This window comes from Salmo salar, chromosome ssa01, assembly GCF_905237065.1.
Source record: "Salmo salar chromosome ssa01, Ssal_v3.1, whole genome shotgun sequence".
In the NCBI taxonomy this organism is placed as follows: domain Eukaryota; kingdom Metazoa; phylum Chordata; class Actinopteri; order Salmoniformes; family Salmonidae; genus Salmo; species Salmo salar.
Window position 1 is genome coordinate 56,226,748 of NC_059442.1, and position 72,089 is coordinate 56,298,836.

At 42.2% G+C, this 72,089-nt stretch overlaps 1 protein-coding gene across 1 annotated transcript; it reads right to left on the minus strand.

The window, feature by feature from the left end:
* Positions 1 to 15,606: 15,606 nt before the first annotated feature.
* LOC106605748 (extracellular tyrosine-protein kinase PKDCC) lies at positions 15,607 to 56,949 on the minus strand. The gene is made up of 7 exons (XM_014201656.2): positions 55,859 to 56,949; positions 46,575 to 46,697; positions 41,113 to 41,378; positions 32,506 to 32,585; positions 30,131 to 30,238; positions 20,367 to 20,540; positions 15,607 to 18,995 (listed from the first exon to the last, which is right to left on the minus strand). Exons 1-7 carry the CDS (start codon positions 56,657 to 56,659, stop codon positions 18,910 to 18,912), a joined length of 1,638 nt encoding a protein of 545 aa, XP_014057131.1. The 5' UTR covers positions 56,660 to 56,949; the 3' UTR covers positions 15,607 to 18,909.
* Between the last annotated feature and the right edge of the window lie 15,140 nt (positions 56,950 to 72,089).

Genomic DNA, 72,089 nt, shown 5'->3' on the forward strand with positions numbered 1-72,089 from the left:
TGTCTCTGACTCAGCTGTCTGTCTCTCATTAGCAGCCTTTAGTCCTGAGTAGGCGCTTTGGTTCTCTCCACCCCCCCCCAGCCCCACAGCCCCCATCTAGTACCCCCTGGCCCCCAGGCCCTACCCCAGGAAATGCCCTAATCCCCCAGGCCAATAAAACACAGATGCTGCCCCTCTCTCTGGAGACACTCCCTCGCTCTTCCTGTCCCTCACATGAAAGACGCTAGGCTAGCAGGAGGTTAGTCTCTCTTTCTCTCTCTCTTTCCATCTCTCTTTTCCTCTCTCTCACTGCCCCCCCTCTCTCTTTTCTCTCTCTGTATCTCTCACTCTGTCCTTCTCCTTCTCCTCCTCTCCTCTCCTCTCCTCTCCCATTTTTAACTGGCACCAAAGCTAAAAAGTTTTCCCTCTAACATGAAAACAAGCTATTTCAGACCTGTCTCTCTTGATATGAAGCACATGGCAGGTCTCGTTTGTTTTGTGTCCAGAAGCAAGAAAGCGGTCTAGTTTATATACACAGCAATTACGCACATTCATCCATCAACAGCCACATACAAGCTAACACATACAGTACATCCTTAGACAGACAAACATACTCTAAACAAATAGTTAGGATCACCACACACACACCCACGCACACACGCAGGCACACACACACGCACACATGACGCAGGCACGCCCACACACACACACACAGACATGTACAGACACAAAGTCTTTACACAGACAGGTTACGTGACAAATTTTTCCAGTTGGTTTGTTTTGGAGCGATTGTTTTTGTGGATGGATGGCCCTGGTCTACTGGCAGTTAGCTGGCCTCCATGAACACAGTGTTGTAACAGGCTGGCTGTCACCTGGGGCCCGAATCCGACTTAGGAAATTAGGCCTTTCTTACGCATAACTTTCCTATGCACTTCTCAGTTGTTGTTATTCAGACTTACCTTCTAAAGGTGCGTAATGGGCTTTGCAGGCGTGTTTCCCTCTTGGAGTTTTCATTCAATAGGGTTTTCAGTACATTTATCTTATTAAGCCATCTCTTTATATACGGTGTACCTTAAATTAGAATTTTGTCTACATTAAAAAAATATATATACATTTAAATGTAAGCATTTCACTACACTCGCATTAACATCTGCTAACCATGTGTATGTGACAAATAAAATGTGATTCTTTAACTGGGCAAGTCAGTGAAGAACAAATTCTTATTTACAATGACGGCCTACCCTGGCGACGCTGGACCAGTTGTGCGCTGCCCTATGGGACTCCCAATCACGGCCGGATGTGATACAGCCTGGTTTCGAACCAGGGAATGTAGTGACACCTCTTGCACTGAAATGCAGTATATTAGACCGCTGCGCCACTCGGGAGCCCAACAGACTAGAATACATTGAGCGAACAAATTCAGAAAATAGTAATGCCGTCTACTGCATCTTCGTCTCCGTTTCAGCACCAATTGGTAGATTTAAAAATACTCTGATCTTGGTGTAAGGAAAGTTTGTATGAATCAAAGTGGTAGATTGGTGTGTAGGTCTGTGAGTGTGCAGATCTACTCATGTTAATAAGAATCACTTTATTGTGTTGACTTTCAAGAATGTCTGAGAGTCTGTGTGTAGTGTGAGTGTGAGTTGGGGCTCTACCTGTGCAGACCACATTCCCTTTTGACCTTCCAGTCTCCAAAGTGTCCTTTTGGGTGGTGGTATAACTTCCCCGTTTTGTCATTGTTGTTCGGAACATCGTTGTGATGTCCACAAGTTCACCTGTTGATCTTCCCTGTATGGAGCTCCCGCGCCCGGTTGTGCCAGTTTCCCAGTCTGCCCTGTACAGAGATCACGGGCTCCCGGTATCCAAACATGCATGGCTTGAGAGATGAGTGTGTGTAGCTACTTACCTAGTTTAAATATAAAAATTGCTTACAATTTTTTTACCCCTTTTTCATGGTATCCAATTGGCAGTTACAGTCTTGTCTCATCGCTGCAACTCCCGTATGGACTCGGGAGAAGCAAAGGTCGAGAGCCGTGCGTCTTCCGAAACACAACCCAACCAAGCCGCACTGCTTCTTGACACAATGCCCACTTAACCCAGAAGCACCAATGTGTCAGGGGAAACACCGTACACCTGGTGACCATGTCAGCATGCACTGCGCCTGGCCCACCACAGGAGTCACTAGTTCACGACGGGATAAGGACATCCCTGCCAGCCAAACCCTCCCTTAACGAAGCTGGGCCAATTGTGCGCCGCCCCATGGGTCTTCCGGTCGCGACCGACTGCGACAGAGCCTGGACTCGAACCGAGAATCTCTAGTGGCACAACTAGCACTGTGATGCAGTGCCTTGGACCACTGCACCACTCAGAAGGCCCCAAAATTGCTTACAATTTGTGATGATGAGCGAGTGTGTTGTTGCAGAAAAAAATAGGCCTATGCTAAAAAAATTTACAATTGTTGCTGCAGAGGTATTTGGCATGTTATGAATTTTGAGATATGAATTATGAAAGTCATTTATTTATTTTCAAAACAAGACACACACACGCATGCACGCACACGCATGCACACATCCACACACACCAGCACACACACACACAACACACATTCTGACAGATGTTCTGCATTGAAGTGCGATTCACATGCTGATCTGCAACAACGTCATTTCCCAATGTCCAACTGCCCTCTACCTCCAACCTGCCTTTAGCTACCATATTCCTGTTTGTTATTTTGAGCATCTACCTCCTGAAAGGTCTTTGCACGGCCCTGTGTTTGTGTGTGCGTGTATGTGTGTGTGTGTGTGTATTGCGCATGTGCACTTGGATGTGTGTGCACTTGGATGCGTGAGAATGTCCATATTATGTTTGTCACTTCCTGTATTTCTACCCCAGTTTCCTTGTGAACAAAATCCCCACTGATTAAGTTGTAGAGAGTATGTGTGTGTTGACACAAGCAGCCTGCTTTGAACACCCAATGGGAAAAAAGGATTTCCCTCTATAGGATGCTCACTGAGTCACATGGCCTCCCTCTCCCACTGTTTAACAGCTTTTCCCATTGTCCTGCCCAGTATGGGGTCAAAAGGTCAGGGTCCAAGGGTCAAACAGACTAATTTCCACTGGAGCAGTCAGACAAAGAGCCTCACTCACACACCCACACCCAAACACACAAAGTTGCGTGCGTACATACAGGCCCTCCTGACCTCCATATGCAGGCACACTTCATTAAGAGTTGGGGGGAGTAAACCAAAGAGACTGTGTTCTCTTCATTAATACGTTGTTTTCTTTCCTGGGTGCTTGAGGGGCCCCTTGAGGCTTTCCATTGGGGCCCCTAGCCCCCCGGCCGGGCCCCCTGGCTGACTTGGCCCCCCACTCCCCCAGCCCCCCTGGCTCTGTGCAGCTGTTTGAGCCAGTGACCCAGGACCGGTCCAGATGGGCTGCAGGCCCATGCCAGCTCCAAGGGCCTCTTTGACTCACACTCCGTCCAAATAGTTCCATGATTGTTAAGTTGCGTTTGTTCTCAAAACACTCGCTCTCTCCTTTTTTTGCTCCTTTTTCCTTTGGCTTGCATTTTTCCTTCTGGAAGTGAAGAATCAGAAACACAGCTCCATGTGTTTCTGTGTGTTTTTGCATGTTTTGGTGTTCTCATACATGAGCCAGCACTCTGGGCTGATACCTGAGAAATGTGCCCTCAATCTTTTCATTAGATGACAGATACAGTGGAACTATAGTCAGATTGAAGGGGTGTCCATATACTTTTGTAGATACGGTGCATTCGGAAAGTATTCAGACCCCTTTCCTTTCTCCACATTTTGTTACATTACAGCCTCATTCTAAAATGAATTAAATAAAAAAATCCTCATTAATCTACCCACAATACTGCATATTTCTTACATTTTTGCAAATGTATTAAAAATGTAAAACAGAAATACCTGATTTACCTAAGTATCCAGAGCCTTTGCTATGAGACCATTGAGTTCAGGTGCATCCTGTTTACGTTGATCATCCTTGAGATGTTTCTACAACTTAATTGGAGTCCACCTGTGGTAAAGTCAATTGATTGGAAATGATTTGGAAAGGCACACACCTGTCTATATAAGGTCCCACAGTTGACAATGCATGTCAGAGCAAAAACCAAGCCATGAGGTTAAAGGAATTGTTCGTAGAGCTCAGAGACAGGATTGTGTCGAGGCACAGATCTGGGGAAGGGTACCAAAGAATGTCTGCAGCATTAAAGGTCCCCAAGAACACAGTGGCCTCCATCATTCTTAAATGGAAGTAGTTTGGAATCACAAAGACTCTTTCTTGAGCTGGCCTCCCGGCCAAACTGAGCAATCGGGAGAGAAGGGCCTTCGTCAGGGAAGTGACCAAGAACCCAATGGTCACTCTGACAGAGCTCCAGAGTTCATCTGTGGAGATGGGAGAACCTTCCAGAAGGACAATCATCTCTGCAGCACTCCACCAATCAGGCCTTTATGCTAGAGTGCTCAGACAGAAACCTCAGTATAAGGCACATGACAGCTCACTTGGGGTTTGCCAAAAGGCACCTAAAGGACTCTCAGACCATGAGAAACAAGATTCTCTGGTCTGATGAAACCAAGATTAAACTCTTTGGCCTGAATGCCAAGCATCACGTCTGGAGGAAACCTGTCACCATCCCTATGGTGAAGCATTGTGGTGGCAGCATCATACTGTGGGGATGTTTTTCAGCGGCAGGGACTGGGAGACTAGTCAGTATCGAGGGAAAGATGAACAGAGCAAAGTACAGAAAGATCCCTGAAGAAAACCTGTTCCAAAGAGCTTAGGACCTCATACTGGGGCGAAGGTTCACCTTCCAACAGGACAACGACCCTAAGCACACTGCCAAGACAACGCAGGAGGATTCGTGACAAGTCTCTTAATGTCCTTGAGTGGCCCAGCCAGAGCCCGGACTTGAACCCGATCGAACATCTCTGGAGAGACCTGAAAATAGCCGTGCAGCGACACTCCCCATCCAACCTGACAGAGCTTGAGAGGATCTGCAGAGAAGAATGGGAGAATCTCCCAAAATACAGGTGTGCCCAGCTTGTAGCGTCATACCCAAGAAGACTCGAGGCTGTCATCGCTTCCAAAAGTGCTTCAACAAAGTACTGAATAAAGAGTCTGAATACTTATGTAAATGTGATATATATTTTTTTATTATATATTTATTGCAACAACAAAAAAAACATGTTTAATCAATTTTTGAATAAGGCTGTAAAGTAACAAAATGTGGAAAAATTCAAGGGGTCTGAATACTTTCCGAATGCACTGTAGCTACTGCACCACGCAGGAACTCATCTAGGCTTTCACAACGCAGAACATTTAATCAAATGTAACGTTTTTAAGTAGAGGAGGATCATCGGCCAATGGTCCTGAGGGTGAAGCTGAGACCAACTGAGAAGCAGTAGCACTGCCCGTGCTGGAGTGAGATGTACAATGCTCAGCGCTGGCGAAGGAACGGGAGCCATGATAAGTTCCAGCATCTGTATATGTTGCCAGCATCAATGTTGAACAGAGTTCGCCCGTGGTCTGCATGCAGGTAGCATAACATGAAAGGGAGGATGAAAACCAGTGTTAATTGTAGTGATTAAAACCAATGTTCCATCGCAAGTCTTAAACTCTTGGAGTGTATGAGAATATGATTAACATGTGAGTGTCCATGAAACAACGAGAACTGAGAGATGAAAGGGATGGAACCCCTAAAAGCCATCATGCAGACAGCCTCTGGAATAGCATCTGTGTAAACCCAACACCATTGCAATAACGTGAAACTCAAACGTGTGCTACTGAGAGAGGAGTAACACTTTTTGATATGTTAGTTGCTGCTCCGTAGGCCATGAAGTGTAGTGGTGAGATGGATTCCTGAAACCCTGCTATCGGACCATTAATAAAGGGAGGCTGCATTTGTCTGACTGAGATTGAAAATAGAAAGCATACAGTACCAGTCAAAAGTTTGGACACACCTACTCATTCAAGGGTTTTTCTTTATTTTTACTATTTTCTACATTGTAGAATAATAATAAAAACATCAAAACTATGAAATAATACTTATGGAATCACACACTAACCAAAAAAGTATTAAACAAATCCCCAAAATATATTTTAGATTTTAGATTCTTCAAAGTAGCCACCATTTGCCTTGATGACAGCATTGCACACTCTTGGCATTCTCTCAACCAGCTTCACCTGGAATGCTTTTCCAACAGTCTTGAAGGAGTTCCCACATATTCTGAGCACTTGTTGGCTGATTTTCCTTCACTCTGCGGTCCAACTCATCCCTAACCATCTCAATTGGGTTGAGGTCGGGTGATTGTAGAGGCCAGGTCATCTGATGCAGCACTCCATCACTCCACTTCTTAGTAAAATATCCCTTACACAGCCTGGAGGTGTGTTGAGTCATTGTTCTGTTGAAAAACAAATAATAGTCCCACAAAGCGCAAACCAGATGGGATGGCGTAACGCTGCAGAATGCTGTGGTAGCCATGCTGGTTAAGTGTTACTTGAATTCTAAATAAATCACAGACAGTGTCACCAGCAAAGCACCCCCACACCATCACACCTCCCCTCCTCCGTGCTTCACGGTGGGAACTACACATGAAGAGATCATCTGTTCACCTACTCTGCATCTCACAAAGACACACGGTGGTTGGAACCCAAAATCTCAAATTTGGACTCATCAGACCAAAAGACAGTTTGCCACCAGTCTAATCATTGCTCATGTTTCTTGTCTCAAGCAAGTCTCTTATTATTATTGGTGTCCTTTAGTAGTGGTTTCTTTGCAGAAATTTGACCATGAAGGCCTGATTCACACAGTCGCCTCTGAACAGTTGATGTTGAGATGTGTCTGCTACTTGAACACTGTGAAGTATTCATTTGGGCTGCAATCTGAGGTGCAGTTAACTCTAATGAACTTATCCTCTGCACCAGAGGCAACTCTGGGTCTTCCTTTCCTGTGCCGGTCCTCAAGAGAGCCAGTTTCATCATAGTGCTTGATGGTGTTTGCAACTGCACTTGAAGAAAATGTCAAAGTTCTTGAAATTTTCCGGATTGACTGACTTTCATGTCTTAAAGTAATGATGGACTGTCGTTTTTCTTTGCTTATTTGAGCTGTTCTTGCCATAATATGAACTTGGTCGTTTACCAAATAGGACTATCTTCTGTATACCACCCCTACCTTGTCACAACACAACTGATTGTCTCAAACGCATTAAGAAGGAAAGAAATTCCACAAATGAACTTTTAACTAGGCACACCTGTAAATTGAAATGCATTCCAGGTGACTACGTCATGATTCTGGTTGAGAGAATGCCAAGTGTGTGACGTGGAGGAGGCCGTAGGAGGGCAACAACCCAGCAGCAGGACCGCTACACCTCCGCCTTTGTGCAAGGAGGAGCAGGAGGAGCACTGCCAGAGCCCTGCAAAATTACCTCCAGCAGGCCACAAATGTGCATGTGTCTGCTCAAACGGTCAGAAACAGACTCCATGAGGGTGGTATGAGGGCCCGACATCCACAGGTGGGGGTTGTGCTTACAGCCCAACACCGTGCAGGACGTTTGGCATTTGCCAGAGAACACCAAGATTGGCAAATTCGCCACTGGCGCCCTGTGCTCTTCACAGATGAAAGCAGGTTCACACTGAGCACGTGACAGACGTGACAGAGTCTGGAGACGCCGTGGAGAACGTTCTGCTGCCTGCAACATCCTCCAGCATGACCGGTTTGGCGGTGGGTCAGTCATGGTGTGGGGTGGCATTTCTTTGGGGGGCCGCAGAGCCCTCCATGTGCTCGCCAGAGGTAGCCTGACTGCCATTAGGTACCGAGATGAGATCCTCAGACCCCTTGTGAGACCATATGCTGGTGCGGTTGGCCCTGGGTTCCTCCTAATGCAAGACAATGCTAGACCTCATGTGGCTGGAGTGTGTCAGCAGTTCCTGCAAGAGGAAGGCATTGATGCTATGGACTGACCCACCCGTTCCCCAGACCTGAATCCAATTGAGCACATCTGGGACATTACATTACATTTACATTTAAGTCATTTAGCAGACGCTCTTATCCAGAGCGACTTACAAATTGATGCATTCACCTTATGATATCCAGTGGACATAATGTCTCGCTCCATCCACCAACGCCACGTTGCACCACAGACTGTCCAGGACTTGGCGGATGCTTTAGTCCAGGTCTGGGAGGAGATCCCTCAGGAGACCATCATTACCTCATCAGGAGCATGCCCATGCGTTGTAGGGAGGTCATACAGGCACGTGGAGGCCACACACACTACTGAGCCTCATTTTGACTTGTTTTAAGGACATTACATCAAAGTTGGATCAGCCTGTAGTGTGGTTTTCCACTTTAATTTTGAGTGTGACTCCAAATCCAGACCTCCATGGGTTGATAAATTGGATTTCCATTGATTATTTTTGTGTGATTTTGTTGTCAGCACATTCAACTATGTAAAGAAAAAAGTATTTAATAAGATTATTTCTTTCATTCAGATCTAGGATGTGTTATTTTAGTGTTCCCTTTATTTTTTTGAGCAGTATATTTTGATTTGTTTAACACTTCTTTGCTTACTAGATGATTCCATATGTGTTATTTCATAGTTTTGATGTTGTCGTGGACATTTTTACACAGGGACACTCGAAGTAAATATTAAATGAATCATTGTTTATTTGTCAGCACACTTCCAACTAACTTATTGAACCATAGTAAACATGTCAATCAGGAGCTCTGCCTGAGCAGTCCCAGCAGTTGTCTTACATACGGCTATACACAGACAAGTTATATTTGCATGATTTAGCATAATTAATGAATCATTACCAGTTTGTTTCATTCATGTGACCGACCAATACTGGTTCATAGCTTGTGACAGACCAATACTGTCACGCCTGCTTACAATTATTTCCTTATGGAGTTATCAAGAGATTATTTGCCGCTCAAGGGCGCCAGGCGGCCCATCATTACGCACACCATCACCATCGTTACGCACATCAGCGCTTCATGGGACTCACCAGGACTCTATTACCTTATTGATTACCTCCCATATATCTGTCACTTCCTCAGTTTCTTCCCCATGTCTGCATTAATGTTGTTTTGTTCCCCTTGTCCAGACAGCTGTCCTTGTTTTGTTTCATGTCCGTTATTTATTAAATATTCACTCCCTGTACTTGCTTCTCGTCTCCCAGCATCTGTCCTTACAAATACCTCACGAGGCTTCTTCTCTCTAAACTGAGACTTTGAAACTGAGATATCTTTTGTTCGTTCTCAAAACAAGGTCTGGGCGTACTACCAAATTGCAGGAAATGATAGTTAGGATTCATTCAGTCAACCACTAGCATGAACACTGAAATTGGCTTATAGAACAGCACATAAATAGAACACATACATTTGTTATAAGAAAAGCACAAACATTAAAATTCCTGTCACCTCCTGACCAGTAAAGGGGTCATTTTGTTATTTTAGTTGGTCAGGACGTGGCAGGGGTGTGTTTGATTTATGTGTCTTGGGTTTTTGGGTAATGTTCTATGTAGTCTATTTCTATGTTTGAATGTCTATTTAGTCTATTTCTATGTTCAGGTTTGGTTTGGCCTTCAATTGGAAGCAGCTGTTCTTCGTTGCTTCTAATTGGAGGCCATATTTAAGTAGGGGGTTTTTGTCACTGTGTTTGTGGGTAGTTGTTCCGTGTATAGCTGTGTAGCCTTACAGGACTGTTTTCGTCGTTGTTTGTTATTTTGGTCTAAGTATTCACGTTTCTCCAAATAAAATAAGGAAGATGAGCACGATACCCGCTGCGCCTTGGTCCACTTTTTACGACGCACCTGACAATTCCATTACATTCCATCCTCGTATCACTTGTGTGATAATAATTACATTTTAATGTAAGCATTTAGATTTTAGCTTCTGTACCAAAAAATTATATACTCATATTAAAGTAAGGTAAATCATCACAGAAAAAAAAGGCACCATATTTCTTACCACAATCGGGTTGCATTGACCTATGTTTTTCATTAACTGTCCCTGGGACATCAATTTAGTCCAAATATAAAACCTGCTAAGACCTTCAAAAGGTTGGTGATTGCTCATCAGCTCAGTGTTCCACATAATGTAAAGGGTTTAGATGACCTTACCCTCAACTTGTTAAAAGAAAACAACCTTCAATCATTACTCATTGTCCTTATCTACAGGGGGAAATGGGAGCTCATGTAGATTTGGCATCTAACTATTTCACCATCCTCTGGAGGAGCAGAAAACATGATAGCTGCTGAAATCTTACCAGCCAGAGAGGCACAGATCGCCTTACAGCATGTTAATAACAATTCACAGGGAAGACAGAGAACACATGTTATAACAGTTTCACACCAATTTTGCTAAGAAAGACTAACTTTTCTCATCACTTGTGGTAATGACAGATTGGTATTTCAATGCATTCTTAGTCTAAATTACTATAAATGTGCAGTGTACAGACCTCCACAATCAACCTGATAGCCCAAATAAACAATTTTGGATAAGCCTAAATCAATTACGGGCATGGTTGACCACCCGTTTCTTCATATTCTTCTTCAGATAGTGTTTCAGTTTGTCCTTTAATGGCACATGTTCTAAGTGGATGGCCCTTGATAATCAATCAATCAAAGTGTATTTGTCACGTGCGCTGAATACAACAGGTGTAGACCTTACAGTGAAATGCTTACTTACAGGCTCTAACCAACAGTGGAAAAAGGTATTAGGTGAACAATAGGTAGGAAAAGAAAAAAAAAAACTGTAAAAAGACAGGCTATATACAGTAGCAAGGCTATAAAAGTAGCGAGGCTACATACAGACACCGGTTAGTCAGGCTGATTGAAGTAGTATGTACATGTAGATATGGTTAAAGTGACTATGCATATATGATGAACAGAGAGTAGCAGTAGCGTAAAAGAGGGGTTGCGGGTGGTGGGTGGGACACAATGCAGATAGCCCGGTTAGCCAATGTGCAGGAGCACTGGTTGGTCGGCCCAATTGAGGTAGTATGTACATGAATGTATTGTTAAAGTGACTATGCATATATGATAAACAGAGAGTAGCAGCAACGTAAAAAGAGGGGTTGGGCACATAATGCAAATATTCCAGGTAGCCATTTGATTACCTGTTCAGGAGTCTTATGGCTTGGGGGTCAAAACTGTTGAGAAGCCTTTTTGTTCTAGACTTGGCACTCCGGTACCGCTTGCCATGCGGTAGTAGAGAGAACAGTCTATGACTGGGGTGGCTGGGGTCTTTGACAATTTTTAGGGCCTTCCTCTGACACCGCCTAGTGTAGAGGTCCTGGATGGCAGGCAGCTTAGCCCCAGTGATGTACTGGGCCGTACACACTACCCTCTGTAGTGCCTTGCGGTCAGAGGCCGAGCAATTGCCGTACCAGGCAATGATGCAACCAGTCAGGATGCTCTCGATGTTGCAGCTGTAGAACCTTTTGAGGATCTGAGGACCTACAGCCCTGTCGATGAGAATGTGGGCATGCTCGGTCCTCCTTTTCCTGTAGTCCACAATAATTTCCTTAGTATTGGGATAGGTTGTTATTCTGCCACCACCCCGCCAGGTCTCTGACTTCCTCCCTATGGGCTGTCTCGTCATTGTCGGTGATCAGGCTTACCACTGTTGTGTCGTCAGCAAACTTAATGATGGTGTTGGAGTCATGCCTGGCCATGCAGTCGTGGGTGAACAGGGAGTACAGGAGTGGACTGAGCACGCACCCCTGGGGAGATCAGTGTTGAGGATCAGCGTGGCAGATGTGTTGCTACCTACCCTCACCACCTGGGGGCGTCCCGTCAGGAAGTCCAGGATCCAGTTGCAGAGGGAGGTGTTTAGTCCCAGGATCCTTAGCTTAGTGATTAGCTTTGAGGGTACTATGGTGTTGAACGCTGAGCTGTAGTCAATGAATAGCATTCTCACATAAGTGTTCCTTTTGCCCAGGTGGGAAGGGGCAGTGTGGAGTGCAATAGAGATTGCATCGTCTGTGGATCTGTTTGGGCGGTAAGAAAATTGGAGTAGGTCTAGGGTTTCTGGGATAATGGTGTTAATGTGGGCCATTACTAACATTTCAAAGCACTTCATGGCTACAGACGTGAGTGCTACGGGTCTGTAGTCATTTAGGCAGGTTGCCTTTGTGTTCTTGGGCACAGGGACTATGGTGGTCTGCTTTAAACATGTTGGTATTACAGACTTAATCAGGGACATGTTGAAAATGTCAGTGAAGACACCTGCCAGTTGGTCAGCACATGACCGGAGCACACATCCTGGTAATCCGTCTGGCCCCGCAACCTTGTGTATTTTGACCTGTTTAAAGGTCTTACTCACGTCGGCTACGGAGAGCGTGATCACACAGTCGTCCGGAACAGCTGATGCTCTCATGCATGCCTCAGTGTTGCTTGCCTCGAAGTGAGCATAGCAGTGATTTAGCATGTCTGGTAGGCTCGTGTCTCTGGACTGTCACCTTACAGTCCATTAAGTCTTTGTTCATTTTGGACAGGATCTCTCTCCATGCTCACTCCACATGGACCCATGTCACACTCCTGAGAGAAAAAGCATGAGAGACAAGGCAGTTGATAGCTTCTGGATGCTGTGTACAGGTTGCTGGCTCGGACTCAGGTCTCACAGTAGAAGTGGTGAAGTACCATATTGAAGGCCATTTTAGCCATTTTCAGCTGGTTAGAGGGGGCGTTGAGGTTCACACTGTTCTTGGTCGAATTGTCTTCCATGCATCTAGATACCATCTGTGGTCACCTTCACCATAACTTCAAGAGAGGACAGACCAGAACAACAGTTTAGTTTAGAATAACAACACACAGTTGAAACCATTTTTTGCTCCCCCAAATTGGGTTATACTCCCCTATCATCTTCGTGATCTCACTGCAGAGTTACAGGTCAGAGAGTCAGAGGGCTAATCCTTAGGGAGAAATCCCGACCATCCAGCAGACCCAATCCGGTGAGATATGTTTTTGAAGCAAGACAAAAACACACAAAACAAAACAACAACAGAAATACACATATATCACTCGAGGTGGGGAAAATTTGAATTAATTTGGAGTAGCAGTCATCCATTACCAACATCTCTTTTTTCCTTTTACAGGCAGACATGTGAAGAAAAAACATTTGCATATTCACCAAAGGGCCCCAGGGGACTGGTAATTCCCCCTTTGGAAACATGACTCACATTGTGATTCATGCATATAAAAAAAACACATTCACCGCCTGTTAAATCAAAAATAAACATTAGAACAACACGTCAAATTATCTCTTAATAACTCCATAAGGAAATAATTGTATCCCATAAGGGAATGGTAAAATATACTAAGGACAGCTCTCTCTCTCGCTGTCCTTCTCGTGGTCCGATCACACATTATAAACTTGTTCTTAATTATTTGTTTTTACATAGCCCATAAAACAAAACAATGTCTGCTGTCTTTCTAGTGAGGGTGATCAGGCCTCACCAGGAAGTAAGAACAGAGGTCAGAGGTCAGTCAGCCCTACTAAGTGAGTGTTTGTTTTCCTGTACCTCAGATATTATTTGGATGAAATACTGTAACTTGGAATGGATACCCCCTTTATATGTCAAGTTTGCATCCAATATGTTGTGCATAGGATATGAAAAAGGATGAATATATTTGTGTTAAGATAGGAATGTGATTTTAGAAGTCATAAGAGATAATTATATCCTTTGCGCAGTAACTAGCCACACCCTGAGTGAGGTCAGAAAAGTGTCAGTGTGATGGAACCGCTCTTTTCGACCAGAGTGCTTAAAATGACTGGCTAAGAATTAACATATCAGACCAGAAAGACTTGAGACCGTGGTCCACACGTTTGAAATGGTTGAAACTCTCAACCTCAACACAAGGTGAAGAAAATTACCTTACCAGACCAGGATATTGCCAGTCTGCAGCTAAATTGGTTTGGAACTTTGACTATCTGCCCTAGGAAGAGGAGAAGAAAACTCCCCTCTCAGACAATCACTGGTATGGCTAAGTAGCTGTTCTTAGGAAACAGCCCATTGGAGACTGGACAACTAAGAAGGACATTGTGATCTCTGGTGGACAATCAAAGCATGTACAAGTAGCCCACAGGAAAGGCTCACCAAACCAACATTCTTCCAAAGGAGGGCTCTTTCCGACAGAGAAACGGCGAACAGCATTCAACATGTAAATACATTCATTACTTCTTATTCCAAACGGGCGGCGGTTCGTGTGTAAGTTATATGATTAATGTGAGGACAGTCCAATAATGTATCCACTATAAATGTCCCTTTCTTTTCTCCACCCCCTCTCCATATGTGTAACAAGCCGTCCTATCTTGTCAGTCTATTAGGGACCTTTGTCTCATGTAAGTTTGTATGTGTATTCTGTCTTATTATTTAGTTAGCTAGTAAATAAATAATTAAACCAATTTGTGTAGTACTAAATAATGCTCAAGGCTGGGGTTTTTGCGGACCCAGGAAGGTTGCGACCGTTCAGATTATGAGACTGATATGAGGTAATGATTAATAAGTGACTGTTATCGATATATAACTTATATATCTTATATATCTATACATCTAGTGTAATTTGGGAGATGGCAACTCGTTAAACAACTTCTTCCGTGGTGCCCCAAATCCTAATGAGTTAATTGTTACATGATTAATTTGAGTAACAATTAAACATTATGTATTTAATCCACTAACTGTCATCAGATTAATGAATGTAAAGTCACGACAAAAGTGTTTGTATAATATGATTGGTGCGATGTCGCTGAAGCCAATACTCAAGTTCCCTGTCTCAACCTGCTGCATTTAATATAGTAATAGTAGTTTATTTCATTTTTACATTTAGGCCATACTTGGCAGCTAAAAGCTTAATTGCAGTACAGAAGTAAACCAAAACTAAAATAATATTACATTGCTTAAACGTAAAACAAACAAGCATCAAGTCTATATCTTCAGAGGGTGAAAGCATTTGATGAAGGCATCTACCAGTATTCTGCTAGCAGTCTACTTCGATGGTAGCCAAGTTGTATGGTAGGGACAAGGTTGGTGATGATAATGGTGGTGGTGATAGAGTTGGCTCACTGGAGTTGTCCTCAGACGTTGTTTTCATCAGTCCTCAGCTCTCTGTAGGTACTGGATGACTCCTCCCCCAGCGACGTGTAGTACTCACTTGGGTGATGCTTTTTCTCCTGCCTATTCTGGAGCTTAAAGCTCACCACACACACGTCCAATGTATAAAGTAATCCTATAAGGGAGCCAGCCCTCTTCCATCTCCACACTGCAGTCCTCACACTTTGGATGGTGAAACAAGAAGCTGTGTCAAGAATGTGTCTTTTGAATGCAAACAGGCAGCTGGCTAGCTAACAAGCTAACTAACTAGCTAAGCAAACCAAACAAATCAACCTTCAATCATTTCTGGTACTCCCATGAGCAAGACAAGTAGACATTTTGGATTAAAATGTTGAATTAGCAATAAGAAAAACCAGATTTCAAATAACAAAACAAATAAACTAAAATCAACCAAATATGTACAATATTTACAGGAGTCTATGCTGTATTTGCAGCATCATGGCAACCAAAATAAAAATGTTTTACTGTAACTCAAATAAACACACACACAGATGTCTCACTTGCCACAAGGTTTTTATTTTTTCATATAAAAATAGCCATCTCATCGTTATCATCAAAAAGTAACAACGAACAATGGACACAAAGTATTAATTCTTTTGTAGAATTCACTTTTGATTCATTCTTTTCACAAGGAGTGCTTTCACTGAAAGCAATGTCTCTTTGATACTGTCTGTTGAAGGTTAATATCACATTTCCTTAGGAAATTAGAATAGAGCGAGATTACGTCCTGCTTTGTTCGCTCTAAACCCAGGGTCATATACATTACTGTAGCAAAGTTTCTGCAATGTAAATTGAAAATTAGTTTTTATTGGACAAGTTTGGGTAGGTCCTCCCTGTTTTAGTCAATTTTCTTCCGTTTGGTATCTAATGAATACGACCCAGGAGTGGCACACACTCTCAATAAATACACCATAAAATACACCATAAAAATTTACCCTCTCAAGGAGGTCTCTACACTAAATTACATTTGGTCAACATGCAAAATCAACAATGACACAATATTCCAAATTAGTCCTTGATTTGTCGATATGAAAACAATTTCTTAATTTCCATCAACATTGGATTGAAAAATAATATTTTATCTGATAACTCAGATGTAACAATCATCTGTGTTATAAGCGCAGATTCTTCATTCACTAAGATTTGGAATCAATCACACTTTCTGAGATGCTTATTGAAAGCATAGAGAAACCCTGTTTGAAAAGAGAAAGTGCTGTGGGTCTAATACAAGACTGAGAGAGGGAATGGAAACAGAGAGAGACAGGTGAGGGGATAAGGGAGGAGGGAGAAAGTCTGAGTAACACTCAGCATGAGAGAATCTAAAAATAAGGGCTGAGGCTGAAACATCAGTCCTTTGCCAATACCTTTGTTTCCATCTGGAAAAAAGCCTGAGCATTGGTTTGTATAGAGGCTGGCTTGAAACCTTCACAGACAATGATAAAACATGATACAGTACTATAGGGAGATCCTTTTGACCAGACTCCATGGGAAGGTACAAAAGTATGTGGACAGCCTTCAAATTAGTGTATTCGGCTATTTCAGCCACACCCATTGCCGACAGGTGTATAAAATCGAGCACACAGCCATGCAATCTCCATAGACAAACATTCACAGTAGAATGGCCCGTACTGAAGAGTTCAGGGACTTTCAACGTGGCACCGTCATAGGATGCCATCTTTCCATCAAGTCAGTATCAAATTTCTGTCCTGATAGAGCTGCCCTAGTCAACTGTAAGTGCTGTTATTGTGAAGTAGAAACGTCTAGGAGCACCAACAGCTCAGCCGGGAAGTGGTAGGCCACACAAGCTCACAGAGCGGGAACGCCGAGTGCTGAACAGCGTACGCATAGCGCATAAAAATTGTGTCCTCGGTTGCAACACTCACTACCAAGTTCCAAACTGCCTCTGGAAGCAACATCAGCACAATAACTGCTCATTGGGACTTTCATGAAATGGGTTTCCATGGACGAGCAGCAGCACGCATGCCTAAGATCACCATGCCCAATGCCAAGCGTCGGCTGGAGTGGTGTAAAGCTTGCCGCCATTGGACTCTGGAGCAGTGGAAACACATTCTGGAGTGATGAATCACGCTACACCATCTGGCAGTCCGATGGACGAATCTGAGTTTGGTGGATGCCAGGAGAACACTACCTGCCCGAATGCATAATGCCAACTGTAAAGTTTGGTGGATGAGGAATAATGATCTGGGGTTGTTTTTCATGGTTCAGGCTTGGCCCTATAAGCCGGATGTACACAGATTTAGCTGTCCCAGACAAGTTGTTGAGAACAGAGACAAAATCCTCATCCCTACAAAAGGGCGAGCGGCAGTCACCGACGCTCGTTTAATGTGAATGGGTCAGAGATGCAATTTGAGGGCTACTGATCTCGTCTTTGAGCAGTCCCAGACGTCCCCATATTTTCAGACATGTTTGATTTTTATCGGCACAAAATCTGAAATGCTCTTGTTGTGTGAGATGTGCAATGAAATGTTTTGAGAACGGTGATGAGCAATAACCAACGAGAGCTCGCCACAGAAGAAGCCAATGAGATGATGACGTTGTTTCGCATCACCCAGAATGTGTAGACTCTCGAGAAGGTGCGATGAATACTACTAGTATGCGTTTGCACTTGCCTTTAATCAACGTCTCAAATCGTCACAGCTCTGAAGTTCAAAAGCAATGTTATTAAATTAGATATTTCAACTCTGTATGGCAAGCATGAAAAGATTTGATGCTGCTTTGAGCCACAGCTCGTTATAGCTACATTAAATCTAATCACATCATCACATCATTGTTTTCGCGAGACAATGTGGTATCGATAATCCTCAAGACCAAGTGAAGAATCTTGCAGTGTCTGACCCACATCTGTGCCGCATCATTTTGTGTGCTCACCACTACGTGGGCAAGACAACAAAAAAAACGACAGGAAAGATGGTTGTTTAATGTGAGAGGTTTAGCGATGTTAGGATTTTGAAAGTCGTGTAGTGTACTTTAGTTCCAGTGATTGGAAATCGTAATGCTACAGCATACAATGACATTCTAGACGATTCTGTGCTTCCAACTTTGTGGTAAAAGTTTGGAGAAGGGCCTTTCCTGTTTCAGCATGACAATGCCCCTGTGCACAAAGCGTGGTCCATACAGAAATGGTTTGTCGAGATTGGTGTGGAAAAACTTGATTGGCCTGCACAGAGCCCTGACCTCAACCCCATCGAACACCTTTGGGATGAATTGGAACGCCAACTGCGAGCCAGGCCTAATCACCCAACATCAGTGCCCGACCTCACTAATACTCTTGTGGCTGAGTGGAAGCAAGTCTCCGCAGCAATGTTCCAACATCTAGTGGGAAGCCTTCCCAGAAGAGTGGAGGCTGTTATAGCAGCAAAGGGGGGACCAACTCCATATTAATACCCATGATTTTGATGAGCAGGTGTCCACATACTTTTGACAATGTAGTGTAGTTTAGGGGGCACAGGAGGGAAATCTCAGGCGTTCACTGTCACCCTTCTTAGCGAGGAGTGTAACCCTGAGCTATAGCCTTGCACAACCCAGCATTTTCCTTTGGAGAACACATATGAAGAGCAATATTGTAAAATTGTTCTCCAAGTGATATTATTGCACTTCAGTGTGAGCTGGTTTGGGCTTCTCTATGCCCCATGGAGGGTGTTGTCTAGGATCCATCTTCAACTCCCTCTGTCTGACCCATCCAATGGGGTGACTCACTAAGCCGTGAGGGCATGCCCCAGGAGCAGGTTAGCCAATCAGAGCGAGGTTTGGCAGTTAAGTCTCCTCCCCCTCCATTGATTCAGCTGCCCACTCTGACGTAGGTGACCCGTCCCTTGGCAGAGCTCAGACTGGCAGTGCCCGTCTTGAAGAATACAAGCTGGTGACCTGGGGACAGAGAAGAAGAAAAAGAATGTCAATAAATGTGAATAAAAAGTGGAAAAGTAGAAGAGACCGTAAGAGGACGACATTGTGTTAAAACAGCTGAATGTACCCTAGCAAATGCATACCTTCTACAATGTATTACCTGTTAATTGCATGAATGCCATGACAATTGTACAATGCCAGAAATGGCCCAAAAATTGAAAGAGACTGAAAAGAAAGAACTGCGGTGTGTAGAGGAGGTAGAGACAGAGAGAGATACTGTATGATGGGGGAGAGGAGGACAAAGAGTGAAGGGAAGGAATATGAAAGTGCTGTGGGTCTAGACGTGCCTGGTTCAATAAACAGTGATTGCCATGCTGATGTGCTCCCCTCAGACTACGCTCTAATGAAGTGTGTGTGTGCCACCTACTAGAAAGGAGAGGATAGTGATGAGAGACGACGGTACTGTAAGCCCTGCCTCTGTTTGATCAGAGAGACGTCTGACAACGCTGGGTACTTTACCTCCCACATGCACACAAACACACACACACACACACACACACACACACACACACACACACACACACACACACACACACACACACACACACAGGGTACTTTATGGACAAAAACACAGACACAGACACACACAGGCTGCCACACAAATGCAAGCCACACATTGTCTTCAACCATACAATGATAACACTGTAGCGTGAACAAATATTCACTTGCTGTTGGCTGGGCTCCCCGCTTGTGCCATCAAACCCCTGCAACTTATCCAGAACTCTGCAGCCCGCCTGGTTTTTAACCTTCCCAAGTTCTCTCATGTCAACCCGCTCCTCCGAACACTCCATTGGCTTCCAGTCGAAGCTCGCATCCACTACAAGACCATGGTGCTTACCTACGGAGCAGCAAGAAGAACTGCCCCTCCCTACCTTCAGGCTATGCTCAAACCCTACACCCCAACCAAAAAACTCTGTTCTGCCACCTCAGGTCTCTTGGCCCTCCCACCCCTACGGGAGGGCAGCTCCCGCTCAGCCCAGTCCAAGCTCTTCTCTGTCCTGGAACTCCAATGGTGGAACCAGCTTCCCCCTGAAGCAAGGACAGCAGAGTCCCTGCCCATCTTCCGAAGTCCTCCTCCCCTTCCTCCTCCTCACCTCGACCCCCCTCCCCCGAAAAAATATCTAATATATATATATATATATATATATATATATATAAAATAATTAACCCTTGTAGCTCTGACTACTGATATCTATGTTAAGGAAAAATGTACCTTCTATTCCTGTGATATGTGCTTGTCCCACCTAGCTATCTTAAGATGAATGCACTACATGTAAGTCGCTCTGGATAAGAGTGTCTGCTAAATGACTGAAATGTAAATTTAACTCTTACCTGTCCAGGTGGTCTGATTGGTCAGTACAAATGCTTGGCACTGGGCGTGGCTCTCACACACACCAATAGCCTCTGTGATGCTGAAGACAGATAGCAGACATCCATCGTGCTGATAGGATGGCCAGCAGCGGTAGTTCTCCTCAGGAATAGAGGCATCCACCACATGCTTATAGTCTGGAGAAGACAAGGAGAGAAGTAATTTAGTTAGCAAGGAAGGGTGTGTGTGTTTGTGCGTGTGTGTGCGAGCATGTGTGTGCATATTTGTCCCTGGCTGGGGGAGATGCACTGAGGGTCCTGCACACGTGTAATGAGGTAGCTCATTGTGTGAGGGAAAGGGATAGGGAAATACTTAGTCAGTTGTACAACTGAATGCCTTCAATTGAAATGTGTCTTCTGCATTTAACCCAACCCCTCAGAATCAGAGAATACTGTACCTATCACTCCTAAATCTTAAATGGGACCCCCCCCAAACTTCTCCCTCTAACAATTTTTATACTTTGAAATAAAAGGTGATTCATAAAAAAATGAGATTTGAGCAGTTGCAATTTAAATGTTCATTTACAGTGAGGGGAAAAGTATTTGATCCCCTGCTGATTTTGTACGTTTGCCCACTGACAAAGAAATGATCAGTCTATAATTTTAATGGTAGGTTGATTTGAACAGTGAGAGACAGAATAACAACAAATAAATCCAGAAAAACGCATGTCAAAAATGTTAGAAATTGATTTGCATTTTAATGAGGGAAATAAGTATTTGACCCCCTCTCAATCAGAAAGATTTCTGGCTCCTAGGTGTCTTTTATACAGGTAACAAACTGAGATTAGGAGCACACTCTTAAAGTGAGTGCTCCTAATCTCAGTTTATTACCTGTATAAAAGACACCTGTCCACAGAAGCAATCAATCAATCAGATTCCAAACTCTCCACCATGGCCAAGACCAAAGAGCTCTCCAAGGATGTCAGAGACAAGATTGTAGACCTACACAAGGCTGGAAAGGGCTACAAGACCATCGCCAAGCAGCTTGGTGAGAAGGTTGCAACAGTTGGTGCGATTATACGCAAATGGAAGAAACACAAAAGAACTGTCAATCTCCCTCGGCCTGGGGCTCCATGCAAGATCTCACCTCATGGAGTTGCAATGATCATGAGAACGGTGAGGAATCAGCCCAGAACTACACGGGAGGATCTTGTCAATGATCTCAAGGCAGCTGGGACCATAGTCACCAAGAAAACAATTGGTAACACACTACGCTGTGAAGGACTGAAATCCTGCAGCACCCGCAAGGTCCCCCTGCTCAAGAAAGCACATATACATGCCCGTCTGAAGTTTGCCAATGAACATCTGAATGATTCAGAGGACAACTGGGTGAAAGTGTTGTGGTCAGTTGAGACCAAAATGGAGCTCTTTGGCATCAAGTCAACTCGCCGTGTTTGGAGGAGGAGGAATGCTGCCTATGACCCCAATAACACCATACCCACCGTCAAACATGGAGGTGGAAACATTATGCTTTGGGGGTGTTTTTCTGCTAAGGAGACAGGACATCTTCACCGCATCAAAGGGACAATGAACGGGGCCATGTACCGTCAAATCTTGGGTGAGAACCTCCTTCCCTCAGCCAGGGCATTGAAAATGGGTCGTGGATGGGTATTCCAGCATGACAATGACCCAAAACACACGGCCAAGGCAACAAAGGAGTGGCTCAAGAAGAAGCACATTAAGGTCCTGGAGTGGCCTAGCCAGTCTCCAGACCTTAATCCCATAGAAAATCTGTGGAGGGAGCTGAAGGTTTGAGTTGCCAAACGTCAGCCTCGAAACCTTAATGACTTGGAGAAGATCTGCAAAGAGGAGTGGGACAAAATCCCTCCTGAGATGCGTGCAAACCTGGTGGCCAACTACAAGAAATGTCTGACCTCTGTGACTGCCAACAAGGGTTTTGCCACCAAGTACTAAGTCATGTTTTGCAGAGGGGTCAAATACTTATTTCCCTCATTAAAATGCAAATCGATTCATAAAATTTTTGACAGGCGTTTTTCAGATTTTTTTTGTTGTTATTCAGTTCTATTCAAATAAACCTACCATTAAAATTATAGACTGATCATTTCTCTGTCACTGGGCAAACGTACAAAATCAGCAGGGGATCAAATACTTTTTCCCTCACTGTACCATGCCAATAATTATTATATCAAATTACAGAGTGAATGACAAAATGCTCAACATTGTTTAAACCAGATTCAGGGTTCCCCTAAGGATCCACAAACATAATGAGTGTGTTCCACGGACATTTAATAAAAGCAAAACAGAAATCGAAAAATACCAAATAAATAAAATTAAATAGGTTCGCTTTGCCAAGGCTCATAACAAAATACTGCTTCTAGCCATGTTGTAGAAAATAGAATAGCCTGTTTTGTGTCCTGGGTTTTATGCTCACTAGAGCAAGTCTTATTACTCAGAGTGTTGTCAAGTGGAACAATAACTCCATAGATATACTGTACAACCACAGTACGTTACTGATTAAGCCTGACCAGACATGGTTAGCTGGATCTGATGTGGAAAATAGAATCTTGAGTGCATGGCTACCCAACTTAGGTGCAACTAACCATATACAAGCATCAATAAGTAGTTTTAATCGTCAGACTTTTGAATTTCAACAATGAATATGATAATGTGCAGTATCCTGTATATAACACAGTCATGACCTTGATTTAAGTGGGCTAGGGTCATTTTGGGGTTTTGGTTGGTGAGTAGCTTGATTGATGTGTGGCAATTGTCATTTTCATGTATAATTAACAAAAATATAAACGCAACATGCAACATTTTCAAAGATTTTACTGAGTTACAGTTCATATAAGGAAATCAGTCAATTGAAATAAATGAATTAGGCACTAAAACTATGTATTTCACATGACTGGGCATACAGATATGCATCTGTTGGTCACAGATACCGTAAAAAAAGGTAGAGGCCTGGATCAGAAAACCAGTCAGTATCTGGTGACCACCATTTGCCTCATGCAGCGTGACACATCTCGTTTGCATAGTGTTTATCAGGCTGTTAAATGTGGCCTGTGGAATGTTGTTCCACTCCTCTTGGGTGTGCGAAGTTGCTGGATATTGAGGGGAACTGGAACACGATCCAGAGCATTCCAAACATGCTCAATGGGTGACATGTCAGGTTAGTATACAGGCCATGGAAGAACTGGGACATTTTCAGCTTCCATTGTGTACAGATCCTTGCCTGCCCATGCCATAACCCCACCACCACCATGGGGCAAACTGCTCGCCCACACAACACCATACACATGGTCTGCTGTTGTGAGGCCAGTTGGAGATTCTGCCAAATTCTCTAAAATGACATTGGAGGCGGTTTATGGTAGAGAAATTAACATACAATTATCTGGAAGCAACTCTGGTGGGCATTCCTGCAGTCAGCATGCCAATTGCACACTCCCTCAAAACTTGAGACATCTGTGGCATTGTGTTGTGTGACAAAACTGCACATTTTAGAGTAGCCTAAAACAAGGTGCACCTGTGTAATGATCATGCTGTTTAATCAGCTTCTTGATATGCCACACCTGTCAGGTGGATGGTTTATCTTGGCAAAGGAGAAATGCTCACTAACAGGGATGTAAATACATTTGTAGACAACATTTGAGAGAAATAAGCTTTTTGTGCATATGGAACATTTCTGGGATCTTTTATTTCAGCTCATGAAACATGGGACCAACACTTTACATGTTGCATTTATATATTTGTTCAGTATAGTTAAGTCTAACGAAATACAGATTTGTTCTATGCTACGTTCTCTAGAGGTAAGCAACATTACTGACTATGATTACAATTACTGGCTATTGTAATGCTGATCTTTGTATGCTAATAGTGAGGTTTCCCTGGTTTCATCCCAAATGGCTGTGATTACGCTGTGGTTCTGATGACTAGAAACTACACTCTACAAGGTCCAGTCAGCAAGATGGCTCTGTGTGTGCATGTGTCTTTCATCCCAAATGTGCTTACCTGTACAGTACCACACCTACTCATTCAATGGTTTTTCTTTATTTTTACTATTTTCTACATTGTAAAATAATAGTGAAGACATCAAAACTATGAATTAACACATATGGAATCATGTAGTAACCAAAAAAAACACGTTAAACAAATCAAAATCTATTTTATATGAGATTCTTCAAAGTAGCCACCCTTTGCCTTGATGACAGCTTTCTCTCAACCAGCTTCATGAGGAGTGCTTTTCCAACAGTTCTCACATGTGACTCGTTTCAGGAAACTAGGCGTATGTCGCGCATCACTACTTCACAGGAGAGCAATTTGAACAGAATTGCCTTCTCGAACATGTGAACGTTCATGCGCCTTAATAACAAACTTGTATGGCACCTGTAAATATTAATAAAATTGTTAAATTATGAGCCTAGCTGGTTTATCCACATAAAAAGACAGCAACATGATTGGCTGAGATGAGTGTGCTGGACATGCCGAGAGATGAGTTCAGATTGGTCTGCCATGTAGAACGCTTCTGTCTATTTGAGCATAGTAAAACTGCATAAATGTTGCACTCCAGTTTCTGGAGGACCGAGTTTTAAAATCAGTTGAATTAGACTATGATAGCTAAGGAGATGGAGAAAACACTTGTCTCTGGATTACGTCTTCAAACTAAGGGCAACCATAGCATCCGTGACAGAGAGCGAGAAGCGTACATCCATGTATATGGGTAAGATACATTTTCAGATATTAAACATTTCTAATTTTGTCAGAAAGTAGTTTTCATTTCAAGTTAAAATGTACTGTTAGCTAGCTAGCTAACATTAGCTGACTGGCTCATTAGCTAACGTTACGTGTATGATCTGTGTAGTAATATTATTTGTATATCAGAGCCATTTGCTTTGCTAGTTGTAGCCTAATGTTAGCTAGCTAACATTGAACCTGGTTGGTTATCTACCTTCTGATTCATGCAGGGTAGTAACGTCATGAGTTGGGATTATGGTTCATTGTTTAGCTAGCTACATGTCTTAACAAAAGACTCTATTATGCAAGTATCCATTTCAATAGAATGTTCATGATGTCACTGCGACAGCTGTTGATAGACGTAGCTGGTAAATTCGCTCTGGCTATCTACTCCGATTTCAGAGCACTCTCCTCTGAGTGTGCCAGAGCGCAGAATATCTGACACATTTATGAATGCTCAACACCCATTGAATATGGCCAGTGTCAGAAAACGTTGGCAGAAAAGTGTAAATTGTTACCAACAGCACAGTTGCAGTCACCAATGCTCTGGATAACATAAAAACAGCCCAACCAGCTCTGCTAGGGCGAGTAAAATGGTCAGAGTGAGCTGATCTCTCATTTGTGTCTGGAAGTAGCTAGCAAGCAAGCCAACTTTAGCCAGCTAGCTTGGGTGCTTGACTGCTGTTGTTATGACAGAACGCTCGGATCAACCCTTAAAGAGATGGGTGGGCTAAAGCTTAAGAGTGTGAATGATGCTGAATGGATTTAGACAAAGAAGAACTCTCCAGTAGGTGTACCAACACATTCAAAGGCCATTTTCTCAAAAGTGAGGTTACAAGTTTATCAACTTTCAAAGCAGAATTACTTTTCCATTGTTCCTCACCTGTAGTGTATGATATACCATTTTCTAGCTCTGAGTCTATACTTTTATCCAATGTAAAAAACAACATTTCAAATGTTGCTTCATAAGACCGAATCGAGCTGGTCAGTCACATATGCTGAGCACTTGTTGGATGCTTTTACTTCACTCTGTGGTCCAACTCATCCCAAACCATCTCAATTGGGTTGAGGTCGGGGGATTGTTGAGGCCAGGTCATCTGATGCAGTACTCCATCACTTTCCTGCTTGGTCAAATAGCCCTTACACAGCCTGGAGGTGTGTTTTGGGTCCTTATCCTGTTGAGAAACAAATGATAGTCCCACTAAACACAAACCAGATGGGATGGAGTATTGCTGCAGAATGCTGTGGTAGCCATGCTGGTTAAGTGTGCCTTGAATTTTAAATAAATCACAGACAGTGTCACCAGCAAAGCACCCCCACACCATCACTCCTCCATGCTTCACGGTGGGAACCACACATGCAGAGATCATCCGTTCACCTACTCTGCGTCTCACAAAGACATGGAGGTTGGAAGCAAAAATGTCGAATTTGGACTCCTCAGACCAAAGGACAGACTTACACCAGTCTAATGAATATTGCTCATGTTTCTTGGCCCAAGCAAGTCTCTTCCTATTATTGGTGTCCTTTAGTAGTGGTTTCTTTGTAGCAATTTGACCATGAAGGCCTGATTCACACAGTCTCCTCTGAACAGTTGATGTTGAGACGTGTACTTGAACTCAGTTTACTTGAACACAGTTTACTTGAACTCTGTGAAGGATTTATTTGGGCTGCAATCTGAGGCTGGTAACTCTAATGAACTTATCCTCTGCAGCAGAGGTAACTCTGGGTCTTCCTTTAGTGTGGCGGTCCCCATGAGAGCCAGTTTCATCATAGTGCTTGATGGTTTTGGCGACTGCACTTGAAGAAACGTTCAAAGTTCTTGGAATTTTCTGGATTGACTGACCTTCATGTCTTAAAGTATGATAGACTGTCGTTTCTCTTTGCTTATTTGAGCAGTTCTTGCCATAATATGGACTTGGTCTTTTACCAAATAGGGCTATCTTCTGTATCCCAACCCCTACCTTATCATAACACAACTGATTGGCTCGAATGCATTAACAAGGAAAAAAATTCCACAAATTAACTTTGAACAATGCACACCTTTTCATTGAAATTAATTCCAGGTGACTACCTCATGATTTTGGTTGAGAGAATGCCAAGTGTGTGCAAAGCTGTCATCAAGGCAAAGGGTGGCTACTTTGAAAAATCTCAAATATAAAATATATTTTGATTTGTTTAACACTTTTTTAGTTACTACATGATTCCATATATTTGATGTCTTCACTATTATTCTACAATGTAGAACATAGTAAAAATAAAGAAAAACCCTTGAGTAGGTGTGTCCAAACTATTGACTAGTACTGTATTTGTATGATAATGAGCATGTGTCCCAATTCAGGAAACTAGGCGTATGTCGCAAGTCACGACTTCACAGGAGAGCCGTTTGAACGTAAAAATGCATTTTGGCAGAAATGCCTTCTCGAACATGTGAACTTTCATGTGCCTTAATAACAAACTTGTATGCCATCTGTAAATATGAATAAAATTGTTAAATTATGAGCCTTGTTGGTTAAGCCACAGAAAAATACAGCAACCTGGACATGCAGAGAAAGGAGTTCGGATTGGTCTGCCATATTGAAGGCGTCTGTCTAATTGAGCTCGTCAGTCTGTGTTGGTAATAAGTGTTGCTGTGGTTCATTGTTTACCTTATATGTCTTAAGCTAAAGTGTACTGTAAGCTAGCTAGCTAACGTTAGCTGGCTGGCTCCCTAGCGGACATTATTATTAATTTCCCAGAGCTGTTTGCTTTTCTAGTTAGAGCCTAATGTTAGGCAGTGTTGGCACTTTGTTCATGGTTGTTTAACTAGCTAACGTTAGCTGGCTGGCTCGTTAGCTAACGTTACGTGACGTGTGTACAACACCCGTTGAATATGCCAGTGTCAGTAAACGTCTGCAAAAAAGCGTAATGAAATTGTTGCCAGCAGAGCTGGTTAGGCTGTTTTCATGTTATCCAGAGGTAAACAAATAATCGGCCAGAGCGTCGTGTGGGCTCCGAGAGTGAAACGAGATGGGTGGGGCTAAAGCTTAAGAGGGTGTGAACGATGCTGAATGGGTGTAGACAAAGAAGAGCTCTTCATGAGATACCAAAACATTCAAAGGCAATTTTCTCAAAAGTGAGTTTACAAGTTGATCAACTTTCAAAGCAGAATTACTTTCCCATTGTTCCTCAAATGCAGTGTATGATATACCATTCTGTAGCTCTGAGTCTCTACATTTATCCAATGTAAAAAAAAAACACCATTTCACATTTTGCTACATAAGACCGAATCCAGGTGGTGAGTCACATATGTGAGTACTGGTTAGTATGTGACCCATGATTTAGCAAAGAAAAAGATGTTTCAGTAGCCCGTAGGTTGTGTTTTTAACTGAGACAGACACATATACCATGTACATCAAGCAGTGTAAGCATCTGTACTTATCCTACACAATCAGAATCCAGTTGTCCTATGGTCTGTGGGTTTAACTAAGCTTCACAGGACTGTGACAATGGGCCAGATGAGAAGCGGAGGGCAGCTTCAAAGCAAGTCCCCACCCCCCTTTAAAAGCCTCCCAGCCCGTGAATCATTGAGTCCTTTTTCCTCTTTCTCTGTTACTTATTCTCTTTTGTCGTCTTGGAATCTAGTACTTTTAACATTTCCAGACTACTCTTTTTGGTGTTGGAATAAGGAATAGACATCACAACACTGCTCTCTCTCTTTCTCTGTCACTGTCTCTCTCCCCCCCTCAGTCTCTATCCTTCCACCCTCTCTCTCTATACTAATATAAATATAAATATAAATATAAATATATATATATATATATATATATATATATATATAAGTGTCATGCCTGGCTGGGCCAGGAGTAGTCCTGGTGATTTACAGGGAGGGTTTACACACCTGCTTGTAGAGGAAGAAAGATGACAGGAGGGGAGCAGGACAGAATGTCTCTGTGTATGACCTCTTCAAGATTTACTATGTGGAAGTACACACACACGCATGTATGCACTCACACACCCACGCGCCGGCCCCCCTGCATGCGTGGCAACAGACAGCAGTGCTCCGGGTAGTAAATAACTACTGCTATTAGACGCTTTATGGCTGTAATTAATGCTTTATGGAGCGCTCGCTTTCTCTAAATGCAGGACTTAAAAGCTCCTAGAAATGGCATGATGGGGAGAGAAAACAAGGAGAGCAGGGGAGGAGGAGGGGGGCTGAAGGGAAGCATGCACAGGAGTGTAATCGCGGAAAAAAAGCACATGACGCAAGGCCACATTCCACAAGGAAGCCCTGCATGGGCGAACACTAGCCACTGAGAATGACCCTACCAGTGTTCCTGTGTGATCGTGCTGTTCTGTGTCAGTGAGAGAGGAGCTCAGGTTGGAGACGGGCGAGTGAGAGGCCTACTGGAGCAGCAGTGTCTTTGTAAAGGTTAAGCAGACACTGTGTTCGGCCCTTGGGCTGTGAGCACTCGTCGGTCAACAACTGTCTGGGTTTACTTTACACTGCCAATGGAGCGAGGCGAGGAGACACCGAGGGAGGCCAGGAAGGGAGAGAGAAAGAACATGTGAAAGTAAAAGACGACGAGCAAGGGGCACCAAATGAATGTAAGACAGTGAAAACAGAATCCTCCAGAATGGAATGGAAAAAGGTGAAAGGATAGAGAAGGAAAGCTGTCGAGCAAAGATGAGAAGGAGACGGACTGAGCGTGAGAGAGAGAGCTCACACGCACCTCTCTCCTCCCAATGCACCCTGCAATTAGAAGACCTGTCAGTCTCTCCCATCGAGTTCCCTCCCGTTATATACATTTTCATATTTTTAATCTCATTACTATTATTTGTCTGGAGTATATCTGATCATAGCTCTCTCTCTCTCCCCACCTCAATCCCCTGGGCACACACACACACACACACACACACACACACATTTCTTTAACTATCCTTGTGGGGACCAAACATTTGATTTCCATTCAAAATCCAATTTTCCCTAACCCCTACCCTAACCCTTAATCTAATCTAACCTGAACCTGTGTGTGTGTGCGTGTGTGCATATTTACCTGTTATGTGTGTCTGTGTGCTGTTCTGCAGGTAAAATCCATTTCTGTACAGGTGCAACACTTTCTCCAACTGAAGCAGCGTCTCATCTATCCCCCATATCAGCTCTCCTGAAACCAACACAGAAAGTAACATTCAGATAGTGCAACACAGTTTAAACTCTACACGTCAAACTAAATTCCACAGAACAAAGGTTATGACTTATTATTATAGCGACATTAAAGCATACCATTCAACCAAATCTGTGAGGAACAAAAATGGCGTACAATAGCACAGACAAAAGAGGCCCAGCTCAGTCTTTGAACATGGATCAAGGGACATGAGGCAGTGTCTGTGTTTGCTTCCCTTATAGTAGACACTGATCGGAGGTCGTTAAGCTCTCTGTCTGACTAGGAGAGATAGGATCACCTGACCCATCCCCCAGTTTGTACACACACGCACAAACACACACAGATGTGCACAGATGCACATACACTGACACACACACAGCCCGCCCACGCGGCTTGCATCTTCACGGCCTGTTGTGTCCCAGTAAAACAGATCTCAAACACCCGGCTGACATACCGGCACTCTGATGAGAAGCCCGATAGGAGGGAGAGGAGTGAGGAAAAGGAAAGAGAGAGCAAAGTGGAAGAATGAGAATGAGAGAGAGAGAGAGAGAGAGAGAGAGAGAGAGAGAGAGAGAGAGAGAGAGAGAGAGAGAGAGAGATCCATCTCAGGCATATAACATGGATAGCACTGAGCCAGTCTATGTATAGTGGTAGCTGGTAGCTTCATATCTTAGCAAAACAGTAACTGGTGAGAAGCAGTGAGAGAGCACCCACACCCACTGGGCACAACCTGGTTGAATCAACATTGTTTCAACATAATTTCAACAACAACAAAATGTTATGACATTGAATCAATGTGGAAAACTGATTGGATTTGCAAAAAGTCATAACCATACAGACATTTCATGATTTCTTGTCTCTTTTCACCCAACTTTACCCTAAATCCAGTGACATGGTTGAAAGTTTTGCTGATTCACTTCTAATTCAAGTTAGTTGACAACTTAACGAAATGTACACTACCGTTCAAAAGTTTGGGGTCACTTAGAAATGTCCTTGTTTTTTAAAGAAAAGCAATTTTTGTTGTCCATTAAAATAACATCAAATTGATCAGAAATACAGTGTAGAGATTGTTAATGTTGTAAATGACTATTGTAGCTGGAAACAGCTGAGTTTTAATGGAACATCTACATAGGCGTACAGAGGCCCATTATCAGCAACCATCACACCTGTGTTCCAATGGCACGTTGTGTTAGCTAATCCAAGTTTATCATTTTAAAAGGCTAATTGATCATTAGTGTCTAGTTTGAGAAACAGACGCCTCACAAGTCCTCAAATGGCAGCTTCATTAAATTGTACCCGCAAAACACCAGTCTCAACGTCAACAGTGAAGAGGCGACTCTGGGATGCTGGCCTTCTAGGCAGAGTTCTTCTGTCCAGTGTCTGTGTTCTTTTGCCCATCTTAATCTCTTCTTTTTATTGGCCTGTCTGAGATATGTTTTTTTCTTTGCAACTCTGCCTAGAAGGCCAGCATCCCGGAGTCGCCTCTTCACTGTTGACACTGAGACTGGTGTTTTGCGGGTACTATTTAATGAAGCTGCCAGTTGAGGACTTGTGAGGTGTCTTTTTCTCAAACTAGACACTCTAATGTACTTGTCATCTTGCTCAGTTGTGCACCGGGGCCTCCCACTCCTCTTTCTATTCTTGTTAGAGCCAGTTTGCGCTGTTCTGTGAAGGGAGTGGTACACAGCGTTGTACGAGATTTTCAGTTTCTTGGCAATTTCTCGCATGGAATAGCCTTCATTTCTCAGAACAAGAATAAACTGATTAGTTTCAGAAGACAATTATTTGTTTCTAGCCATTTTGAGCCTGTAATCGAACCCACCAATGCTGATGCTCCAGATACTCAACTAGTCTAATGAAGGTCAGTTTTATTGCTTCTTTAAATCAGCACAACCATTTTCAGCTGTGCTAACATAATTGCAAAATGATTATCTAATGATCAATTAGCCTTTTAAAATGATAAACTTGGATTAGCTAGCACAACGTGCCATTGGAACACAGGAGTGATGGCTGCTGATAATGGGCCTCTGTACGCCTATGTAGATATTCAATTAAAAATCAGCTGTTTCCAGCTACAATAGTTATTCACAACATTAACAATGTCTACACTGTATTTCTGATCAATTTGATGTTATTTTAAAAGGACAAAAAAAATAGCTTTTCTTTAAAAAAAACAAGGACATTTCTAAGTGACTCCAAACTTTTGAACTTTAGTTTATATAAAAAATGTGACGTTGACATGACGTCTGTCCCCAGTGGGCACTCACCTGTGGAGTTGACTATCTTGTCCAGTAGGGGTCTTAGAGTGGGTGGGGCACTGTGAGGCAGCAAGTATGTAAAGAAGAACCTGGAAATTAAAATCAACACAGGAGTTAACACAATAGCTGTATTATTTGACTTCAGTTCTAGCCTGGTTTAGATCTTATCGGTATATTGGTTTGTTTTTGTGTATAGTTTGTCCTCCGACAAATCAAAGGTAAGTTTCGGGGTTCTTCAAGGTTCCATTCTAGGACCACTAATGTTCTATATATGCTACCTCTTATGATGTAATTTGGAAACACAATGTCAACTTTCACTGCCATGGGGGTGATATACAGTGGTACATTTTGTTGAAACACGGTGAAGCCTCAAAATTGCCTACCCTGGAACCCTGTGTTTCAGACATAAGGAAGTGGATGGCGGATAATGTTCTACTTTTAAACTCGGACAAAACAGAGATGCTAGTTTTAGGTTCCAAGAAATAAAGAGATCTGTTGTCGGATCTGACAATGAATCTCCAAGGTTGTGCAGTCGTCTCAAATAAATCGGTAAAGGTCTTACTCTGGACCTTGATCTATCTTTTGATGAACATATCAAAAATACTTTAAGAGCAGCTTTTTCCATCTTCGTAGCATTGCAAAACGCAGAAAGTTTTTGTCAAAACATTATTCAGAAAAGCTAATCCATTCTTTTGTCGCTTTAAGATTAGACTACTGCAATGCCTTACTCTCTGGCTACCTGGATAAGGCACAAAATAAACTTCAGCTAGTGCAAAATATGTCTGCTAGTATTTTGACTATAACCCACATGTTTTATATTTTTTATATTATTCCAGTGCTAGCCACTGGCTCCATGTTAAAGCTCCCATGCAGTCGTTTTAATTAAATGTATTAATCATCACTGTATGTCTAATAAATCACTGTGTGTGTTTATTTCATTAAAATACTGTAACTCCAAATATACTTATAGCCCTTTCTTTCAGTCAAATGACCTAGTGGCATGGGTGGAATGATATTAATATCTTTCATAATTTCATAATTCATAAACATAAAAAAAGTCAGTGTTTCTATGTCAAACGGTTTTATTATATTTCAGTCTTCTGTGATATAGTGTAATATTGGGATGCAATCTCAAATTTGAATACATTTCAACTCTATATCTGACATGGTACAGGTGTCTTATTTTTTAAAGCCCATAACCATGTGTGTGAGGTGTATACTTTTGTTTCAAAGTAGATTTCTTTAAGACTACCAAGTAACACACTGTGACCCTGGTTTAGCCCACTGCAGTAAAAGGTTATCATTTATTTCCCTGAGCCTCCTTTTGCCATTGAAATGCGCGGTCTAATCGTGAGAAAGTGTTGATACAAATGTAAATATATTTAAAGACACAGCCCTGATTGGCAGATAGGATCATCTAGACTCTAGAGCAGGGGTCGGCAACAGGCCAAAACCGGCTGCAAGTTGTTTTGCAAATTTGTTTTTTTGGGGCCCTCTAAAGTTTTTGTAAATAAATACTAAAATCACCTGGAATTCAGCTAAAAATGTATTTCATTTAAATCTGTTTACCAAGTATTCCCACAAATAAAAAAAAGAGACATACAGTGCCCTCAGTAATTATTGGGACAGTAAAGCATTTGTTCTTCTTTTGGCTCTATACTTCAAAACTTTGGATTTGAAATCAAACAATGACTATGAAGTTAAAGTGCAGATTGTCAGCTTTCATTTGAGTGAAGTTACAATACTTTTTCTACATAGTCTCTCTCCCCCCCCCCCCCCATTTTAGCAGAGCAAAAGTATTGGGACAAATTCACTTGTGTATTAAAGTAGTAAAAATGTAAGTATTTGGTCCCATATTCATAGCATGCAATAACTACATGAAGCTTGTGACTCCAGTGAGTCAAGACCAATTCAAGACTAAGACCGAAGAAAATCTTGTCTGAGTCAAGACCAAGACCGGGGAGGGCAAAACCGAATCAAAAACCGAGACCGGGAGGGGGACAAGGGTTCCGAGACCGAGTCAAGACCAGAAAAATGCGAGTACAATTCAAGACTATGATTGTAATTTTGCCAAATCACCACCGTAATAAAAGTTCAAAATGTCCAGTATTTCTGTGTTCAAATTTCAGAACAACATATGGATTCTTTAGACATCCAGAATAGTGAAAAAAAATGCATGCTGAGGGAATTACAAATGATTAGTAACCCAAACAAAGTGGGGACCAAAGGGCCTTCTACACCTTCAGAGAAATGCTAAGAATTTCTAAAATATTTATTATATTAATAATAATAATATTATTATTATTTTCAATGATCTGATTTAATCTCTTCAGTTTTTGTTGGAAAGGGTTAACATTGAATAGAAAAAAATATCCAATCAGGATTTTTCTTTACTGGTTTCTGAGGAGATACATCTAGCTAACTATGTCAGCCATTGGCTAGGCCATCAGAAGCTAGATAAAGGCATCTGTTATTCAACTGTATTAGGGCAAAATTTGGGAGTGACAGTAGAATCCACTAATCACATTTTGACTTATGGGTGAGACCATTATTACCAAACTTATGGCAACTCTGCCTTCTTGAAGGCCAACAGGTCACTGTGGAATAGCAGCAGTAGTTTTCCCATGGTCTAGCTAGCTACCATGGGAAGTTGGCCATCAAAATTGCACAGGTAGTTGGCCATCAAAATTGCACTGATAAACGACAAGGAATTGTATCCTCCTTGACTTCTGCAGCTTGCTGCCAATGTATGCTTGTCCCAACCAAGCATCCAAGCTAACTGGCTAAAGTTGGCTAGCTAGCTACTTCCAGACAAATGAAAGAACACCTCACTCTCATCCAAGCTAACTGGCTAAAGTTGGCTAGCTAGTTACTTACTTCCAGACACAAATGAGAAAACACCTCACTCTGACCATTTTCTAATTGCACTGTCCAATTTACAGTAGCTATTAGTGAAAGAATACCATGCTATTGTTTGAGGAGAGTGCACAGTTTTGAACATGAAAAGTTATTAATTAACAAATTAGGCACATTTGGGCAGTCTTGATACAAAATGTTGAACAGACATGCAATGGTTCATTGGATCAGTCTAAAACGTTGCACATATACTGCTGCCATCTAGTGGCCAACATTTTAAAAAAGGGGCAGAGAGTTCAACTTTAGGTCACTGGTTACTTTGTGAAATGTTTTTTTGCAATGGGAAGTATACTCTAATGGTTGTGTTTTTGTATTCTTATGATTGGGACCTACTGGCTTATTATGTCTAAGTTTATAAACTGCTTATCCTTTAACATCATGCTGAGCAACTGCTGTCTTTCCATCAGCCCTATGCAGTGGTGTAGTGGGTATACTCTAATTTTGCCAAATATTTTACCATCTTTATTGATTTATCAAAAGCATTTGACTTAGTTGATCATTCTATTTTACTCAGAAAACTTCAAAACATTCGGTTTCTCTAATAGATCACCAAACTGATACCATGCATATAGCAATAGAGAAAATGTGTTTCATACAAGGACACAAATCGCATCTTCTTGGACTCAGAAGTTCAGTATTGGCTCCCCTTCTTTTCTCTATATTCATAAATGAATTGCCTCCAATTTGTCAGAATACAGATGTTCACTTGTACGCTGATGATAAAATGCTCTAAACATCAGGTTCAAATATTTTGCAGACACAAGCAACTCTCCAAGTAGATTTTAACACTTTATAAAAATGGTCTCTAGCAAGTAATTTGGTTTTAAATCAAACAAAGTCCTATATCATGCTGTATGGTACACAGCAAAGAATAAACTAATTGCACCATTACTGCAAAGGCAAGTGGAAGGGGGAGCAAGTAAGGAACTTGTCTGTCGGCCCTGCATTAAAGACCAAAATTGGTTAAAGAAAACTGTGATGAATAAAAAGGTATACCAATTTCATTTAAGGTCCAAAACATGTACAGTTGTGCAATATAGATTGCTAAATAGTTGGGAAAAGATTTGATGTACTGATTCCATGGAACATCTCAAGGATGATCAATGGAAACACGATGCACCTGAGCTCAATTTCGAGTCTCGTAGCAAAGGGTCAAAATACCTACGTAAATAAGTTATTTCTGTTTTTTAATTTCAATAAATGTGCAAACATTTCTAAAAACCTGTTTTCGGTTCGTCATTATGGGGTATTGTAAGTAGATTGGATAGAAAAAATCCTCACTTTACAATAAGTCAAGGTGTCAGAATACTTTCCCGAATGCACTGTATATATGTATATACAGTTGAAGTCGGAAGTTTACATATACCTTAGCCAAATGCATTTCAACTCAGTTTTCAAAATTCCTGACATTTAATCCTAGTAAGAATTCCCTGTCTTAGGTCAGTTAGGATCACCACTTTATTTTAAGAATGTGAAATGTCAGAATGATAGTAGAGAGAATGATTTATTTCAGATTTGATTTCTTTCATCGCATTCCCAGTGGGTTAGAAGTTTACATACACTCAATTAGTATTTGGTAACATTGCCTTTAAATTGTTTAATTTGGGTCAAACGTTTTGGGTAGCCTTCCACAAGCTTCACACAATAAGTTGGGTGAATTTTGGCCCATTCCTCCTGACAGAGCTGGTGTAAATGAGTCAGGTTTGTAGGCCTCCTTGCTCGCACACGCTTTTTCAGTTCTGCCCACAAATTTTCTATAGGATTGAGGTCAGGGCCTTGTGATGGCCACTCCAATACATTGACTTTGTTATCCTTTAGCCATTTTGCCACGACTTTGGAAGTATGCTTGGGGTCATTGTCCATTTGGAAGACCCATTTGTGACTAAGCTTAAACTTCCTGACTGATGTCTTGAGATGTCGCTTCAATATATCCACATAATTTTCCCTCCTCATGATGCCATCTATTTTGTGAAGTGCACCAGTCCCTCCTGCAGCAAAGCACCCCCACAACATGATGCTGCCACCCCCGTCCTTCACGGTTGGGATGGTGTTCTTCGGCTTACAAGCCTCCCCCTTTTTTCTCCAAACATAACGATGATCATTATGGCCAAACAGTTCTATTTTTGTTTCATCAGACCAGAGGACATTTCTCCAAAAAGTACAATTTTTGTCCCCATGTGCAGTTGCAAACTGTAGTCTGGCGTTTTTATTGCGGTTTTGGAGCAGTGGCTTCTTCCTTGCTGAGTGGCCTTTCAGGTTATGTCGATATAGGACTCGTTTTACTGTGCATATAGATACTTTTGTACCTGTTTCCTCCAGCATCTTCACAAGGTCCTTTGCTGTTGTTCTGGGATTGATTTGCACTTTTCGCACCAAAGTACGTTCATCTCTAGGAGACAGAACGCGTCTCCTTCCTGAGCGGTATGATGGCTGCGTGGTCCCATGGTGTTTATACGTGCATACTATTGTTTGTACAGGTGAACGTGGTACCTTTAGGCGTTTGGAAATTGCTCCCAAGGATGAACCAGACTTGTGGAGGTCTACAATTATTTTTCGGAGGTCTTGGATGATTTCTTTTGATTTTCCCATGATGTCAAGCAAAGAGGCACTGAGTTTGAAGGTAGGCCTTGAAATACATCCACATACACACCTCCAAATGACTCAAATGATGTCAATTAACCAATCAGAAGCTTCTAAAGTCATGACATAATTTTCAGGAAATGTCCAAGCTGTTTAAAGGCACAGTCAACTTAGTGTATTTAAACTTCTGACCCACTGGAATTGTTATACAGTGCATTATATGTGAAATAATTTGTCTGTTAACAATTGTTGGAAAAATTATCTGTGTCATGCACAAAGTAGATGTCCTAACCGACTTGCCAAAACTATAGTTTGTTAACAAGAAATTTGTGGAGTGGTTGAAAAATGAATTTTAATGACTCCAACCTAAGTGTATGTAAACTTCCGACTTCAACTGTATTATAGCTAATTCGCTTTATTAGTTGTATTAGTAGTTGTAACGGTAGTTTTTATTAGTAGTTGTACAAAACGTATTTATGCCGTTAAAATGAATGTCATTTTTGAAATTACTATTACTATTTAATTGTTATTATAATTATTAGACAGTAGTTGGCATAATATTATTGTTACTAAGTATAGCTTTAGTTTTTTTTTCATTTAGACACTTGAAAACGAGATGGTGCATCTCAAGAGATTTCATCCTGCAAATGTTTTCATAAATTAAAAAAATATTCAAGGTATGAAATAATTGACATTTTCAAATAGAATCTCTTTTGGGGCTTAGTTGTGGTCAATTGGCAGTGTACCATCCACTCTTAAAAAATCGTCCCATGGCTGAATCTAGTTGCCTACCCCTGCTCTAGATCCTACCCCTCTTACCCCTTCAAAGTAGAAGGATACATATGCAAATAAAAGAGGACTGGTCATTGGTCAGAATAATCAGATCAGATTGTGATGTCATGCTGTGGGCCAAAAATGCCATCCCACCTGAACAGGCTTTTTTTTCACTAAAAGGGGATTATCATGACTGCACTGCCCCGTTACGACTAGGGCTGAATTCAAGCCCTTGCTACATATCTACATGGCCCAGCCAAATTTCTGCAAGCCCACACATTAAAGATTTCTGGCTACATCCCAGCACAGGCCTCCTTTCGAAGCAAGCAGCTGGATGGAGGGCTAACTTGTCCCTCAAAGGCGCATCATGTCATGCCAGCCTTTTTTCGCTACACTCTACTTGAGTCACTGATGTGATATTCCTGTCCGGTTTTGCGCCCCCTCGGGCTCATGCGGTCGGGGAGATCTTCGTGTGCTATACTCAGCCTTGTCTCAGTTAGGTCTGTTGATATCCCTTTGTTGGTGTGGGGGCTATGCTTTGGAAAAGTGGGTGGGGTTATATCCTTACTCCCTTCCGGGGGTAACTTTGGACGGGGCAACAGTGTCCCCTGATCTCCAGTCTCAGTCCCCAGTATCTATGCTGCAATAGTTTATGTATCGGGGGGCTAGGGACAGTCTGTCCTATCTGAGTTTGAGTTTATTTTTACAGGGACAATGCACATTAATCAACGTTTCAGTAAAAGTGCCGGTTTTAGCCAGCCGGCTAATTTTCAACCGCAGACCCTGGGCGGGTTATTGGTATACTGTGTGATCTCAAATTCTCATGTCCTGTCTGGGGCATGTCCTGATCTTAGGCATGCTCCCTCTAATTCTCCTCTATCTCTTTCTCTCTATGCCTCCCCTCCTGCAGGCTCTAGTTTTGTCTTATGTTGATTATTGTCCAGTCGTGTGGTGGAATGCTGCAAGGAAAGATCTAGTTAAGCTGCAGCTGGCCCAGAACAGAGCACCACGTCTTACTCTTCATTGTAATCAGAGTGCTGATATAAATACTATGCATGCCAGTCTCTCTTGGCTAAGAGTTCAGGAGAGACTGACTGCATCACTTCTTTTTATAAGAAACATTCATGTGTTGAAAATCCCAAATTGTTTGCATAGTCAACTTACACACAGCTCTGACACACACACTTACCCCACCAGACATGCCACCAGGGGTCTTTTCACAGTCCCCAAATCAGAACAATTTCAAGAAAGTGTACAGTATTATATAGAGCCATTATTGCATGGAACTCCGTTCCATCTCATGTTGCTCAAATGAACAGCAAACCTGGTTTAAAAAAACAGATAAAGCAACACCTCACGGCACAACGCCTCTCCCCTATTTGACCTAGATAGTTTGTGTGTATGTACTGATGTAGGCTACATCTGCCTTTTGTAAAAAAAAATATATATAATAATATTGGTGTAGTTCTGTCCTTGATCTGTTCTTGTCTATTAATGTCCTATATTATGTCATGCTTCATGTTTTGTGTGGACCCCAGAAACAGTAGCTGCTGCTTTTGCAACAGCTAATGGGGATCCTAATAAAATACCAAATACCTCCCGGAAGGACCTGAGCCCTAGGACCATGCCGCCGGACTCCTGGCCTGACGACTCCTGGCTGTCCCTGTACCAATCCATCTGGTCGTGCTGCCGATCCAGTTATGCCTCCGGCTATGGAACCCTGACCCATTTCACAAAACGTGCTACTTTGTGTCTCTCTCTCTCTCAATGCTTGGCTATGAAAAGCCTACTGACATTTACTCCTGAGGTGTTGGACTGTTGCATCCTCTATAACCACTCTGGTTATTATTTGACCCCACTGGTCATCTAAACGTCTTGAAGAACAATCTGGCCTTAATGGCCATGGACTCTTATAACCGTCACCTGGCACAGCCAGAAGAGGACTGGCCACCCATCGGAGCCTGGTTCCTCTCTAGATTACTTTCTAGGTTCTTGCATTACTAAGGTTTTTTCCTAGCCACTGCTTCTGCATCTGCATTGCTTGCTCTTTTGGGGTTTTAGGATGGGCATATCTGTATAACTCTTTTTTTTAGCAATTGCTGACATAAAAAGTGCTTTATAAAATACATTTCATTGAATTTGATTGATTTCAACAGAACCACTAATCATACTATGATGTAACTAATTCAGTGGATGCTGATGTCCCTTTAAATCGGAGGAAGAGCTCATTGTCATGGCAGCAATGCAATTAACCCAACCCACCCTCCGATTTCTCTCTCCCCACCAGCCTCCACCTCAAATAACGAGATTATCCTTTAACATGGCAGAGGTCTTGCTCCTCCTCACCTGTAGGCGTTGTAGAGGTTGCGCTTCTCGTTGATGCCCAAGCAGCGCCCTCTGCTGCAGGGGAGGGTGAAGTTGCGGGCGGGAAACTCCATGACGCAGTCGGAGGGCGAGCAGGGGGCCTCCTCTGTGCTGGCGTCATCCAGGTCTGTGACTTTGAGCTCCCCCGCCACCAGGACAAACTGGCGAGGCCTGAAGTCCAGCAGGGTGACAGAGCCCAGAGGGGAGTGGGCCAGGTAGTGGAGCAGACGCACCAGACTCAGACAGATCTGCAGCAGACCGAGAGAAAGAGTTTGTGAGTGTAATGTTTACTGTTCATTTATGATTCACTTTTGTTTATTTATTTATTTTCACTTGTTTTGGTCATATAAACATATGTTTCCCATGCCAATAAAGCCCCTTTGAATTTAGTTGAATTGCGAGAGAGAGAGAGAGAGAGAGAGAGAGAGAGAATGGTGGCTCCATATCTAAATCTGTTCAGGGTACATGCATCTACTTCTGTGCCAAATGTGAAGCCCTTATCTTAAAACAGTCCAGTTAGAGTATCCGCCCTGAAATTGTACGGTTGGACGGGTTTTAGTGTAATTCTGTAGCAGATAAGAGAAATGACAGCGGAGATGAGTCAGTCTGTCATTATTTCCGTGATTCCATCTCTCTATTCCATCTCTATTCCATTGCATTGTTCTCTTTTCCACTGCATTATTCTCTTTGGGGTTGACAGAGAGCAACCCCCCCCCCATTTCCTCTGTGAACACTCATAAATCCCTGAGAGAACCACATGAGTCTGTGTGTTTGTGTGTGCCCCTCTCCCATTGTGTGTGTCCAGGGGTCGAGGGTAAGGGCTGAAAGGGGCAAGAGAACGCGTGAAAGGGGCAAGGAAACACGTGAAAGGGGAATAGACACCTATATTATACAGACTATAAACCAAACATCTACGTTCCCAAGAGCAGAGAGGGAAGGGAGACAGAGAGAAAAGACGAGGAGAGGAGGAGGAGCTGAACAGCTCCTTTCTTTTCAAGCGAGACAAAAGCTGTTTTTAATGTACTGTGGATTAAGAGTGAGTGGGAGAGGTGAGACACAGAGCACTGAGGCATGAGATAGGGGCTGGAGTCTCTTTCTAACCCTAGTGAAGTAACAGTAGTGCTGGAGGAATGCAATACTATGTCACACTATGCTTAAATGGGCAATTTGCAGTTGCTACATACATTTGTGGACTTATAGATGAATTATATGTATATAAAAAAAACACTGTACAGCCTCAAAACATGGTAAAAACTATAATGTTGATATCATGGATGGTCAGTCCTTTCATCTATAGCTCTGTCTATGAATTTGGGAGTGGTTACATTTCTCCAGCACCATCCCTCAGCTTTTTACCGAAACAGTGGTGAGGAATTAGCTTTCTTGTTGTTTCAACTGCTGATTTCCCCTTTAAATACTGGGTAATTTTTTTATTGATTTGATTGATAGCCAAAGGTTTTTAGAGTACCCTAACTATTCTGTCATTCTATTTGACCATACTGCGTATTGTAAATACTGCAATACAGGTTCGATAGAATGTATCTATAATTTATAATTTCCATAAATGTAAATGAGCCTGACGTGAAGGTTGACAGACAGACTGCTGGGTGGGTGTGGTTAGTGGGGAGGGAGGGGTTAAAGGGGATATGGGTGTGTCTGTCTCACTGACAAGGGCTGCAGGCCAGGGCCATCAAAGCCTTTGTCAACGCTCACAGGAAATGGTTACAGACCTAAATGGAGCATTTGAAATTCAGTGGGTTTACAGCGCGCCTCCCTAGAGTCTATTAATGCCTCATACGAATTGCAAATGCTCAGAGAAAAAGCATATTTTTCTTTCATTTCGCCCTCCACATTTCAAGGGAAGGATCTTGGGTGACAAGGGAGGCAGACCTGATGCTTATGTTGTGGTGAAACAAAGGAGCAACCAAAAAACAGCATACACTGATGCTGCATGAACACACACAGCACACACTGATGCTGCATGAACACACACAGCACACACTGATGCTGCATGAACACACACTGATGCTGCATGAACACACACAGCACACACTGATGCTGCATGAACACACACAGCACACACTGATGCTGCATGAACACACACAGCACACACTGATGCTGCATGAACACACACTGATGCTGCATGAACACACACAGCACAAATTGATGCTGCATGAACACATACAGCACACAAAAGATCCAGAGATAGTAGGTGGTGACACTCCATTGAAATAGTATTATTATATTTAGGTAATAAAAATATTAAAATAAACATCTAATTGAATTGGTCTAACCTCATGCTCTGTTATTACGTTACGGTAAAATCGAGTTACATAGACAAAAACCAAGACATCTTGTTTGAAATGCAACGGTTTCTCTCAAAGCTAGACAAAGTCCTTTTTCACTGTGCTTCAGAACCACTGACTGAACCACAAAGACATTTACAGAGCCATTCATAGAAAAGCAACTGATTTCTACGTGCAACTTAAAGTTATTTAAACGCTGTTTCTATCATACTTACAAAAAGGAACAAGCACTAGGAAGGAGTCTTTAAAAGCATGGTCGCTGTTTAAAAGTGGGAATTATTTCAATTTTACTTGCACTAAGCCAGCGTTTCCCAAACTCGGTTCTCGGGACCTCAAGGGGTGCACGTTTTGGTTTTTGCCCTAACACTACACAGCTGATTCAAATTATCATAGCTTGATGATTAGTTGATTATTTGAATCAGCTGTGTCCTGAGGACCGAGTTTAGGAAACCCTGCACTAAGCACTGGGTATTGTTCTCTGTGGATGTACTCACAGGCTTGGAAACTTGTGTGGCTATCATTCAAGGCCCAGGAAATCAAAGTGGAAAGTTATCTCAGTCGATTTATTTACCAGAAGGCTGATGTTCGGTGGCGGTTGGTGCCGTTTAAGATGAGGGAGGACGATGTTTGTATTTTTATGAGCATGTACTTATTTCTATTAGCTACAGCATACTGGATAATGCATCTAGCTGATCTAGGGTGTGTAATCATTAGTCGGAAGTTGCAAACAAAGGTTTCTATTGGACAAATTCAGTTATGTTTTCCCCGTTTTTGTTCCGTTTACTTCCATTCAAGAAATGTTTTTCAAAAGACTTTGGCAGAATGAATACACCCCTGATCATCCGCAAACGCAGTTCACTTTCATAGAAACCTTTCCAAGCCAAACCTTCATACCACATCCAAACAGCATCGTCACTTTGATCTTTATATAATTCCTTCTCGCATCTACGCACTCTCCTCATCTCACCTTTTCCCTTCGCTTGTGGACTTCAGTGCGCAACACAAAAGCTGTCTGTGACCAGGCGAACAAACCTTTCCAAACCTTCATACCATAACCACTAACTGCTACACACAGCCTACATCATTGTCAGCATATTAGCTAACATCATAGTCAACATACTAGAACTAACGGGTTCGTAAACCCACTACAATCATGTAGTACAGTGTACAGAATGCAGTTTAGCAGTTCACCGGCAGGCCCTGGTGGCAAATTAATAAACTCAAAAGCTTACCATGACTTGGAAGAGTTCCAGTGTTGGGTAGCCATAGCCAGCTAGCTAACATAGCATCCTTCTCTGTTTGAGCTGGGTGTTTGAGTAGGCTAAACTTGCTAGCTGCATTCATTAGCTAAGTAAGTGAAATTGAAAGTGAAAACACACAAAATAGAGCTCTCTCTCGCTCTCGCTTCTCCTTCATTTTTGAAGAAATTCTTTCATTCAAAACTGTTCTACTATTGTCAATCTTTCTCTTTGAGTCAACCACATGTTATGCACTGCAATGCTAGCTAGCTGTAGCTTGTGCTTTCAGTACTAGATTCATTATTTGATCCTTTGATTGGGTGGACAACATGTCAGTTCATGCTGCAAGAGCTCTGATAGGTTGGAGGACGTCCTCCGGCAGTTGTCATAATTACTGTGTAAGTCTATGGAAGTGGGTGAGAACCATGAGCCTCCTAGATTTTGTAGTCAATGTACCCAGAGGACGGAAACTAGCTGTCCTCAAGCTATATCATGGTGCTACCCCAGAGAGTGCTGTTGAGGCTACTGTAGACCTTCATTGCGAAACAGATTGTTTTAATCAATTATTTGGTGACGTGAATATATTCAGTATAGTTCTATCTAAAAAGGATAACTTTTTTAATATTTCACCATTTTTATTTTTATGAAATTTACTGAGGAGGATGGTCCTCCCCTTCCTCCTCTGATGAGCCTCCACTGGCTGATGTATTTGGTGTGGCGAACTACACTATGAAGCTCCGTGAGGGAGCGCTGACTTTGGTTAGAATGCCGCCACTCCATGACAAATACAGTGTTGATTAGGGATAAAAACAAATGATGCTTTAGGAGGTCATAGACTAGTGTGATGACATGTAGATAGGCTTAGTGTGTAGTGTTATAAATGACAGTGACGGCACATCCAAGGACGTGTTGAGCTGTGCATGTGTCAATGGTTACACTGGGAACTCTTTAACTAACTTCCCCATGCCCAATTCCAAACCCACTCCTAGCCCTACCCCCCAGGCACTTGTACAAATCTGAAAGGATTGTATAGATGTAAATGATATGGAAGCTCAAGGCACTTAAGGAAGCCCAAGGCCTATCAGAAGGCATTGTGAAGCTATTACTATGTTTTATTTTATATATATGTCTATCCATTCCTTTTCTGGTCCATGTCAACAGATATAGGTTGATTTGAAATTTGGCAACAATCTTTCCCATCCTGTATTCATCATCACAAAACGTTTGTGTTGAAGGATCTCTCAGTAGAAGAGCTGACTGTCTCAGTGAATCTCCCCCAGTCTTGCCAGTGAGGAAAGGAAGAAAGGGAGAAAGGAACAGAAGAAAGGAGGGGATAGAGAGAAGAGAGGAAGAGAGCACTTGCTGGTGATTTCATGCACCGAAGCTCTTTCATCCTCTGTGTGGCAGGCGGGTGGACACTCCCCCGGCCACAGGAAGCAATAGGAAATAATTAGAGCGCGGCTCTGTGGCGACAGTGAACGGCAGACCCGGCCCAATGGCACACAGGTCCATGCTACCCAGCTAGGGAGGCAGGAAACTGGGCAGGAGAAGGGCCCTGGAAATACCATCCGCTATACCAGTAGTGTCCCTGTAAACCAGGTTAACCAAGCCCATGTTTCAGCCAATTCGCTCTACATTCTGAGTCAGCCTGTAATGGGTTTGCGTCACAGGCCTTAGTATCTACTTACGCATGTGATCTACTCTCAGTCCCTCAGTAACACCTACCAGAATTCAGCCTATTCTGTTGACTCATACATGTTGCACTCTGTTCAGTGAGAGAGAGAAAATCACAAGACGTTCACAAGATAATGATAATGTCAACATATCATTTGATTAAAACACTGTTTTAAGTGAGGGCCCGTGTTTAAGTGAAATGTGTGTGTTGTCCGCTAACACTCACCCTGAAGCGTTCCTCCCAGGAGGTCTGCAGTAGTTGGATCATCTCCAGAGGACTTCCCAGCTCTGTGATGGCTGTCACTGTGTCCTGGATGTCATTGCTGTCTTGGTAGCAGTAGCCGTACAACTGGAGAGGACACAGAGGAACACTGGTTCTTCATCTAGACACACACGATATACACTGAACGGACAAAACATTAGGAACACCTTCCTAATATTGAGTTGCACGCCCTTTTGTCTTCAGAACAGCCTCAGTTAGTCGGGTCATAGACTCTACAAGGTGTCAAAAGCATTCCACAGGGATGCTGGCCCATGTTGACTCCAATGCTTTCCACAGTTGTGTCAAGTTGGCTGTATGTCCTTTGGGTGGTGGACCATTCTTGATACACACGGGGAAACTGATGAGCGTGAAGAACCCAGCAGCGTTGCAGTTCTTGACACACTCAAACCGGTGCACCTGGGACCTACTACCATACCATGTTCAAAAGCACTTAAATCTTTTTTCTTGCCCATTCACCCTCTGAATGGCACGCACACACAATCCATGTCTCAATTGTCTCAAGGGTTAAAAATCCTTTAACCTGTTCCCTCCCCTTCATCTACACTGATTGAAGTGAATTTAACAAGTGACATTAATACGGGATCATAGCTTTCACCGGGATTCACCAGGTCAGTCTATGTCATCATGAAAAGAGGTGTTCCTAATGTTTTGTACACTCAGTGTAAATCTGAGCCATCAATGACAAACAATCTCATTCAGAAGATTGAGTTACTGTATGTCGGTTGCATGCATTCTGATGTTTTTAAATGAAAACGCAATGAGACATGCGAGAGCTTTGGCACTCATTAATGTTTCTTTTGGTCGATTGAAGTAGTTTACTCTCCTCTTTATTGCTATGGTAAGTGCCTCCTAGAGATGCCGGCCCTTTGCTTGCGTAAACATTTGTGTAAGATAATTTGTGCCAGAAGAACTGGTTAAAATAAGTGGGCATGAAATTCAATCTAAAAGCATAACAACCAATATGGCTGTCAACCATACCATCAGGGAAAACACTGACTATGCAAAACAGAGAAGGTGGCATCGCATGTTGTTTATTGGTTAATAAAAGGCTTTTACAAGTGAATGATGTGAGAATGTAGCATTGTCTGAGAGTAAAGCAGTGGAGGCTTCTCTCTGAGGGTGACTACTGTTTGTTAGCAGTTTGGGTGTGTCTGTGAAGAGCGATGCAGAGACATTTATAGCGGTGCTGTGTGATGGGAAATGTGAGGTGCCCAGTGGGTGCCAACCTTGTGGGAGGAGAGGAGGGGCCTGTGGGCAAGACTGGCTGAGTGCCCCCTTACCCCACCACTGGGTGCAGCATGACAAACACATGAAGAAGACTGCACTTATAGAGCTTAAATCAGCCCCTTTTCCTCGTGCAGTGAGAATGCATGTATGAACTGAGTTCAGTTGAGGTTAAGTTTTCGAGTGTTGTAGAGCCTCTTTATTTCTCTCTGTAAAAATTGTTCTGTTGAGTACGTGAATTTAAAGTGCATTTTTGCAGCAAAAGAAGAATGGTGTTTTTTTATATATAGGGCCATCAATACAGGACGAACACCTTTTTTGGGGGAGTGAATGTGTGTGAGTGCGTGTGTGAGCGCGTGCGTGCGTGTGTGTGAGATTGCCCTTGGCAATGCCAGAGAAGCTTTCCTTGGGGTTGGAGTGTACGGAAAGTTTTGTTATCGGAGATTGAATTCACAGTAATGGCTATTATCAGCACACGCCATCTCCAGGTTGTGTGTACTGTATGCACCACGTCTGCAGCCAGCGCTGAAGTTGTTGGTATTGTGTGCAGCGGAGGCATTCTTGTGCGAACACGACCGCATCAGGACAGTGTTTTCCCTCCATGTCAGACTAGACTCATCGGCAGCTAAGGCTGCCCAGAGTGAGATAGCAGCTGTACGCATGCTGGGGCAGTGTTTTGTGTTTGCTTTGAATCTGGTGCCATTTTGTCTGACTGTGGTTCAGAGGTCACTCACCTCGGTCGTTTGATAATGTCTTTTTACTGAGAAAGGCATGACATCATTGAAGTGTTTCCGAGAAATATTAATCTGTGCAAATGTATTTATATATTTTTTGCAAAGGGATTCTGAGCGGTTCTGTTGTGAGTGCTGTTCTGAGTTCAGAATCTATTCTGCTATTGTGAGTTCAGGTCTTGATGTGTCTCTGTTTCTTCTGTACATAGAGGTTTATCTAAGTGCATCTTTGGATGGGTGTATATAGAGTATGAGAGAGCGTGGCCTTAGCGAAAAGGCTGAGAAAATCTGAGGTGAGGTAAGTGTGAAAAGACAGGCACATTAGGAACCAAGCCTAGTAGGCCAATCTCCTGGCAGTTCACCACTTTCCCGGCCAGAGGCAGGAGTGAGTCAGCATGCCATGGCACGGCATGGCCTCCCCGGGAACAGAGAGGGGGCCAAGGGCCAGGGCTACAAACACACACCAGCCCAGGGACCAGTCACACTCACACAGGCCAAACCCCCACTGGCCAGTTGGCTGTACACACAAGAATTGAGTTGAAGGAAGGTTGGAAGGTCTCTCTATTCTTACTAAACTAAATGTAGGGTAGCGGGAATGTGCATTTCAACTGAGACCGGTTAATAATGCTGAGAGTTGAAGATGGACAAAGAGAATGAATCCATGCTTGAGGTGAGGCCGGGTAACCAGGGTAGCATCAGAGTGAGACGTGTCTAACAGCCAAGAGGGGGTGCTGCTGATGGAACGGTTGCCCTGCTCTAGTAGCAGATGAAATAGTCGAGAACATATGCTATGCGCGTCATAATATGCCAACGCACCGATGCTCCACAAAAGCATTTCTGTGTGGGACATTATTAATGTGTAAATAAACGCCGGGGTCGGCAGGGCAGTTAACTCAGTCACCACACGCTCTTCAACGAAGGCCTCCTGGCCCCGGATCAAACCGGCCCCGGGGCGGACATGTTTGTCCAGAGATGAAATCCCCAGCATCTGCCAGAGCACAGAGCACACTGCTGCTCTTCTGTTGGACAGGGTAACTGCAGGACTGAGTGTCAGTCAAACAAGAACACCTCTATCATACCAACTGGATTCTCTCTGGATCTCTGCTACGGACTGGGTGGGGACTTACTGTAAGCCTAATAACAAAAGTAGAGCTTTTAATTTCACTCACAAATCAGGTAATAAGTAACATACTTTGAACTATTATTCATGAAATTGTATGAAATGCATGTTTGAAGTGTATCCATGTGCAGCGTAGGGGTTTAACTTAGTGTGTGTGTGTGTGTGTGTGTGTGTGTGTGTGTGTGTGTGTGTGTGTGTGTGTGTGTGTGTGTGTGTGTGTGTGTGTGTGTGTGTGTGTGTGTGTGTGTGTGTCTATCCTTGTGGGGACCAGAAGTAGTCACGAAGATAGTAAAACAAGGAAAATTCTGAGAAGTGGTGACATTTCGCCGTTCCCCAAAAGGAAAAAGGCTATTTTTGGCATAGGGGTTAGGTTTACAGTTACAATTAAGGTTAGGGTTAAAATTAGGGTTAGTTTAGGGATTTAGGGTTAAGGTTAGCGTTCGCGTTAAAATTAGGGTTAGTTTAGGGATTTAGGGTTAAGGTTAGGGTTCATGTTAGGGTTAGGTTAAGGGGTTAAGGAAAATAGGATTTTGAATTGGAATCAATTGTTTAGTCCCCACAAGGATAGTGTGTGTGTGTGTGTGTGTGTGTGTGTGTGTGTGTGTGTGTGTGTGTGCGTGTGTGTGTGTATCGAATGACATTAATGGTTGGATTTGGTATGCCTTGTTTTAATCATAGACTTGGACCAAGTGCAACTGGCAGAAAACCCTCTGTCATTTTCCTTTTCCATGTGAATTGATCCTTGTACATTAGATGGATTTGAGACTCATAATGCATTAAATAGAGGAGGGTGAAATTGTTAAAACCGTAAGTTTGGGTGCATAAAGGGGTTTAAACGTTTTGAGTTTCGATGATTACACACTCCGTTTATTACTTTCCCCTTATATAATTTGCATGACTTCATAGGGTTGAAAACAAAGTCTGGGAGCAAGTGTTCTGGAAGAAAATATGTATGACTGCTAACTTAGTACTTTTTGGATGACTGTAAAATCGATAGATTATATATTTTTTTTTTTGCTGAATTTGGTGCCTTTACATCTCAACGAAATAGGGAAGGAAGCATATGGAAACAGAAACCAGTTTGTTGAGTAAGAACTCTCATCAACGTGTTTTATCCAACTGCTCAGTAGAAATAAACATTTCAAAACGGTGTCGGAGGAGAGGGCTGCACACAAGGTGTTTTGCAGAAAGAATTTACTCCCAATACTCTGGAGTGGTATTCATCTTCTCATTCCCTCCTTAAACACATCACAGGGTTTGTCAAATCAATACCTGACCTTCAGACTACCAGTTAACAGGAGCTGTGCATGAACTCAGAGTGAAATAAAGCGGAGAAGTTACAGAGCTTCAACTAATGCAAATGACGTGGGAGACTCGCTGGCCATATCAAATAATGTTTCACACGAATGTAACTTTATCCGATCAAATAACGGTTCACATTTCTCTTTTAAAACTGGGGGGACTTTTTTATTAATGTTCTTTGAGCACATGCACAACAGCCCATATTCAACTTCAAAACTGTACTTTCCTTGACTTTCTTTATCTGTTACTTAGAAGTGTTGACGTGCCTGTATTGTATATTCTCGGAAAGTTTCAGAGCAAGAAGACAAGCAGAAATGTCCTATGTTTATGTGGTGAGGGTCTGGGGTTCTGAGGGTCATGAGGGCACCCTGCTCTCCATGTAGAGTGTGGGGGCTGCAGGGCTGCTGATCCCCCAACATACCCAGGGTAGCGGTTGATCAGAAACAGGGCTGAGGGCTTAGAGAGGCAGGGCAGGCCCTGGACAACATTTCTCTGGGGTTCTCTCCCCCCCCCCAGCTTCCTTCCCATGGAAGTCGGAGGTTAAAGTGTTAACCCTGGCTTAATTGCAACTCTGTCTCCAGTCCACTCATCCTCAAACTGACCCCAAGGCCCACAGACACCGAGCTTTCACATTAACACAACCTGGTTACTGATTCCCCAACTAACAGAGGAGATCTACTGAGCAGGCCCTGGGGTAGAGAGGGAGAGACTGACAGAATGACACGCTTGTGTAAACATAATCCCGCTACACAGCCAGAAACAGGCCAAGACCCCTGCAGCAGCCCAGAGGTCCCACCACTCTCAGATCATCTGTATCCACCACATATACTTTTGCTGACAGGTAACCCTTACATTCATGTCATTAAGTAGACACTTTTATCCAGAGGGAATGCATAGATTATCTTTTTTTTTTTCTTTCTTCCATACTGGTCCACCATGGGAATCAAACCCACAACTGTGGTGTTGCAAGCACCACGCTCTACCAACTGAGCCACACAGGCCCTCCTCCCCTCATTCCCTCCATCCCCCACACCCTCAGCCCAGGCAGGCAAGCAGCCCCTCTTGTTATCTCCCTCACTGATCAGCTCAAATTCCTATTATTCACACTCGTTCTAACATGGACGAGGGCAGAGAAAGGTGAACGGCGCCTGCCGTGCGTGCTGGTGTAAGAAACATTTGTCCTCAATCCTCCTCGACCTCCCAGTCAGTCGCCCACTACTCCTCTCCTCTTCGCAGGAGCGTCCCCCCCATCTATCCTGGACAAGCCGTATCAGTCAACGTGGCTATTGACACCAAAAGTGTGCTGAGTTAGGAGAACAGAGATGAACTGCTTTGGTTTCTACCTCTGATCCCACCCTCTCCAGTGAGAGAGCACGGGCCTCTGTCGCTCCTCTCATACCGAGGACTCAACCAGAGGCAGACACTAAGCAGACAGTGTGTTGTAGACTAGACTGTTTTGCTCAGACAGAGCCAGACTTCATTACTCTAACAGGATATATTGGATCAGCGGAGCTGAACATTAAATACTCTTTGGGATACTAAACATACTAAAACGTTTACTTGCAATCAACCAGTTGTTTAGTTTGCACAATTTTTCTTGTAAATGATGCATTGATGTCAATGGGAGATTTACGTGAATAATATTGTTATACATACAGATCTCAAGTTATGGTTCTCGTAAGTCAAATGAATATCAACCTAAGCCAGCTAAAATAAACATTTGTTTTAGTAATGGAGATATTGCTTTAATTCAGTCTTAAAGTTAATATATTATTTATTCCTGTGATTTATTCTTTCTACGGGCTAGTGGAGCATGCCAGTAAACTTTACCCTAGAAGTCATTCAGGCATTTTTCCTGGTGCACAAAAAAAAGTGCCTGTATTAGCCTTAAGGCCAGTGTGCTCATGTTCATAGAGGAATGAAAAAGAAATAATATTTTCCCTATGATTAGAGAGAGAAATTCCATACCATTTCCAGTTTATGTTAACATTTTCTAAAGCAATTCCTGTAATCCCTCAATGTAGCTTCCATGCCAGAAAATGAATTTTGTTATTTTTTATGTTTATCCTGAAATAAATCATCTTGGTATTATTCGCTTATGACAACGATGATAGAGTGGGATAGCCAGAGTGCACTTCCCAGTCACACAAATGCTAGCATGTACGTGTGTATACGCCTACGTGTGTGTGTGTGTGTGTGTGTGTGTGTGTGTGTGTGTGTGTGTGTGTGTGTGTGTGTGTGTGTGTGTGTGTGTGTGTGTGTGTGTGTGTGTGTGTGTGTGTGTGTGTGTGTGTGTGTGTATTACACTGTGATGGACAGAAAAGTCTGAGTGGACACACAAACCAAGACTCCAGTACCACAAAAAAAGTTTTTAAAAATGTTACAAAAATAAACACTCCTGTATTATAGTCAATATCAATGTAAGTCTGTACCTATCACAACATGGACTAGGAAGTGAGCGATGAGAGATGGGCAGCTACTATATTGTGCTCCACTCCCACCCTGACTCCGCAACGGAACTTCTATAACGAAAAGAACTTCCTATTGATGAATAAACCAAGTAAAACATTAGAAACTGTCCAAATGTATTAACATGCTGTAGTGACTGTTCAATGCGCTTGTCAAAAAATAATGCCTGGTTAAAGTTATAGCTTGGCCATCAAGTTTTGAGGAGAGTTTTGATATGAGTTAATAATGTGGATTATTGAATGTAAATCAATTGAAAGACACCCAGTTAGTTATAAGTTATAAGTCAAAGATTTAAATAAGTTACAAAAAGTGGCAAAGGCCTAACTCCCCATATAGCCTTACTAAAGTCTAAAAATGTCAATAAAAAAAAATATGTTTTACATACATTGGTTTAATTTATTAATTTTAATTCAAGGTTAATGTGGGTTTAACATTGTTTGACAATAATGTGTGCTTTACAATAATACACATTTTGTAAGGGTGTGACATTGTTTTATTGTTTGCAATTGAAATCTTGATAAGAACGTAAACTACCTCTAAAGCGTCATACAGGGTAAATAACTTGATTATGGGCCAGATATTCACTTATATCCTAGGCTAGGGTATAATTCTTCAAAATGTTTCTACATTCACCATGCAAACAGAAAGATCAAGTCTGATAGAAGTGACTCAAAATATGTATGACACGTTCAGTTTAACTAGATAACTTCCAGGTCGGCTGTGCTAACAAAATACTTATGTATAGCAATACTGATCAAAAGATCACAAACGTATAATATTGTCCAGAAAATTATTTTATGGAGCTTAATTGATTACATGTATTGTATTTGAATAAATGTTCTGTATAGACTATTTGGCTATTGTCTTGATTCTGTTGTACCATTCCTATAAAACAAGTAGGTCTATCTTGAAAACGTGACACTTTTTACTTGGTTAAAGTGCAACTATTGTTTTACCTTCAATTAGCCTACCTAATTTTAATTAGGTTATAATAACTAGACTACACTTGATTTCAAAACAAAACGGCACGTTTTTCCACTGGTTTGATGACTACTTATCTATCTATCCGGCAACAGTTACGATGAAGGCATGAAATGCCCTCAACAATGTCGTTTGGATTGCTGTTGTTTGGATATTTTAATTGGGCCTCATGCGGTACATATTACTGTAAAGCGCAGACTTAGGCCTATATGCTGTAGCCTATAAATGCCACTGTAACCAGTACCTCAAGGCCATATATTTTCTCAAACAGTAGCCTAACATGTGAAACATTAGAAGAACATTCTTCAAATATAGGCCCTATAACGGAAAATGTGAGATGCGTGAGTATAGGCTTGCAACTGTTCTCGTGCATAAATCTAGGGATACGTGTACTACTATTACTATTTGTGTATTAGTGTATTACTATTTGTAGACCTACATTGCAGGCCTATATGGATTATACATGCTTTATTAGTGTGGATATTTATAAGGCTATTTGGCCTAGGCTACTTATCTCCGTCTGAATTGTAAAATCGCCCTTTACGCATGCGTGCATTTATTTTGGTGATGTTATGGACAAGCTGCTTAAAGACGAGCTGTTAATATAACGTAATTAAAAGGCCTTCTGACTTTCTTACACAAATGTATTATGATTTACCCGCGTATCGGTAGGCTACGCCACAGATCTTGTGTAAATGCAAATAAAATACAAGGTAGAATGCGGCAAAGCCTCGGGCGTCTCACCGCTCACCGGCTCTTGTGCCATGCAGATCCAGCAAACCGCTGAACGGCTTAAACTCGACAGGGTGACAATGAAGCGATGGCGCTCATTCAACTCTAAACTATTAATCAGCCACTAAACGGACAACACATCGTCCAAATGGCACTATTAATAATAGGCCAACCATGCACTTATTTCACGTTGCCTATTTTGTTTTCACTGCACTCTGGACTGATTTCTCAAGTTATCTCGTGGAAATGGAATACACACCAATGTCCAAAGTGTTCAACCCATGTGTCACTTTTGACACGCCGAGAGGCTTAAATGTAAAGTTTCACACCTATGGTTATTCAGTCATTAGGGAAAGAATGATTCACGGTTTGGCTGTTGGCATATGACAAAACGGCAATTAACTAACTTCGATACTGCGTAAAGAGCACAAATTGGGTTACATTTGAAGACTTAAATGATTTATAGGGCCACTGCTACAAGTTATAATGAAATTAATGGATTTCAGATCAAATCCTTTAGGCAATAGGCAACAAAAACATACCGCATTTTAAATAGGTCTGTGTGTGATACTAGGCCTATAGCGAAATAAATAATTGTGCAACAGAAATGGCTAAAAGACACCGGTCAGTAAGGCATCAATTTGTTAGCTAGCCTAGATATAGATTACCTTTAAAATGTTGGGGTGCTGTAGCCTTTCCATCAGCGTCATTTCTTTCACTATTTTGAAGGACGCCAGTCTGTAGCAGTCTCCAGGTGAACCATATTTCTTTACGCAATTTTCCATATCGTGTCCCCCGAAATCCACCGATTTCAGAGCCACGGACAAGCTGTTGTTGAGAGACGCCTTGTAGACAGCCTTTGTGTAGCCTGAGCCGAGGTACTGGACATTGGTCACGTTGTCTATGCTGCTGCAGCCAAGCATCGGAGTACCGTTAACGCTGCTCAAAGTCATAGTGAAATCTTTCCGTGATGCTGTGTGCATGTATATGGAAGGTGAAAGTCGATTTTGAAAATGCGTCTGTCGGTTATCGGTTCGCTCAATTACTTTGATAGGGTCCCAATTGTCCCCTGGCTCTGAATCCATGAGCCTCCGTCTCTCCAGCTGGCGGACTGGGTCTCCGGTGCCAGACCCATGTGCTTGGCGCTGACGGTACCGCACAACCTCATCGAATCTTTCTCGTATCTGCAGCAGAAGGTCCTGATGATGCCTGCTTCCTACGGCAGGTTTACTACTGGACTCGGCCACAGCTTTAGTGACTGACTCGCCGACTTGAAGCTGTGAATCGCCTGTAACCTGCTGCTGTTTTTCGTGGTAGTACCGATGTACTCTATGGTCGTGGTTCTGATGGTGCTCAAACCCTGGTATATACAGCAAATTCATCAGTGTACCAAGGAAGAAGGCAAGACAGAAGCCTACCGCAACCACTATCCTTCTGCGCTTCATTGTGATCCGTTTTATTAATAACATTAAAATAGGTCTGTTTTCGCCTCCAGCCCCCGCCTAGCAGTCTACCACCTCTGTAGCCGTGCCCGGAGTCCACGGTTCTATCGTGCGCGTCAGAACTTAATGGTATACCGATGCCTCGAACGATGCCGAATGCGTTATGATCACGTCTTCATCTTGATTAGGATTTATGCAGCCAAGCAGGTTGAAGATCCTCCCCATATAAGGTTGATCATGGTGATACACTTGCCTTCACAGACTGCAAAGCCCACCACTTATGTAGCCCATGCGCGCATCAGGCAGAGGTCCTCTCTCGTAGCCTACTAGAAGCCCCCTGAGCGACTAAACAACCGTGACGCCACTGTGATTGACAGCATACGTATATCGTGCGGCTGTGAGCACTGTAGTTCTCCAGGCAGGGCATTCTCATGAGGGTACGTCTTACATAGAACATCTTACAACCACACTACCCATGGTGCAATGTGAAAAATCCAGACACTGGACATTGAGTTCCATCAAACAAGCAGCTGTGGGGCGGTGTTTGATGGTTCTTCGAAATGCCTTTTCGAGTAATGGCACGCGCAAAAGCTGACCACTGAAGCGAGTGATGAAAGCGCATTAGTTGATTGATGGACATTAATAATAATATCTAATATTGCTCTTGGATGAATCTTGTTTTAATCACCATTTTGAAAGCCTAGGCTTATATGTGTTTCAAATGTTGGCTTAATTGAATGTTTGCAAAATCCTTTCTGATAGGGGCCTACGCCTCGGCAAAAGAAAAGGGGATGCCTAGTCAGTTGTACAGCTGAATGCATTCAACTGAAATGTGTCTTCCGCATTTGACCTAAACCCTCTGAATCAGAGAGGTGCAGGGGGCTGTCGTCTTAATCGACATCACGTCATCGGCGCCCGGGGAACAGTGGGTTAACTGCCTTGCTCAGGGCAAAACGACAGGTTTTTACATTGTAAACTCCGGGTTTCGATTCAGCAACCTTTCGGTTACTGGACCAACGCTCCTACCTGCCAGACTACCTGGTCACTCCTTAAATATATGCCAATTGGTTATGTCATCCATATTATAAATTGGTACCTATCTAGTAGATTTTCTTCTGATGGTCTATTCTTACACAACATGACAAGTAGGTAAGTTGAAATGTTTTCAATGAATATTGAGCATTGCCCTTAGAAGAGACAACAAAAAAATTGAGCACAATGCTTTTCAGCAAGTATTGCATTTAGCTAACACTTTTGGATTGCTTTAAATCTACTACCTCGGTTTTAAATTGATAGTGAAGTTCAGACTCCTTGCAGGCTGAAGTTATGCGAGCCCCTCTGTTACTTGGAAAGAAAAATGTGTATAATTATGTCTCTGGGGTCGGAGAAGTAAAACTAAACTAAAAGCAGACATTACAACCAAAAAAAAGCAGGATAAATAATCAAATAATAGGCTCCAATAAGGCTTTGTTAAACTCGGCTGAGATAAGCATTCCTCGAATGGAATCTCATGTTAGCCAGCACCCCCGCCCTCCTAAATAAATCCCGTGGTGTTTGTCTACTGTAAATACACTGTAGCAGTGCCAGCGACGTAAAAAAAAAATGAGCCACGACCCCTTTTTAGTTGGCCCAAACAGAGAGTTCACGCAGGGGTCTCGCTCTCTATTGTGGTAAACAATGATGAACTTTAAAATAATGTTATTAATAATTTATTGGATGACTTTAATGACAAATTAGTTATTTCTGGTGTTGCAGAGGCGAGACCGAGCGGCCTCTATGGCTTCATTAGGCCCCCAAAAAATCAGCAGGATGACGCGGCGAGACCAGTCTAAACCCTGCTGGGGCTCCGGATAGTGTAGACCTGAATGCTAGTGACACGTCTATCCATCAAACCCACATTACCATGCTGTTAGCAACTAATTAACACATACAATCAACCTGGAAACTGAACAAACAAAGCGGAGACAGGGGGTGGGTGGGGGGAGGGGTAGGGGGCTTATAGCTTTGGTTAATATATATTAGTCTCGGTTTAAAAAGGTCAGAGTAGTGTACAAATTATTATATTACATACTATTATATTATACTATATTAGCTGACATATTATATATTAGGAACCATTGGGCCTTTTTGAGAGATTGGTAAGGATAATTTTGGATGGAACTGCAGTGGAGCTGAAGCGTTATAGTAACTATACCTCATTATAGTAACTATACCTATACCACTGTATCCCCCACCAAATTGTATAGTGTATGGAGCAGTTCTTGTCACTTTAAGACTGTTTTATGTACAAAAGTAGCATGGCTGTAGAGAAGAGTTGCTTAGGAGGATGATAATTATACAATAATAGTGATTTATAATAATAATAATCAAATAATTAACAATTTGTGTATTTGGCGTTTCTGTTTCTTTACTTTTACACACAGTGATTGCATTCAGTCATTGTTATCTGGCCATATAAATGGCTCATTAGAGAATGATTGGTTACACTTATCTAGGCCTATTTAGCAAAGTCATCCTTACATTGTGATGTAAATTAGAATTTTAAAAATGTAACCTTTTATTTAACTATTTAGTCATTCTTATTTACAATGACAGCCTACCCCGACCAGACCTGGACGACACTGGGCCAATTGTGCGCCGCCATGGGACTCCCAATCACGGGCGGATGTGATACATCCTGGATTCGAACCAGAGACTGTAGTGACACCTCTTGCACTGAGATGCAGTGCCTTAGTAAATACATATTAGTTAATATTTAGGCCTATTTTTGCAGCACAACTGTCAACAGGTTTTGACTTGTGCAAGATAGCCTAATCACCATAACGCTCTGACACAAAACATTTAGAATTCTTTTTTTAACTGGATTTCTGAGTAACAGGAGTGATGTGTAAGGAAATTGTATTTTCCTCATGAGTGGTGCAGTTGTTGCTGTAGTATTTCCGATTCCTTACTAGAAGGGTGGAGAGGTCATTTATTTGTATGGCCTGGTTTGGGGCGTAGGCCTACAGCTCTGCGGGTGGGGAGGCCCAGTGCCCCTCAGGGGAGCTATCACGCATTAATCCCACTTAAATAACTTCATTTTCTTGAGGATTTCTGGGGGACAATAGCCAAACATAGTATTCTTATAACCACTGTGCTGTGGGGCCTAACCTTTTAAGGTTTTCCATTAACCGGCCGTTTACATGAGAATCCTCACAGAGGGAGTGGTGGTTGGCTGGCTCGGGGGGTGACGGATTAGCCTGCTGCAGTGCAGGAATGTTTAGCCTTTGCTGTCCCTTTGTGATTGGTGCAACCTACGGCTGCATGTGACTGAGCTAATCCTTTTACGTTCTATTTTCTGAGGGTGATAATTATAGCCTATGCGTCGGTTACTGTAAGCCACACATTAATTAAAATGGTTATGGGGGGCAAAGGTTGACCATTCATTGTGTGCTTAAGTAGGCCTAATATGTCACCCGAAGTAATGGCATGTGTCAATCAATCAAGTGTGAGCCGGAAATAATGATCAGCAACCTGCAAATGTGAGAGGTATAAATATATCAGCTGTAAACTTCTAAATGTTGTTGCAAGGACCCAAAGGTCAAAAAGAAATGAGCTAGTTTCTTGGATAAGCCTTTTTAGACAGAGCCATTTCTGAACTTCAATGTACAGTGGAGTCAAGTCAACTGGAGCTGTTTTTAATCAATATAATTAATTTCTGAACAGTGTCTTGATGTTGTATCTATTACATTTGCTGTGTGTCTTATTCATGGTTTTGATTTTAGAAATGCACTGTACATGTATTTAATTTCCCACTTTGGTGCCAAGCTTTTTTATGGTCCGTTTAAGTTGAAACTGACTCCATTTCCATCTGGACCTCTAGTCAGGAGTTTTGAATGGTTTTCTTCTTCCTGTCCTCTTGCTGGCTGCTGTAGAAAAGTGGAGTAAACCCATATCAGTGTCTGAGACGAGAGATTTCTTTACTCCGTAAGAGTTATGTTTTTAGAGATTAACTTCTGGTCCTGTTTAGTGGAGAAACGAGGAAGTTGGCGAGAAAGAGAGAAAGGAGGAGAGAGAGAAAGACCGGGAGGAAGGCCTGTGCCGCCCACCAACACTCAGTCACACTTTGAGTTTATGAGCCTCAGACTATGTGTGAATGTGACCTTGAAACAAGCATGTGCTTTGGTAGGAGCCATTAGGAAACGTGTCAGTGGATCAAGCCCTGGCCACGGCGTGCGTACGTGTGCACGCATGTGTGTGTGTGTGTGTGTCTGTGTGTGTGTGTTTATGCATGCCCCTCCTTACCAACAACCCTGTGTATCAGTAAGATGATAAATGCAATGCAGGTGATGGCAGACACTTATCTCAGTAAGACAGTGCAAATGTATGTGTTTAATAAACACAGCTACTCCACAGGAGCTACCCCACTACTTGCCATGGGGGTCAGATACACTTCATTGCATATATCCCATTTAGCTTTGACTGAAAGCTGCATGCAGCGCTCCAGTTTTCACTCCAATCTTCCTATTTAATTGCAAATTAGTATATCTAATGAGTTGTAATGTGGATCATGGCTTGGAGCACAATGTGACACTTGTCTACATTTGGCCAATACAATGCTATCCAGCTAGCACAAAACGTTCTGAGAACAATTTGTTTCTTAGACCTGGGTGAGAGCGTGGTTGTCCTATGGTTGTCCTATGGTTATTTTGCATATGGCTATTTTCCCACAACGTTCTGGGAATGGTGCAGGATATTTGCTTGCTTTTGGAATATTCTCATCACATTTAAGGAACTTGACAATTAAAAAAATATATATATTGGTATTTCATTACTTTAACAAAACATTTACTAAAAGTTCAAGTATGGTTACATTTAATTTCAGCCAAATGGTTTGACATTGGGAATGTTTTCAAATAGTTCCGAGAACGTTAAGAAACAATGTTTTTCTGTGGGAATTTCAGTACTTCCACAGAAGTTCCCATGTGGTTCTATTTAATGTCATATTTTTACTACATTCTGGGAACGTTCTCAAAAATGGTTTGAGTGATGCTACGTTCACGTGCTAGTCAGAATTAGGAAACTCTGAAATCTCTGACTTGGAAACTCATTGTAAAAACAAGAACTCCGAGTTTCCAACTTGAAAGTACCAGTCTCAACCAAATAACTTGCGCTCATTTGAACTCATAGGTTCCGAGTTTCGATAGCACGTGAACGCGACATTAAGCAATGTTCTCAGAATTTTCAGAGAATGTATGGTTCTCTTTTAAGTCAGTTCTTGACAATATTCTGGGAATTAAAAAAAATATATATTCTACACATTAACAAGCTCTAAATTCTGTTAGAACAAACAAAAATGTTCCGTAAAATCACAAGAAAACTTTAGTAATGTTTTAAGAATGTTATTTCAAAACATATAGGTTGTCATCAATAAAACATCACAATAAGGTGCACAGCATTCTATTTGCCTTCTAGGGGGCATGGAGAGCCCGCAGCTCTGTGACATTTTGAAGGGATTATTAAATAAATATGAACTACTTCGTTGTAATATCATCACCCCTTGAAGAGTATAGCCAAAACTACAAATTTCAGGTTATTCCATGCAAGACAATTGCGTACATTTAGCTCTATCACCAGAGTTATAGGCCTATAGCAAGAAGGCATAACTGCATGCTTTTCATGATCAGTAAACAATTGATCAGATCATTTCAGAAACGTGAGGGTAGCCTCACGATATCGCTCAATATTGACCACCATTAATTGGATATTTGAGTGATATAAAATAAAAGTGAACTATACCTGACAAGTATGAGTGCTCTAGGTTAATTTCCCAAACTATTGTGGGGTCTGCCTGTCAAGCAGCAGAAGGGCGCATTTTGCCGATGTAACGTTGCTGTTGGCTGATCATGTTTAATTTGCAAGTTACCAGTAAAAAGTTTGTATAGTTAAACATAATGGTTGGTAAGTAGACCTAATATACTTTTTTTCTCCAACCAATGTAGGCCTACATAGTGTTGGACCAAGTCAAATTGGCTAGCTAGCTAATAACATATCACGTCAATATGGCTAGTTAAAACCTCTTTGGGGTAGGGGGCAGTATTTTCAATTCCGGATGAAAAGTGTGCCCAAAGTAAACTGCCTGCTACTCAGGCCCAGAAGCTAGGATATGCATATAATTGGTAGTATTGGATAGTAAACACGCTACAGTTTCCAGAACTGTTAAAAATAATGTATGTGAGTATAACAGAACTGATATGGCAGGCAAAAACCTGAGAAAAATTCATCCAGGAAGTGGAATTATATTCATCTGGCTGTACTTCAACTCAATGCCTATAGAGAATCCAATGGGTTAGGAATCAGATTGCAGTACCTATGGCTTCCACTAGATGTCAACAGTCTTTCGACATGATTTCAGGCTTTTATCTTGAAAAACGACGAGTAAAAAGCCATTTTAGTCAGAGGACCATGGAAGTATACAGTGCTGGTTTCGCTCGTTCCCGTGAGCGCGCAGCTCGTTGTTTTTACTATCTATTGAAGACGCTTTTGTCCAGTTGAAATATTATTGATTATTTAGAGAAAAGACATACTGAGGATTGATTATAAACATCGTTTGACATGTTTCGACGGACTTTACCTGTACCTTTCGGACTTTTTGTCTGCCTATTGTGACCGCCTCTGAGCCTGTGGATTACTGAACAAAACGCGCCAACAAAACGGTGGCTTTTGGATATAAAGAGGGACTTTATCGAACAAAACAAACATTTATTGAGTAAATGGGAGTCTCCTGAGTGCAACCATATGAAGATCATCAAAGGTAAGTGATTAATTTTATTGCTATTTCTGACTTGTGTAACTCCTGTGCTTGGCTGGTAAATGTTTGTAATGATTTGTCTGCTAGGCGCTGTTCTCAGATAATCGCATGGTATGCTTTCGCCGTAAAGCCTTTTTGAAATCTGACACAGCGGCTGGATTAACAAGAAGTTCATCTTTAAGCCGATGTAAAATTCTTATATTTTATAATGTTTATTATGAGTATTTCTGTTTTTGAATTTGGCGCTCTGCATTTTCACCGGATGTTGGCCAGGTGGGATGCTAGCATCCCACCTACCCTAGAGAGGTTTTAACAAGCTAACTTTCAGGGGATAAACTAGATGGCTATATGCAAATATTATTTGATTTGCTTGCCATCTATAGTGGTGATGACATTAGTCTGACTGACAACTTTACCAGGACGATGTCAAGCTCTTGCCAAAAGCCTATTCTCTGATGAAACAAGCTAAAAGACATGTTGCGATTTCTTTCACTAGCTAGCATGTTAGCTACATGCCAAATGGATTTGGCTACCCTCATGTATCTGTAAATACATGATCAATTGATGTTTACTGATTGCTGTATAACTCTGATGATAGAGCTAAATGTGGAATAATCTGGAAAGAGTAACTCTAACTATGCTCTTTAACGTGATGATATTAAAACCAAATACTTATAACATTTATTTAACAATCCCTTGAAAACGGCACGCACTGTAGTTGTCAATGGTTTTAACAGAGCTGGAGGTCTCTTTGTTCCCCAGCAGCTAAATGTTTTCTTGATAACGACCTATACATTCTGTTCTCAGAACATGAAGAGAAAAAAAACACGAGAAAACGAGTAACATTCAGAAAACATTCTAAGAATGTTATTTAAAAAAAAATACACATTCTGTTCTCAGCGTCTAGAAAACTCTCTGTCCTTTATCTTGTTAAGTGTGTTCTGCCATGTTTGCTGCGCCCACTAATTGGCCACAACTGATCTTAATGAGTGCTTGTTTCCTTGGAAATGGGATCTGCTTGAATAGACAAAAATGAAAAGCTTTGTATGAGTAAAAAAATATTGCATGCTAGCTCCAGTGGACTAATTCCATGGATAGAGAACAGAAGATCGTAGGTTAAAATCTCCCTGATGCCCTGTCACAATAGAAAATAAATGTGTTTGCATGATGAATGTCTAAGCAAATTCATTTCCGTGTGTGCTCTCTCTGCTTGGAGTTTTACATTTTTTTACCCAAAATAAGCTAGCAGTATTATTAAAAATCGTATTAAAACATTCAGTGAAAGTTAAGGGAGTTATTCAAAAACCTCCAAACAACCTTTCATTTTCCTAGTTAGGAATTAAGAAAAGTTTCAATAATAACCATAAAACTTTCACAATATTTAGAGAATGTTATCAGAATGTGATTTTATTACCTTTAAATAACCTATCATTTCCATTCTCAGAGCATTAATAAAACTTCCCAGGAAAACTTTCAAGGAACCAGATTGAAACATTCTCAGAACCTCCCTGCAACCTAACAATAAATGTTCCCAGAACAGGAAACATTTTCAGTTCTGTTCTCAGATTTTGCCTTTTACATTTTTTTTAATCAATGCTCATTATTAACAAATGCTAGCGGCCATGACTGGAGGCAAACGAGAGTTGTCTTGGGGGTTTGATGTGGGTGTTGTTGCCATTCAATCACAAAAAAACTGTAGTAAGTACAGCGAGGTAAGCTAAGCTAGCTTTGATATGGAGAGAACAAAGTTTTGAAGTTGAGGACTTATCCCCTCCTGACTGACTCTACTCATACTTGGTTAAAGTAAAGATGCTTTAATAGAAAATGACTCAAGTAAAAGTGAAAGTCACCCAGTAAAATCCTACTTGAGTAAATCTCTAAAAGTATTTGGTTTTAAATATACTTAAGTATCAAAAGTAAAAGTATAAATTATTTCAAATTCCTTATATTAAGCAAACCAGATGGCACCATTGTCTTGTTTTTCTTTATGGATAGCAAGGGGCAATCTCCAACACTCAGACAATTCACAAACGAAGCATGCGTTTAGTGATTCCACCAGACCAGAGGCAGTAGAGATAACCAGGGATGTTCTCTTGATAAATGTGTGAATTAGACCATTTTCCTGTACTGCTAAGGATTCAAGATGTAACAAGTACTTTTGGGTGTCAGGGAAAGGCAGCGCACAATTGGCCCAGCGTCGTCCGGGTTAGGGGAGGGTTTGGTCGGCCGGGATTTCCTGGTCCCATTGCGCTCTAGTGAGTCCTTGTGGCGGGCTGTGCGCCTGCAACCTGACCTCAGTCACGAGCTGTACGGTGTCTCCTCCAAGACATTGGTGCGGCTGGCTTCCAGGTTAAGCGAGCAGTGTGTCAAGAAGCAGTGCGGCTTGGTAGGGTCGTGTTTCCAAGAACGCATGGAAGTTTCCAAGAACGCTCTCAACCTTCGCCTCTCCCGAGTCCATAGGGGAGTTGCTATGGGACAAGACTGTAACTACCAATTGGGGAGAAGGGGTAAAAGTAAAAAATAACAAATTGTAAAGTACAAAAAAATAAGTAGTACTTCCAAGTATTTTTACTTAAGTACTTTACACTTTACAGTCTACCAGTGAAAACCATTGAAAAGACGACACACAGAGGTTGTGCTATTTGTATTTGAGCAATATGATTGGCCATTCATTCAAGCACCACTACGTTCCCGCAACTCACAACCTCTTGAGCAGGACAAAAGTTAATAGCTACACTCCCACAGCACACTAGCTGTCTTGAGCAAAAAAGAGGCACCCATCAATCTACTCAGTGAGCATTTTTATTATCATTTTTCTCTCGTCTCTCCTTATGTCTGCTGTTAGATCTTTTCCGGGGGACAAATCCCAGAACTACTAATATCCCTACAACAGGTGTAGGCTACATGTGGACATTGTACAAACATCTCAATGCTGCTGAGCACTTGTTGGCTTCTTTTCCTTCACTCTGCGGTCCAACTCATCCTAAACAATCTCAATTGGGTTGAGGTCGGGTGATTGTGGAGGCCAGAACATCTGATACAGCACTCCATCACTCTCCTTCTTGGTCAAATAGCCCTTACACAGCCTGGAGGTGTGTTTTGGGTCATTGTCCTGTTGAAAAACAAATGATAGTCCCACTAAGCGCAAACCAGGTGGGATGGCGTATCGCTGCAGAATACTGTGGTAGCCATGCTGGTTGAGTGGGCCTTGAATTCTTAATAAATCACTGACACCAAACAAAGCACCCCCACACCATCACGTCCTCCTTCATGCTTCACGGTGGGAACCACACACACCACACGTCCTTTAGTAGTGGTTTCTTTGCAGCAATTCGACCATGAAGGCCTGATTCATGCAGTCTCCTCTGAACAGTTGATGTTGAGATGTATCTGTTACTTGAACTCTGTGAAGCATTTATTTGGGCTGCAGTTTGAGGTGCAGTTAACTCTGATGAACTTATCTTCTGCAGCAGAGGTAACTCTGGGTCTTCCTTTCCTGTGCCGGTCCTCATTCATCATACCCCAGCAAGATAGAGAAGTGCTGTGGCATGCTACGACACCAGCATGCATTTCTTTATGTCAGATGGCTACTGCGTCTGCTATACCGATAAATATGTACTGGAGGGTAATTCGTACATTTCAGATAAACATTTTTTGTTTAAAGATAAGCATTATATTGTTAGATCATAGGAGTAACTCTGGTAGGCCTGAAAACAGTCTTCCTCACCTCAAGTTCAACTGTCAGAGTCAGTTGGAGCGCCAGGGCGTACTGCCTTCATATCATAGGCCTGCAGTAGCTAAAGCGTAATAATAGCCACACCGTAGCAAACCTTCACAAACGTTTCTAAACTTTATTAGGGTAATATCAAAAGTAAGTCAAGCCATTGATTACACTGTAAAATATGTTTTTACGATAAAATACGAGCAGAAGAGCAAATGTAAACCAGGGAATACAAATCAAAATACATTTTGACAATCTGCACCCATTTTGGTTTCTAAACTTTATTAGGGTAATATCAAAAGTAAGTCAAGCCATTGATTACTTTCACCATAAAGACTTTCACCATACGGTCATGGAAGAAAACAATAAATACATGGTTGAACATAGCCAATCAGAGATCCTGATTCACAGCTAATTCACAAGGGACACGTGCCAGCTTGGCACTGACTGGTTGGTCTTACTGACTCTGGCCCAGGTAGTCCATTGGCACAGTGGCACCTACTTACAACATACAAGACAAAGGACAGACAGTATTTTGACCATTGACCAGATCAAATGTGACCAACCTGATTCAAGTGTCCTCCATTACTCTGAAGTGGGACTGGAGTCTGGCCACTGCCTCAGCCTCCTGATATAGTAAGGGGGCTTCCACAATGATGCTGAAAAACAAATCCACCAGAAATAAAATGTCTTCACTCAATAACCATATAGTGAGAAAAATAACTTTCTCTAGTTTGGAAGTAATTTATATCCAATAGAGGGACTGTAACTACAAAATAGATTCAGGCCGGTGACGCTGACACCGTGAATGTTGCTGAATGCTTGTTAATACATTTGCTATTTGCTGCCAGGGCCATAGCTATATTTGTAGTAGACAAGGCCCATCATTCATTTATTTTTGCCCTAGAAAATCCACAATAAACATTTATGAGAACAGACATGTTGTTTTAAGTTAGCAGACGAAGCCTCTGAATTCTAGCCAGCTAGCCAGCTACCTAACTTGTAACTCCGGGTTAGTTATCATATCTTTGTCCGAATTGAAATGAGTTAGGTAGGTAGCAAACATTAGCTAGCTAGCTAACATGCCAGTTAGAGTTGAAACATTATTGAAAGCAAGCTGGCTACATCCTATGATTAGCTAACAAGCTAGTATCCAAGTGCCTGCACTGTATTGACCCTAAATGCCAATGCGTTACAGTTAGTTGTTGTTAGCAAGGTAGCTAACTAACGTGAGATATGCTCATCTTCCTCTGACAGGATACGTCACATTACACGTTAGCTTGATGTATATAGCTAGGTACAGTATCATTCCCGTTTCATCTGTGGTATCATAGCTAGCCTGGCTCATTAGCATTATCAAATAATGTTGTATAACCAAAATTAGCTACTAACTAGATATATACTTAGCTAATGTCCTCACCAACACCAGTGGTTTGACATTGCCCGGCAGCAGAAGTGACCGTGTTGTTTTACCAGTCAGTAAACGAATGGCTTTGTTCACACAACCAATGGGAAACCAAAATCATACGTTCCCACACCTTCCAAGGAACCAAATGTGCTATGTGGTTAATTAGCTTGAGAGAGGTGAAATACAGGTCAAAAGAGAAAACAACATTCCTGGACTGCGTTCCACTGTGAGATCTCAGGGGCCAACAGCGAGAGAGCACTGACATTTGGGTGTGTGTATGTCTGTGTATGTTTGCCATGCAGCTAAGCAGCGGCATGCAAGCAATGCCTTGGAGTGGAGACGCTAGTATGCTGCACTCCTCCCGTGTTTCATACCCCTCTGACATCAGCCTGCTAGCACACCACCACATTCCACCTAGAGATTCCTCCTCAGACCAAAATATCTGCTTCCTGGAGAGAGTCACATGGCAGACAAGCAGGTCACATGTCTTGAGTCAGTATTGACACATTGATTCAGTGTATCAAAAGTAAGAAGTTTAGAATAATACAAAAGTACAATATACATAATTATGAATTCTATCTACCTTCATACCCGAATGCAATCTACCTGAATTACATGTTAGAATAGTCTTATTTATATTAGCCTAGAGTCCAGTCACATCAGATCAGTGAAAGGCCTGAGCTAGCATTAGCTTCAGTAGTGTCATTGCATGGCTTACGTCTTGTTGCTGAGCAAACTTTCTGTGGAAGATAATGCGCTGCGTACAGTATCTTCTTTATTTTAGGGCATAAATTAACCAATATGAGAGCCTTCAGACATTTTTAAACAAGTTTCCCCTCTAATGTAGGCTTTATGGATAAAATGTTTCAAGTTATTCACCCAACCCTGTTATGTATTCTTTCTAAAAGGAAGGCATCAAATACAGTGAATTTGTACATTTGTATTTTATACAATATTATATATAAATATTCTGCCACCAACCAGCAGTCGTTCCCTAGCCAATCGTCCACACACGGGCGCGGCCGACAAAGAGTAACTGAAGAAGGAGTTTGCTTCTGCTGCAACCTTAAAATATAACACGTTGCAGCAGTGCTTCGCATTTCATGAGCTGTAAATGACTTTCTCCTCTCCTCTCACCTCACCTCCCCTCCTGTCCTCTTTTCTCCTCTCCACAGGTCTAAATTCTTCCGTCAGTTCCAGACTGTGGGGGCGGGGCCACAGCTGCTTCCAATCATGGACGTCTAATAAAGAAGGCTTGCAGGTCGGTCCAGGTCACTGTATCTGCACACCATATCATTTCAGACTGCTAGTGGGGCAGAAAATTGGATGAATTGCCCCCCCCCACACACACATTTTATTGTTCCTTTCTTCAGAAGTCTCTGTCCTGTCATTTGTCTCCTCAGACTATCTGTCCTCCACATTTCTTGCTCAATACACAGTGGCAGCGGGTCATTTGATTCCTAGGCATCAATGCTCTGCTTGTTTCTAAGTTACCGTTTAACCCACTTTTGATGACTGTGAAAAACAGCTTGATAAAGCAACTCTAAAATGTGACTTTCATTAAGCAGTAAGTACATGGGAATTAACATCAACCAACATACCCTCAAGGTCTTGACTTACACAGATAGCCCTTAGTGCACTGACTGGGATGTGCTCCAGTCATGACCACGGTTTGTAAACCAGAGTTGACAGAACCATGTTTGCCATCTACTGATAGTCCTGCTGACTGGCATATAAAAAGGCACAACACGGGACAAATGGTTATTAGTGGGTGAGTAACGTGTGTTTGGAGGGTTAATAAATGGTTGTAAGAGTTGAAAGGCTTGGCTCGGGGTGGTTATCTGGCTCTTAGCAGTAGATGATGTTAATGTGTGAGGAAACCATGGATTAACCCTTTACAGTGAGGGAAAAAAGTATTTGATCCCCTGCTGATTTTGTAGGTTTGCCCACTGACAAAGAAATGATCAGTCTATAATTTTAATGGTAGGTTTATTTGAACAGTGAGAGACAGAATAACAACAACAAAAAATCCAGAAAAACGCATGTCAAAAATGTTATAAATTGATTTGCATTTTAATGAGGGAAATAAGTACTTGACCCCCTCTCAATCAGAAAGATTTCTGGCTCCCAGGTGTCTTTTATACAGGTAACGAGCTGAGGTTAGGAGCACACTCTTAAAGGGAGTGCACCTACTCTGAGCTTGTTACCTGTATAAAAGACACCTGTCCACAGAAGCAATCAATCAGATTCCAAACTCTCCACCATGGCCAAGACCAAAGAGCTCTCCAAGGATGTCAGGAACAAGATTGTAGACCTACACAAGGCTGGAATGGGCTACAAGACCATCGCCAAGCAGCTTGGTGAGAAGGTGACAACAGTTGGTGCGATTATTCGCAAATGGAAGAAACACAAAAGAACTGTCAATCTCCCTCGGCCTGGGGCTCCATGCAAGATCTCACCTCATGGAGTTGCAATGATCATGAGAACGGTGAGGAATCAGCCCAGAACTACACGGGAGGATCTTGTCAATGATCTCAAGGCAGCTGGGACCATAGTCACCAAGAAAACAATTGGTAACACACTACGCCGTGAAGGACTGAAATCCTTCAGCGCCCGCAAGGTCCCCCTGCTCAAGAAAGCACATACACATGCCCATCTGAAGTTTGCCAATGAACATCTGAATGATTCAGAGGACAACTGGGTGAAAGTGTTGTGGTCAGATGAGACCAAAATGGAGCTCTTTGGCATCAACTCAACTCGCCGTGTTTGGAGGAGGAGGAATGCTGCCTATGACCCCAAGAACACCATCCCCACCGTCAAACATGGAGGTGGAAACATTATGCTTTGGGGGTGTTTTTCTGCTAAGGGGACAGGACAACTTCACCGCATCAAAGGGACGATGGACTGGGCCATGTACCGTCAAATCTTGGGTGAGAACCTCCTTCCCTCAGCCAGGGCATAGAAAATGGGTCGTGGATGGGTATTCCAGCATGACAATGACCCAAAACACACGGCCAAGGCAAAAAGGAGTGGCTCAAGAAGAAGCACATTAAGGTCCTGGAGTGGCCTAGCCAGTCTCCAGACCTTAATCCCATAGAAAATCTGTGGAGGGAGCTGAAAGTTTGAGTTGCCAAACGTCAGCCTCGAAACCTTAATGACTTGGAGAAGATCTGCAAAGAGGAGTGGGACAAAATCCCTCCTGAGATGTGTGCTAACCTGGTGGCCAACTACAAGAAACGTCTGGCCTCTGTGTTTGCCAACAAGGGTTTTGCCACCAAGTTCTAAGTCATGTTTTGCAGAGGGGTCAAATACTTATTTCCCTCATTAAAATGCAAATCAATTTATAACATTTTTGACATGCGTTTTTCTGGATTTCTGTGTTGTTATTCTGTCTCTCACTGTTCAAATAAACCTACCATTAAAATTATAGACTGATCATTTCTTTGTCAGTGGGCAAACGTACAAAATCAGCAGGGGATCAAATACTTTTTTCCCTCACTGTACATTAGTACCTGTTAACAGGTTGAAAATGGTAGAT

Excerpts from the sequence above, each read along its gene's own strand:
- LOC106605748 (XM_014201656.2), bottom strand. The coding sequence starts at position 56,659 with ATGTTATTAATAAAACGGATCACAATGAAGCGCAGAAGGATAGTGGTT. Across the intron at positions 32,586-41,112 it reads AACCTCTACAACGCCTACAG|GTTCTTCTTTACATACTTGC; the intron begins GTGAGGAGGAGC and ends TTTAATTTCCAG. Across the intron at positions 30,239-32,505 it reads CAAGATAGTCAACTCCACAG|GAGAGCTGATATGGGGGATA; the intron begins GTGAGTGCCCAC and ends TGTTGGTTTCAG.